Below are 72,089 nucleotides of genomic sequence, written 5' to 3'. Positions count from 1 at the left end.
TGGAAACAAAAAATATGCTTAGTAGCCATTTTGATATGAAAGATCTTGGTGAGGCTAATTATATTTTGGGAATGAAAATTACCAAAACCTGTGATGGTATATTTCTTGATTAGTCGCATTATGCTGAGAAAATTTTGAGAAAATATAATTTTTATAACTGCAAGCATGTTCTTACTCCTTTTGATCCTCATGTGCATTTATTTCCTATTGAAAATGATGAGTGTAGACACCCCATTTTTGACCGTCCTCAAGACTTGGACGTCACCGCTTGGAACACTCGGTGATTATCCATGTTTGTGTTCGTTTGGAGTTCCCGGAAGTCTCGGCTCGTGCGCCCTGCCTCAGGATCTCCGAACTTGACCGTTTAGTGTCTGGTTTCACACCGAACACTTGTGTTTTGTCTTGGAGGAGCAGGGAATGCCTTGTGAGGCATCCCCACACACCACCGGCAGTGGCTAGAGGCCACCGGCTGGTTTTTTTCTGCCATCGGCACTATATGTTGCCGGTCGGCACATTTTATTGCCGGTCGGCATAGTTTGTTGCCGGTCGGCACCTTTTTTTGTCGAAATAACTTTTTTGGGCAGCCGACCACTGTTCATCTACTTTATGGAGATATTTTGTGCCAGCTGTGATAGCTGGCACCAACTCTGCCTCCCTCCATACACGTGTATGGAGGGATCTCCCTCTAAGCAAGCTTGTTGTATAAGCTTTGCAAGAGGGAGTCTTATAAGAGGAAGGCTCTCCTCTTGGCTCTAGGTTAGAAAAGTTAGAAGCAAAAACCAGAGCTTAGAGATATAGATATATCCTATCTCTATATCTCCCTCTCTCTCCTCCTTTGTGTGTGTTTCCTTGGCCTAAAAGTGGATTTTACCTTACTTTTGCACCATTACACACACTATTACACCTTGCTCCGAGATTGAGGGACTTGGGGGGTTGATTCTTGAGTTTTTGGACTGATTTTGATCAAAAGAAGAGGGCTAGACCATTTGTTCTTCAAAGGTTCTTCAAGGGTGAGCATCTTGCTTTATTTTCCCCAAACTTACAATAGTTTTTTACCTATCTTGCTTGCTGATTTAGCTTTTGTGCATAACATGAAAAAGGCTTGTATTCTCATGCTTTAGAACTTTCATTAAGGTTGTTTTGTGGTTTGAGTGCAAACTCACCTTGTTAGGCTTTATTTGGCCTCTTTTGTGCTTCTTTTGAGAGACCTTGTTTGCTTGAGTGTGTTGGTCTTTTCACCACTAAAAACCAGTTGATTTTCAGTGATAAAGAAGGTGGTTTGAAGTCTTGCATACGGGAGGGACACCCCTCTCCCTTCATTGTCTTGTTTCTTTACATTTTGGCCTAAAAAGGTAGCATGTATGTTTGATCATCTTGAGCCTTATTTCAGAAGTTTTTTGGATGTTTTAGGTCATATGTAACCTCTGTTTTTGGCCGGATTTGTGCCTCCTTGTATGCTTGTAGTACTTGCTTTGTATTGCTCCATTTGGCCTAGAAATGTCCCTTGTGTTTAGACCATGATTTTTGCATGTGTTGGCTTGGTTCCATGAAGATGTTAGCACTATTTTTCCATGCTTAAAGTCTGTTGGTTATCCATTTGGTCATGTTTGACATGTTTGATATGGTTGCTATGCATTTTGGCTTGTGAGCCCTCAAGTATATGAGTCACAAGCATGCCTTAGTTGGTCCACTTTAATGAGTTGAAGTTGTTTGCCATGTTATTTCAGTCCCTAAATCATGCTAGCATGCTTGCATTCGTCGTTCCTTTTGTGCCTTGAGGGTGTACCCTTTTATGCCTACATTTGAGCCTTGGTGCATACACTCCTTTGGAGTCATTTTCGCTGCCATATTAGGAGGGTTTGGAGTCCTATTTTGTCTGCAAAAACTCTGTTTTTACTTGTCTAAACCATGCCATGATTTGGTCTTGTTGTTGGAAATGAAGTGGCCCTTTTGGTGCCTTAACCTTGGGTCTATTGGCTTGCATGTTGACATGAGAGTTTGTCCATCATTTTGAGCATTTTTGGTACTGTTTTGAGGTGAATTAAGGCCTGCACCTTTATCACTTGAAGGCCCTCTTGCATGCTTGTCTCATGTTTGTTGCATAATTGTTTCATTAATGTGTAGTCCCATGCTAACTTTATGGCAAAATTGGTCCATGTTTGCATCACATTTGCACCTTGCATGCTTAGCATTGCATATTTGTCATGATAGTTCCATAACATTTGCCATGACTTGGATAATTGGCATCATGTTGCATTTGAACCATGTTTGCACAACATGCATTGCATTGCTTGGTTTGGGGTGTCAAACCAAGTGTGAGTATTAAGGAGTGTTCATACTACAAGTGATGAAACACGCCTTAACTCTCGGTCGCCGGGGTCTTTGACTTCGACATGATAAGGCTTTGGATCTCATTTTGTTTGTTGCATGCATCCTTACATCAAGTGGAAAATTTGATCCCTTGGGCTATCATGCACCATTGATGGCTCGAGGATCGAAGGTCATGCTTCCTTGAGTTCAAAGCATGATAGGAAGCATGACCATGCTCACATGTGCCTGAAAACCCCATGCCATACACTGTCTGTTCTCTGTTTGCTGTCAAAACTGTCTTCTGCAGAAAGTTTCTGCCGACCGGCAGAATTAAGTGCCGGCCGGCAACCTTTGAATGGCCGGCAAATCAAAATAATGCCGATGGAAATCCTGGACTGCCGGTGGGAATTCTGCCTGGCCGGTGGTGCTCTGCAACATGCAAGGAACCTGTTCTGGAGTTTTGGCGATTTTCAAAGAGACAGGGCAGTACAAACAGAGGTGGCAGGGGTACGGTACGGGTTTTTCGGGCGAGCCAAGTTCCGAGCATGCATCATCTGCGCATCCCGAGGCAGAGGCTGCGGCCACCCTCTTCTTTCTTTTGCATCCTTTCTTTTAATTAATTAGAAATTCTGTAATAATTTTATTTGCTTATCATTTGGGACTGTAATATTTATTTGTACCCTCCGAGTGAGGACAATTATGTAATAAGTGTGCGTAAGTGTGTGTATGTCTTCCAACCTCACGTCTTTCTTCCCTTTTATTTACCTGCTTATGATGGTAGATTAGGGCATGTTTAATTTAGCATACCTTATGCTATGCATGCGTGCATTCATGCATTTGTACTGCATGCATTAGGCTCGGTACATCACGCTAACTGCATTTGTACTTCAATTTACAAATCGAATATGTGATAATTGATCGCATTACATATGCCATGCTTAGGTTAACCGAGCCTATCTAAATTGCATCCTGTATGTGTTGCATTAGGCAATTTAACATGGACTAGGACACGCATGTTTTGCTAACTAGTTTACTATTTTGGCACGGAGTACGATGTAAGTATTTATGCTTTAGCATCTCGCATGTGTGTGAATGTTAACATGCTTGCCATGCGGCTAAATGCTTATGTGTTAAACTGTTTGAATGCCTGTGGGTGAAGGTTGGATTGTTTGAGTTGGAAAAACTCATTGAAATCCGTGTTTTAGCCTACTTGCGAGTAGCAAAATCCAAAGTATTTCCAAAGCAAACGGATATGCAATGTTTATTCCCAAATTAGGTAATCTAGTCTATACTTGTTTGCTGCGCGCATAATATAGTAATTCTAGGCTAATAACCGGAATAAGAACACATAAACGTTTTCAAAACAGAATATCATGGTTAGTAGAGGCCGGTCTTTGGACCGGGCGAGAGGGGGTGCTCATAGCTGACCTTCCCCGATCGTACCCAAGTTCCCGAGCCGAGGTAACTTTGGTAATGACGGACACGTGGCCTTTGGCACCGAGTCAGGGTTTCCTAAATTTCCCTATTTTAAAAATATTTAGGTGGCGACTCTGTATCTGGCAAAGCAGTCCATGTTTGGCACTACTTTTTCAAAAATCTGTTTCTCAAAACGATTTGCCAGATTTGGCCTCTTTGGTTCAGATTAAGAACCGCGACAACAAAAATCGTGAGTCCGAACTGTAGTAGCATAAGGCCCCCCTCCGCGGGCGCGTCTACAGTTTCTGGCGACTCTGCTGGGGATTTTAGAGGGCTTGACTCGAACTCATGATATCCTGTTTTGATTTCGCTTATGTGTTTCTTTCCATTGCATGTGCATTGGTGCACCTAGGAACACAGTGTTTGCCATCTGCCATTCCTGAACGGTTTGCCGGCGGCTTGTCTTGTCAAGGCATGACCATAAGGCTGACCGGCTATGGGCTCTGACAGTATGGGAACACAAACCCCGGTTTTTACCGAGGCACCCTTTTCGACCATTCGACCTAGTGCATATTCGGATCCATAGTGACCATTCCAAGTTAGGACAGGTTGCTTACCCGATGTTAGGTTGTTTGAGAACCGCTGTGTGCGTAGTGAAACCCTAACTCCTGACAAACTAGGACAGGGAAACCCTACCCCAACATAGGGGTGATTGAGTTCTCTTTACTTGCTATGTGCTTTTAGAATGTATTTCTACAGGGAAATTACATGTCAGTTTGCAAGTTTGAGTATCAGACCTGAGGACACCAGTATCAGTATCAGTTATGAGAATTAGTTATCTGCGGGTATCGGGTTCAGTTTTTTCGGGAACAGTGATTTCTGGGAACAGTGATCAGCAGTAGGGTACAGTTGTTTGGCTACACCCGTGTTTCATCAGTTTGGGCTGAAATGCTGTCTGTTTTTCCTTTCAGTTCAAAGAGTCGCAGAGTTGATACAGAATAGCCAGTGTCTCCCCTTTGCCGAGGCAGGATTTATGGCGGCACAAAATTCAGAAGAAATTGTGGTTATGACGGCTGCATTGGAGCAGGGAACCGCTCTGCAGAGTGAGGCCAGCATCAGTATGTCACATCCACCCAGGTCGCCCGTTGTGCACCCGGTCTGGGCTCCCCAGTTATACCAGGCTCATGAGCCCACCACCTTTGAATTGATGGGGATGATAGGTGACCTCTAGAGGTCCGTGGCCGATCTGGCCTATGGAATGTCGGCTTCACCGCCAGCAGCGCCATATGCCGGGAATTTCATACCACAGGAGCCTCCGCTGCTGGGGCGGATTGTGATAGAGCTCAGCCAGCCAGAGGTGGCTTCCGGCTACAGCCACGACATGTCAGCAACAACTGGGCTTCGCTCTGAAGTAGCAACCCAAACCCTTGACCAGGCTGAGGCCGGAGGAAGAGACAAAATGAAGGCAGATGCCGATCCTATTGAACAACTGCTGTGGGCAATCGAGGCTCTGAAAGTCAGAGGGATGAACAAGCAACAAGCATCTGCAGTCGTGACCAAAGCTGTGGATGATGCTTTCCCCACTCCAATCAAAGGCAGTTCAAGCCAGGCAGAAAATCGGGATGGGCCCCGTCATGCCCAGACAATTCCTGTCGTTCCCAACCCTGCACCGGGAAAGGGTCAAAAAGCCAAGGCAGTGCCAGCCGACCCTTTCGCTAGTGCATCTGGCAAGAATCCTCAAACTTCAAAGTACCTGCCCCGAGGGCGCAGCGTCTTTCACGACCTCTACATGCCTTTGTCTAGGGCATTGCTAATATTGGCGAAGAATGGGCATCTTAAACCTTTGGAGCCTCGGCCACTCCCGAAGAATCTCCCCGCCACGCATGATGCTACCTTGTACTGCGCGTACCACCAACAGTCCGGCCACAGTATCGATGGTTGTTTCCGCCTTCGTCATGAAGTGCAGGATTTGATCGACAACAAGGTTATCCTCCCACCCACCTCAGGCAAGTCCATTACCACCCAGTTGTTGGATTTCGAGGGCTCAGATACTGCGAGTATGTAAAGTGAACCGCCTGCGGGCGACATTTGGTATATTTTGGATGTAGCGTCTGGCACGCATTTTTGAGCATCGGTGAAACCAAGTTTTGTAAATCCTGGCTTGGGTATCGAGTCAGTCTTTTGTTTTGAGTCTGTCTCTTTGTCTTGAGTCAGTCTTTTTGCTTAAGGGTCTGTCTTGTTGTATCGAGTCAGTCCCCTTTGTATATAATACCAGGTGATTCTAGGGTTGTTGTCCCGAACACTGTTTTGTTTTGTAATTATCTGTTTTTGTTTTGAGTCTATTTCTGCCGAGGGGCCAGTTGCACCAACAAATCCGAATGAAACAGTTGTTGCTATCTTAACTTCATGCTTACTTTCAGCATAAGTGCCAGAGAATTTGATTGGGCTGACAGTACATCTCGCCTGCTCTCCTGCGCACCAAACTCATTGCATTAACCTAAGTTTTTCAAAAAACAAACCTTTTGAACACTGCGGTGATAAAAACGAAGAGGAAAGAATTCCTCGGGTTTTGCAAAATTTTGATCATTTTGAGAGAAAGAGAGGCGTGCTAAGCCTTTTAATGAGTGAAATCATGCTTGTCGGCGTGAGTACTGAAGAGGATCCTGGCTGGATCCAGATTGGTTCCACACTATTTTCGGCGCGAGCGATTTGTCGCTTTCTTAAAAATTTTCAAAAACAAATATTTTACGCGGCCCTGCGAAGACCTGTGTGGAATCGCTCTTGAGATTGCACAGCCTAAGATCGCTCTCAGCCTCAAAATTTAACCCATCCGTTTCAAACTTTGAACCCGTTCAGAACGTTCAGAAGTTCAACGGTCAAACGCCATGAAAGGCCCGTGTGGCCAGTTTTGAAGTAGCCTCCAACCAAGAGGCGCCGAAGCCGAATCAGAAGGAGTGGATCTCGCCGGAAGAAGCTCGTGGAGTAACCGGGATGGATCCTTCCGCAAATCATTGCAACAGCCGTTCTCCTAGACACAGGGAGGCTTCAATTTCAGGAACCATTTGGCATGCACTTGCTACGCTTTTACCCTTTGAGAGGCTCGCTGGGCCGAAAACCTGGAAGGGCGAGCCAGGCAAAAGTTAGAGCAAGAGAAAAATACAAAAAAGCAAAAAATACAAAAAAGAAAAAAAAAAGAAAAGAAAAAGACAAAAAATGCAAAAAGGAAAAGAAAAAAAATGAAAAAGAAATAGAAAATGAAAAGAAGCTCGCAAGGTCGAAAACCCGTATCGGGCACCTTGGCAAAAATTAGAGCCTGAAAAGTGAAGGTTAAAATACCCGAGTGTACCTTAACCGGAACTACGTGAGGCTTGATTCCCATGTTTGGGATACGTAGGCAACTTCATCATGAAGTCCAGCCCCCAACGCTTTCATAGCGTCTCAGTCCATGCAATGGTTTCGATTTCATCCCAAAGTCTAGTCGCCAACGCTTCCAAGGCGACTGTGTCCATATATGTGTTGTGACCGTCTTCGTCATCGCTGTGTCCAAGAGCTCGACCACCGCCAATGAAGACTGTCTGCGGATTGCTGCGGCACCATCCCAAACAAGGGGCAACTTTTCGTTGCCACGAGACGCCGTTCAAACCAGGGGCAACTTTCCATTGCCTCCCACCCCCTTCAAACCAGGGGCAATTTTCCATTGCCTCCGATCCGAGGTTGCGCATCTCAAAGAGTAAGTTCCGTGCCCGTTGAGCATTGGCTGTTTGCAAAAATAGTTTTTAAAATTTTTTACTGAGGTTGACTATTTTCTCGAAAACTATTTCATTTTCCAAAACTGGACCATTGTCTTGGACCCAAAAAGGAAAATTTTCAGTGCTTACGGCCTGACTTGCATGCTTTTCAAATCAAAAATTGAACAAGTACGTTAATCCGACTCTCATTTTGATCAAAATTGTTTTAGTAGAAAAACCAAAACGAAAAAAATGGTTAAAATGATGGACTAGGGGCACAATTGAGCCAGACGTTCTGTCTTTCCCCCGTCATCAACGTACTTGCCAGAAGAGCGCTCTACCCGTCAGAAGAAATAGCTGTGAGCTAACGATGTTGAGCATGAACCCACACCTTTCTCTTTATCCATCAATCACCCCGGGGAGGGATGAAAAATGAGAGAATGAAGAATAGAGAGGTGTAAGTTGAGAGAAAAGTGAGGAAAAGGGTTTTGAGAGAAAATCCGAGCTTGAGTGCCAGAGTGATGTGAGAATCATAAATGAGAAAAGGGCGGGAAACAATACCCAGATTGAACTGGCTCCTCGTGGTCCGAGGTCCCCCATCTTCGCTAACGCGTCTGTATGTCGTGTCTTTTGTTTTGTATATCTCAACCTTTGTTTTAGGTCTTTTCCGAGCGTGTCTCGTTGTGTTTAGGTCGTGTACCTATATTTGAGTCCTCCCCGCTGTGTTCAGTTGTAGGCTCGATATCCCGGTTTGAAAAACCCTCATTTGATTTCAAAAATCATTTACACTCGGAATGCTGTGCCATTCTCTACATTTGAACGTGTTTCGACTCCAACCGGTTCCATCTTTGAGCTCCGTCTTGTCAGATTGGGCTGTTTGTTCGGGGTGTGCTATGTGCAGAATGAACCGAATGCTGTGTTATGGGCTGTATGCAGATTAATCCCCACAGAGTAAGGGCTGTATGTCCAAGAATCAGGCAGTGGGTTGCTTGGGTTATTTTGCTGTTGGCTGTTTAATTATCTGATTATTACAGTACAAGTGTTCAATTTTCAGATAACCAATCAATTTCATTTACGTTGAGGTGTAACATGATGGAATGCGATGCAATACATGAGATATGTAAATGTGACACTTTTTAAGCAAAAATCTGTTCATTTCATAATTTTTCTCGAGTACAAAGTTTCGAAGAAAACAAAATCTGCCTGCGGCAGTACAAGGTAATCTAACTACCAAAGAAAAAAGGAAAAGTACAAGAAAGAAGAAAAATAACAAAAGTCCGCATCTGTGTCGAGCACTCCAAGGGCCGTCAGTCTGTCCTGGTCCTCTTCCTGGACGAGGGTCCAGGAGCATCATCAGCATCGTCGTCAGAGCCCGAGCTAGAACCGCCTCCGGTCTCCTCCTCCGATGACTCGGACTCTGCCTCTGCCTTTGACTCCTCGTCATCATCATCATCCGGGACTGGAGCTCGCGAGCTGCTCCCGACATGAGCACGCCCCGCCTTGGAGCGGGGGAATACTCGGCCCTCCTCATCTCTCCCCCGGGCAGGAATGGAAGGTCCAGCTGGAGCACCTCCTGCCATGGGAATCTGGAAAGGAGGCTGAAAAAGTACATAAAAGGGAAATGCATCAGTATACTGTAGACAGTTTATCAGTGCAGAATGCAATGCAGAGTACAGTGTATGAATGCCGTGAGCAGTCTATCAGTGCAGAATGCAGTGTATGAGTACAGTATGAGAATGCCGTGAGCAGTCTATCAGTGCAGAATGCAGTATATGAGTATAGTATGAGAATGCCGTGAGCAGTTTATCATCGCAGAGTACGGTGCAGAATGCAGTGTATGCAGTGTATCAGATGCTGTGAGATCAGTGTATCAGGTGTTGTGCCGTGCATCAGACTATGTGAAGCAATGTATGAATGGTTGAGGCCAGTGTCAGAAGAACATACCGGTATGCTGTAGAGGGCTAGGAGGTCAAAAGTCCGCTGAAGCATCCCCATTATCGAGGCATTCATCGCCAACGACTGACGGGTATATCCAGAAGAAGCCTGCAAAAGTGTCAGATGCATTAGTATTCTGTGGAATATCAAATAAACTGAAATGACATGACTATACAAAGTGCAGTAATACATACCGGAGGTAAGTCGGGGACATCGATGAACTCATGATCAGCTGGCGGAGGGGCGAAGGGGATCTGATAGGTCGCCCCACCCTGCCCCTGGAAAGTCAGTACAGCAGGCAGGGCGGGCCAGCCAGTCCCCCGTCCTCCTTGAGCTCCACCCCTGCCACGGACTCGGGCCCTCCTCGCAGCCCCTACTCCAACTCCCGCTCCGGCCCCAGCCGCCGATGCCATAGGCCTGGCCCCCTCTGCTCGACGGCCACCGCTCAGGGGTCGCATCAGGTACGTCTGCACGTACTCCCGATAGTCGCCGGTGCCTCTGAAGCTGGCCTCCTCCCAGCCAATGGTGTAGTCATCCATCTGCTCGCTGGTGAGCCTCTCGGTCTCCCTCATATCCGCAGGAGGGTGAACCGGGACTATCTGCTCAGGTAACCCCAGGGTCTGGTGTAGGAAACGCTCCCCCAGGTACCAAGCCCGACAGACCGGGCCCTCCAGCAAGATCCGGAAACGTGAGGTCTCATCGGCACCGGCAAACCGATCTCAAGTCACAGCTGGCAACGGAGCCCACGGCCGCCAAGTGATCTGAAAGTGAACAGACAGTTTGTTATCTACTGTTATTGAAATACGCAGTGGGAAAGCGAAACTTAAATGAACTGCAAGTAAAACATACCTCGGTCGGGGTAATGGTGTAGAAGTATCGGCGGAAGAAGCCGAAAGTCTCTCGCGGCCGCCGGGTGCATCTCCCGTCAAAGCGCCGTGAGAAGGGGACGACCAGGGGAGTCTCTGTGACTGGTACGGGGGCAAGCCTAGGAAAGTAGGCGTAAACCCACAGCTGCATGGTAAATACCAGTGCATTTATCAGAAAAAGCAGAATATACAGAATGAAGCAGAAATGGCAAAGCCGTGTGTTGTGCAGAATGTATGTGTGTGCCGTGTGTACAGTATACAGCAAGTATAGAGCAGACTACCGTGTGTGTAGTGTACAGAGTACAGAAAATATCAGACAGAAATGAAAAGCGGAGAAGGAATGTACCTCCCAAGCCCGCCAGTAGCCCCCGAGCAACTGGCCGCTGCCGCGCGAAGCCGAGCTCATATATCCATAAAGGGTGGCCAGAGCAGCGCCACCCCAATCATAATGCAGGATGTCCCAAACGTCCACCAGTGCGCTGAGAAGACAGAGAGGCACGGTGTTCGCCCGATCGGCGAAGATGGTAGTCCCGAACAGGAACATGAGGAAGCCACGAGCATACCTCTCCACGTCCTCCTGGGTCATCTGCGCCTCCTCCTCCAATACGGGCTGAACCCGAAACTGTACCTCGAACCAGGAATACCGCACGAAGCCTGGACGAGCAAGAGGTGGGGCCTCCCCCAGTAGATGGACCTGAGCGGCGGTCCACTCATCCATGTCGATGTCAAAAGGGATCGGATCCCCCCCTACCCCAATGCCAGTGAGCATCGAGAAATCGTAAGGGGTCATCGTCATGTCCCCTGCAGCAGAAAAGTGAAACGAATCGGTGGTGTCCCACCATCTCTCCGCCAAAGCGGCAAGGAGAGGTCTGCATGTGGAGAGCCTGGAGAGTCCTCGGCAGAAGGCGCCGAAACCCGCTCGATCCACGATGCGTCGGACTGCATCAGGGAGCTCATCGTACCACTCCCGAGCGCCAGTATTCCCATACCCGCGAATGGTATGGGAACCCTCCTGTAAACAGAAAATAACAATTGCAAGACAACATTCAAAATGCAGTTTTGAAAAAGCAGATGTAGCATACGTGCAAGTTTGACAGATTCAGACAAATACCGGGTGCCGGTGTGTTTACAGTGAACTACAACGTGTGATGTGTCAGCGTGTTTGGGTGTTTCAGAACAGATATAGCATTGTGTGCAAATTTAACAGATTCAGACAAATACTGGGTGCCAGTGTGTATGCAGTGAAATACAGTGAGTGCAGCGTGTTTGAGTGATTCAGGGCTAGAGCAGTGTGTGTGCATGTATCAGTCTCAAGCAGATATCAGTTGTATGTATGTTTACAGTCAACTACAATCTACGTTATATCAAATTCAAGCAGTTAAAGAGTACAGCTAACTATGACAGTTTTGTATCCTACATTGCGGAAAGTAAAGCAGAATAAAGAGAGTTACCTCGGAAGTGCCGAATGAAAGGTGGGAGGTAGGCTCGCGCAGTAGTAACTCAGGCACCACGTGCCTCTCGAAGCTCCGGAACTGACACAGGCCGTCGGGGGGTAGAACATGGATCGCCGGTCGCCGGGTCGAACGGGCGCTCGCTCAACGGTAGGAGCTCGACCCCGGGATCCATCTCGTGGTCCGGGGGAGTCCCGCCACGTGGAATGTCGTCCGCCATATCGAAAATGATGAGAAAATGGCCGGAGGAAGGAAACCCGGGCCGGAATACGAAGAGTCAATCGGAAAGTCAACTCCCGAGAAGGTAAAAAATGGCCGGGAAGGCCGGAATGTGAAAAGGCACGGGAATGAAGAGGAAAACGAGGGGAACAAACCCCGAAAAGGCGGGAACGCCAAACGAGGCACCGAAACAAAAATGTGATCGATTGAAAATGTCCGAAACGCGAAGAAAATCGCGAATCCGACGACGAAACGGGCGTAGAACGCGAAGAAACGGGCGACAAATGAGAGAAAAACACTCTAGAGAGAGAGGGTTAGAGTTTTCGGCGGTGGGGAAGTGAGGAAATAGGGTTTGAAGCCCTATTTTAAAACACCCGAAGTGAAAAGTCGAAACTGCCCCGAATCAGCAACTGTTTGCCGGTCGGCAATATTTTGTGCCGGCCGGCAGTATTTTGTGCCGATGGATTTATTTTTCAGCCGGTGGCCTCCCCTTCCGGCCGGTGGTGTTTCCACAGCCTTGTTTAGGCCATGTGAGAAGTTTTTGGTCTTCATAGCTCAAGAAAGTGTAAGAAAGAGCATCTCCGATGCTCAACCGGCCTCCGTTTTGACCTCGGACTGCGGCTTCCGTGCGTGGCACTCCAATTCATACAAGGTGTATCCTTTTCGTATCCTTTTGACTTTTACAAGATCCAAAAGTTGCCCCATGTGTATCGCATATCAATCGCACTGTTTTGTGCATTTCAAACCGTCGCACTGTTTTGTGCATTTCAAACCGTCGCACTGTTTTGTGCATTTCAAACCGTCACGCTGTTTTGTGCATTGCATTCCGTTGCGCGGTTTTGCGCATATCATTTCTTTACTTGCGTAGACCGCATGTTAATTACATTACCTGCGTAGACCGCATGTTTGTAATCATTTCTTTACTTGCGTAGACCGCATGTTAATTACACTACCTGCGTAGACCGCATGTTTGTAATCATTTCTTTACTTGCGTAGACCGCATGTTAATTACATTACCTGCGTAGACCGCATGTTTGTAATCATTTCTTTACTTGCGTAGACCGCATGTTAATTACATTACTTGCGTAGACCGCATGTTTGTAATCATTTCTTTACTTGCGTAGACCGCATGTTAATTACACTACCTGCGTAGACCGCATGTTTGTAATCATTTCTTTACTTGCATAGACCGCATATTTATTGTTCAATTTCTTTACCTGCGTAGACCGCATGTATTGCTTGCGTAGACTGCATAATTGTTCAATTTCTTTCCTTGCGTAGACCGCATATTTATTGTTCAATTTCTTTACTTGCGTAGACCGCATGTATTGCTTGTGTAGACCGCATAATTGTTCAATTTCTTTCCTTGCGTAGACCGCATATTTATTGTTCAATTTCTTTACCTGCGTAGACCGCATGTATTGTTTGCGTAGACCGCATAATTGTTCAATTTCTTTCCTTGCGTAGACTGCATATTCATTGTTCAATTTCTTTACTTGCGTAGACCGCATGTATTGCTTGCGTAAACCGCATTATTATTTTCATTACCTGCGTAGACCGCATGTTTTGATTGCGTAGACCGCATCTTTATTAATTTCATTACCTGCGTAGACCGCATGTTTTGATTGCGTAGACCGCATTATTATTTTCATTACATGCGTAGACTGTATGTTTTGATTGCGTAGACCGCATTATATCATTACCTGCGTAGACCGCATGTTTCGTTTGGGTAGACCCCATATTAATTTCATTGCTTGCGTAGACCGCATGTTTTGCTTGCGTAAACCGCATAATTTGTTGATTTCATTACCTGCATAGACCGCATGCTTATGATTAATTTCGTTGCCGGCGTAGACCGCATGCTCCACTTACATGTTTGTATTTCCACAGCATTGTTATGCTCCCCACTTGCTTTACGCTGTCACGCATCTCGAGTATACTACTATGCATGTTGCTAACGATATTGTACCTGTTAAGTTTGTTTTCCTTTCAGGCACGATATTGTATGTACGGTTCATTTGAGGTTGGTGCAACCAGAAGAGCCGCACAGGTATTGTATCTCCCGAGTGAGACGTATTGAGAATTGCATAATTCTCTTACATCCTTTCTGCATTGTAGTGTAGTTTGGTGTATGCTAGCTTAAAACTGTCGCATGTGTGCTTTATTACAGCTTTCTTTGCATGATCATAAGTTATGTCCGGCTCTTTGCATTGTCTTGCATTTTGCCCCTGCCTTCGGGCGCATATCTTGATTATCTTGCATGTTTGTCTAAGTCTTCGGCCTTGTCAAAAATGGGTCGTCTCTGGGCTTTGACATTCACTCCCGTCATTGTTATGACTTTCGAGTTCTGTCAAAGAGGGGCAACTGTAGACACCCCATTTTTGACCGTCCTCAAGACTTGGACGTCACTGCTTGGAACACTCGGTGATTATCCATGTTTGTGTTCGTTTGGAGTTCCCGGAAGTCTCGGTTCGTGTGCCCTGCCTCAGGATCTCCGAACTTGACCGTTTAGTGTCTGGTTTCACACCGAACACTTGTGTTTTGTCTTGGAGGAGCAGGGAATGCCTTGTGAGGCATCCCCCCACACCACCGGCAGTGGCTAGAGGCCACCGGCTGGTTTTTTTCTGCCATCGGCACTATATGTTGCCGGTCGGCACATTTTATTGCCGGTCGGCATAGTTTGTTGCCGGTCGGCACCTTTTTTTGTCGAAATAACTTTTTTGGGCAGCCGACCACTGTTTATCTACTTTATGGAGATATTTTGTGCCAGCTGTGATAGCTGGCACCAACTCTGCCTACCTCCATACACGTGTATGGAGGGATCTCCCTCTAAGCAAGCTTGTTGTATAAGCTTTGCAAGAGGGAGTCTTATAAGAGGAAGGCTCTCCTCTTGGATCTAGGTTAGAAAAGTTAGAAGCAAAAACCAGAGCTTAGAGATATAGATATATCCTATCTCTATATCTCCCTCTCTCTCCTCCTTTGTGTGTGTTTCCTTGGCCTAAAGGTGGATTTTACCTTACTTTTGCACCATTACACACACTATTACACCTTGCTCCGAGATTGAGGGACTTGGGGGGTTGATTCTTGAGTTTTTGGACTGATTTTGATCAAAAGAAGAGGGCTAGACCATTTGTTCTTCAAAGGTTCTTCAAGGGTGAGCATCTTGCTTTATTTTCCCCAAACTTACAATAGTTTTTTACCTATCTTGCTTGCTGATTTAGCTTTTGTGCATAACATGAAAAAGGCTTGTATTCTCATGCTTTAGAACTTTCATTAAGGTTGTTTTGTGGTTTGAGTGCAAACTCACCTTGTTAGGCTTTATTTGGCCTCTTTTGTGCTTCTTTTGAGAGACCTTGTTTGCTTGAGTGTGTTGGTCTTTTCACCACTAAAAACCAGTTGATTTTCAGTGATAAAGAAGGTGGTTTGAAGTCTTGCATAGGGGAGGGACACCCCTCTCCCTTCATTGTCTTGTTTCCTTACATTTTGGCCTAAAAAGGTAGCATGTATGTTTGATCATCTTGAGCCTTATTTCAGAAGTTTTTTGGATGTTTTAGGTCATATGTAACCTCTGTTTTTGGCCGGATTTGTGCCTCCTTGTATGCTTGTAGTACTTGCTTTGTATTGCTCCATTTGGCCTAGAAATGTCCCTTGTGTTTAGACCATGATTTTTGCATGTGTTGGCTTGGTTCCATGAAGATGTTAGCACTATTTTTCCATGCTTAAAGTCTGTTGGTTATCCATTTGGTCATGTTTGACATGTTTGATATGGTTGCTATGCATTTTGGCTTGTGAGCCCTCAAGTATATGAGTCACAAGCATGCCTTAGTTGGTCCACTTTAATGAGTTGAAGTTGTTTGCCATGTTATTTCAGTCCCTAAATCATGCTAGCATGCTTGCATTCGTCGTTCCTTTTGTGCCTTGAGGGTGTACCCTTTTATGCCTACATTTGAGCCTTGGTGCATACACTCCTTTGGAGTCATTTTGGCTGCCATATTAGGAGGGTTTGGAGTCCTATTTTGTCTGCAAAAACTCTGTTTTTACTTGTCTAAACCATGCCATGATTTGGTCTTGTTGTTGGAAATGAAGTGGCCCTTTTGGTGCCTTAACCTTGGGTCTATTGGCTTGCATGTTGACATGAGAGTTTGTCCATCATTTTGAGCATTTTTGGTACTGTTTTGAGGTGAATTAAGGCCTGCACCTTTATCACTTGAAGGCCCTCTTGCATGCTTGTCTCATGTTTGTTGCATAATTGTTTCATTAATGTGTAGTCCCATGCTAACTTTATGGCAAAATTGGTCCATGTTTGCATCACATTTGCACCTTACATGCTTAGCATTGCATATTTGTCATGATAGTTCCATAACATTTGCCATGACTTGGATAATTGGCATCATGTTGCATTTGAACCATGTTTGCACAACATGCATTGCATTGCTTGGTTTGGGGTGTCAAACCAAGTGTGAGTATTAAGGAGTGTTCATACTACAAGTGATGAAACACGCCTTAACTCTCGGTCGCCGGGGTCTTTGACTTCGACATGATAAGGCTTTGGATCTCATTTTGTTTGTTGCATGCATCCTTACATCAAGTGGCAAATTTGATCCCTTGGGCTATCATGCACCATTGATGGCTCGAGGATCGAAGGTCATGCTTCCTTGAGTTCAAAGCATGATAGGAAGCATGACCATGCTCACATGTGCCTGAAAACCCCATGCCATACACTGTCTGTTCTCTGTTTGCTGTCAAAACTGTCTTCTGCAGGAAGTTTCTGCCGACCGGCAGAATTAAGTGCCGGCCGACAACCTTTGAATGGCCGGCAAATCAAAATAATGCCGATGGAAATCCTGGACTGCCGGTGGGAATTCTGCCTGGCCGGTGGTGCTCTGCAACATGCAAGGAACCTGTTCTGGAGTTTTGACGATTTTCAGAGAGACAGGGCAGTACAAACAGAGGTGGCAGGGGTACGGTACAGGTTTTTCGGGCGAGCCAAGTTCTGAGCATGCATCATCTGCGCATCCCGAGGCAGAGGCTACGGCCACCCTCTTCTTTCTTTTGCATCCTTTCTTTTAATTAATTAGAAATTCTGTAATAATTTTATTTGCTTATCATTTGGGACTGTAATATTTATTTGTACCCTCCGAGTGAGGGCAATTATGTAATAAGTGTGCGTAAGTGTGTGTATGTCTTCCAAACTCACGTCTTTCTTCCCTTTTATTTACCTGTTTATGATGGTAGATTAGGGCATGTTTAATTTAGCATACCTTATGCTATGCATGCGTGCATTCATGCATTTGTACTGCATGCATTAGGCTCGGTACATCACGCTAACTGCATTTGTACTTCAATTTACAAATCGAATATGTGATAATTGATCGCATTACATATGCCATGCTTAGGTTAACCGAGCCTATCTAAATTGCATCCTGTATGTGTTGCATTAGGCAATTTAACATGGACTAGGACACGCATGTTTTGCTAACTAGTTTACTGTTTTGGCACGGAGTACGATGTAAGTATTTATGCTTTAGCATCTCGCATGTGTGTGAATGTTAACATGCTTGCCATGCGGCTAAATGCTTATGTGTTAAACTGTTTGAATGCCTGTGGGTGAAGGTTGGATTGTTTGAGTTGGAAAAACTCATTGAAATCCGTGTTTTAGCCTACTTGCGAGTAGCAAAATCCAAAGTATTTCCAAAGCAAACGGATATGCAATGTTTATTCCCAAATTAGGCAATCTAGTCTATACTTGTTTGCTGCGCGCATAATATAGTAATTCTAGGCTAATAACCGGAATAAGAACACATAAACGTTTTCAAAACAGAATATCATGGTTAGTAGAGGCCGGTCTTTGGACCGGGCGAGAGGGGGTGCTCATAGCTGACCTTCCCCGATCGTACCCAAGTTCCCGAGCCGAGGTAACTTTGGTAATGACGGACACGTGGCCTTTGGCACCGAGTCAGGGTTTCCAAAATTTCCCCATTTTAAAAATATTTAGGTGGCGACTCTGTATCTGGCAAAGCAGTCCATGTTTGGCACTACTTTTTCAAAAATCTGTTTCTCAAAACGATTTGCCAGATTTGGACTCTCTGGTTCAGATTAAGAACCGCGACAACAAAAATCGCGAGTCCGAACTGTAGTAGCATAAGGCCCCCCTCCGCGGGCGCGTCTACAATGAGGATGTAATTAATCAAAAGGAATATGCTAGTATGATTGGTAGCTTGCGTTATGCGACTGACTGTACTAGACCTGACATTGCCTATGCAGTTGGAGTACTTAGCAGGTTTACTAGCAAACCTGGCAGTGATCACTGGCTAGCCATTGAGCGTATTATGAAATATTTATCTGGTACCATAAAATATGGCTTGTTTTATAATAAGTATCCTGCAGTACTTGAATGTTATAGTGATGCCAATTGGAATACCTTGTCAGGTGATTCATTATCAACCACTGGTTACTTATTTACATTGGGCGGTGGTGCTATAAGTTGGAAATCGAAAAAACAAACCATTATTGCTAATTCAACAATGAAGGCTGAGCTTATTGCTTTAACTACAGTTAGTGAAGAAGCAAATTGGTTAAGAGATTTGTTAAATGAAATCTCTTGTTGGCAAAAACCGATTCCACCTATATTGATTCATTGTGATAGCACCGCAGCAATTGGTCGAGTTAATAACCGTTATTATAACGGTAAATCCAGACCTATCAGAAGAAAACACAGTACTGTGAGATCTTATATGAATAACGGCATTATAAATGTGGATTATATTAAATCTGGTGATAATCTTGCAGATCCATTAACTAAGGCCTTAGCAAGAGATAGAGTCTGGAATACATCGAGGGGGATGGGGTTGAAGCCCATTGAATATAGCAAGAGCCATGTATAAGGATACTCAACCCAGGGACCAGAGATCCTGTAACTGGGTTCAATGAGAAAAACGATCATATGATGGCCGTGAGAAATGCACCAAATTACTTTTTACCTATCCCTATGATGTAAGTGCATTTATCCTGTAACGTTGTAGAGGTTGAGTTATTAAAAAACTCTTAATGAATTTCTGTAGCTGTTATTGAGTGGGGTGTCATAGTTACTGTCACGTCCCAAGCTCCGTGACAACGCCGCACACTCATTTAAGTGAGCATGCAAGGCTAAGAGTCCAACACATAACAAACAATGTAAAATACTCCAGTTAAATCCTTAATTATCATAATACTAAAATCCATAAAAAATTGATTATTCTTATCATATGAAATTATCCACCAAGTCCACTAATAAAATCCATTAACAAAACAAATAATCCAAGTACTTAAATCATAGTCCTACTCTCGGCACTCCCACATGTACAAAAAATCCCGCGTAGCTCTACTCTTCAGAATCTGAAAAAAATAAAATAAGGGTAAGCTAGACAGCCTAGTAAATAACCAACCATCACTGCCAGCTAGATCAAGTATATCAAAAAGAAGTAAATAAATAGTCGATAACCAATAAATATAATTTTTGATACAAATCAATAAATGACACGATTATTTGTAAGATGGTTTCATAGCTGAAAATAAACAGTGTAACAATACATTTTAATTAAAAGTCAATGGGGTAACTCGATGAAATTTCGTTATCCAAAATTGATAGATCGATATTCAGATGGTTCAATGATTGATTCACAAAACCCAAGTCTTAATGACTACGGTCACTTAGCCAGCGACAAGGCCCAGAACCACACATAGGCTGGTGGTAAAGCCCCAAAAGAAACTAGTTTCTGTGCCAATAAATAACCCCTATTGGCAAGGGTCCAAATCATAGTTAGACTAGAGTGATGTTCAAAATTCACACAATACACAAATTTTAAATAAAACATTCGATATTTTCAGAATAAACGTTTAGTATAATTTTCAGAATAGTTTCACCGAATATTCAAATAATTTTCATAATAATATTCGATGTTGTTTTATACTTGACCCATATTTTATTTTAAGAGAACAAGAAAGTTACGAATAAATATTTATGATTTTAAACGATTCGATAGGATTAAAAATAAATCAACAGTGATAGAGGGTTACTTACCTCAAACGCTTAAAATAATATTCCAATACTAACTCTAAACACCCAGCTCCACCACTTCAATCACACAAACCTAATAAAATATTATTCCACATAAACAATTATTATTGATCACCATGATGCATCTATCATTCTTTTCTTTATAATATAATAATCTAATAATATAGTCTACAAGTAAAATCCAAAACCCCAAACCCCAAAATACAGCTTCCTCAATCTTCAAGACTTCATCTATTCTATTGTTTTTTTTTTTTTTTTTTTTTACATATATAAACCCATAGTTGTTAGAAGTCAGAGCCAATAGGATTGCTTATCACATATCAGACCCAAACACGCACACCCAAACCACATACAAGATACTTGTAGAAAGGAATAGTTAGGAGTACCATAAAAAAAATCTTACCTCCAAGAGATGATTAGATCAAAATCACCAATATATGAATCTTCTTTCTTTTCTTTTCTTCTTCCTTTTTTTTTTTTTTTTTTTTTTTTACTACTCCTAAATCTGCCGCAACAGCCACACCATCCAAAACCTTTATTTGTTTGTGCTTATATGTTTCCAAGACCTAAAGCCCAAGTGGGCTTATAACCCAATCTCCCAAAATTACAAACTTAACCATCTAAGTAATAAAAATTATGAAGCCACCTCATAACTCATAACTAATTCCTTGATAGTACTGAATGACCCATATAAATTAATTTAACTATTACTTTATTCAAAAAAATAATTCTTCACATAAAAATTTGGATTTTACATCCTTCCCCACTTAAAAGAAATTTCGTCCTCAAAATTTGACATACCTGGAGTCTTAAAAAGTTGTGGATACTTTCGTTTCATTTCATCCTCAAGTTCCCAAGTAGCTTCTCTTTCCGAGTGATTACTCCATTGAACCTTAACGTAGTGAATGACACGACGCCTCAAAACCTGTTTCTTCCTATCAACAACTCGTATAGGGTGTTCCATATAAGTCAAATCCTCCTTAAACTGCAACGGTGCATGATCAATCACATGACTAGGATCCGGTATACACTTCCTTAACATTGAGACATGAAAAACATTATGGACTCCAGCTAGTGAAGGTGGTAGAGCAAGTCTGTAAGCTACCTCTCCAATTCGATCTAAAACCTCAAACGGTCCAACAAATCTAGGACTCAGTTTACCACGAACACCAAACCTCATTACTCCTTTCATAGGAGACACCTTAAGGAACACATGGTCTCCAACCCCAAACACCAAATCGCGTCTCCTGTTATCTGCATAACTTTTCTGTCTACTCTGTGCAGTGCGAAGTCGCTCTCTAATAAGATTGATTTTGTCCACTGTTTGTTGCACAATCTCAGGCCCTAACAACTTCCTTTCGCCCACATCATCCCAACAAATAGGCGATCGACACTTCCGTCCATATAAAGCCTCATATGGTGCCATCTGAATGCTCGCATGATAACTGTTATTATAAGAGAATTCCACTAAGGCCAAATGCTCATCCCAAGAACCTCCAAGATCAATAGCACAAGCCCTTAACATGTCTTCCAAGGTTTGAATAGTTCTCTCTGACTGTCCATCAATTTGAGGATGAAAGGCAGTGCTAAAATTCAAACTAGTACCCAAAGCTGCATGCAAACTCCTCCAAAACATAGATACAAATCTGCTATCTCTATCCGACACTATGGTCATCGGAATACCATGCAACTTCACAATCTCTTTGATATATAGTTTTGCAAACCTCTCTAAGGAGAACCCCACCTTAAAAGCTAGAAAGTGAGCGAATTTGGTCAATCGATCAACGATAACCCAAATAGCATTGTTACCACCTTGGGTCCTAGGCAACCCTGTCACAAAATCCATGGTAATATGTTCCCACTTCCACTCGAGAATAGGAAGAGGTTGTAACTTACCTGCAGGTCTCTGATGTTCCACTTTCACTTGTTGACATACCAAACATTGAGCAACATACTGAGCAATTTCCCTCTTCATATTATTCCACCAAAAGTTCCTCTTCAAGTCTTTATACATTTTAGTGCTCCCTGGGTGTACCATATATCCTGAACTGTGAGCTTCTTTCAGGATTTCTCTCTTGAGCTCCAAATCATTAGGCACACACAACCTCTCTCCAAACCTCAAGGTTCCATATTTATGCATACAAAATTCCATCTGTAGCCCTATTTTCATTTCAACTTTAAGTTTTTGCAACTGAGGATCTCTTCCTTGAGCATCTTTAATTCTATCAATCAATGTGGGTTAAACCCTAAGGTTTGCCAACTGCACTCCATGGTTATGCCATCTAATCTCAATATTCAACCTCTGCAAGTCCTCCAAGATATTCTTTTGGTCAGTGATCAAGGTAGCCAAATTACTCGGGGTCTTTCTACTCAAGGCATCCGCCACTACATTGGCTTTTCTTGGATGATAATTGATAGTCAAATCATAGTCCTTTAATAGCTCCAACCATTTCCTTTGCCTCATATTCAATTCTTTTTGAGTGAAAATATACTTCAAACTTTTATGATCAGTGAATATCTCACATTTCACCCCATACAGGTAGTGCCTCCAGATTTTCAATGCAAACACCACGGCAGCCAACTCCAAATCATGCGTAGGATAATTCTACTCATATGGCTTCAACTGCCTAGACGCGTATGCCACTACCTTATCGTTCTGCATCAGGACACAACCCAAGCCCATCTTCGATGCATCACTATAGATGGTAAAACCTTCATCTCCGGACGGAACTATAAGTACTGGAGCACACACCAATCGACTCTTTAGATCTTGGAAACTCTTCTCACAATCATCAGACCACTCAAATTTAACCCCTTTTTGTGTTAAACGAGTTAAAGGCATAGAGATTCGGGAAAATCCCTCAACAAACCTTCTATAATATCCTGTTAAACCCAAGAAGCTACGAATTTCAGTGACACTAGTAGGCCGATTCCACTCCACCACCGCCTCCACTTTCTTGGGGTCAACAGACACCCCATCTTTAGATATCACATGACCCAAAAATGATACACTCTCCAACCAAAATTCACACTTCTTTAATTTAGCAAATAACTTTTTCTCCCTTAATAACTGCAACACTATTCTCAGATGTTCTTCGTGCTGCTCTTTACTCTTCGAGTACACAAGAATGTCATCAATAAAAACTACCACAAACTGATCTAAGAAGGATTTAAATACTCTGTTCATTAAATCCATAAAAGCTGCAGGTGCATTGGTCAACCCAAATGGCATCACTAAAAATTCATAATGCCCATATCTAGTTCGGAAGGCTGTCTTAGGTATATCTTCCGCCTTAACCTTCAACTGATGATAGCCAGAACGAAGGTCAATCTTAGAAAAGACTTGTGCTCCTTGCAACTGATCAAAGAGGTCATCTATCCTAGGCAAATGATATTTATTTCGGATTGTCACCTTGTTCAACTCTCGATAATCAATGCAAAGGCGAAAACTACCATCCTTCTTTTTCACAAATAAAACGGGCGCACCCCAAGGAGAAACACTAGGCCTAATAAAGCCCTTATCTAATAACTCTTGTAACTGTTCCTTCAACTCTTTCAACTCTACTGGAGCCATCCGATACGGAGCCTTGGAGATAGGACCCGTACCGGGTATCAATTCAATGGCAAACTCAATCTCTCTATCTAGTGGCAACCTCGGTAACTCTTCAGGAAAAACATCGGGAAATTCCTTCACAACTAGAATATCCTCTAACTTTAATTCAGTCTCACGGGTATCTCTCACAGAAGCTAAATAGCCCTCGCACCCATTCCTTAACAACCGTCTAGCTTGCAAAGCTGAGATGACCAAAAGAGGAGTGTTAACTCCACTACCTACAAAACAAAATTCTGGTTGATTAGGAATCTGAAATACTACCCTTTTTCCTCGACAATCAACAGCAGCATAATTGGTTGCCAACCAATCCATTCCAAGAATTATGTCAAAGTCCCGCATATCTAAAACAGTTAAGTCTACAAGCAATTTTCTGTTATCTATACTAACCACACGAGATTTGCAAATTAAGTCAGCAACCATAACACCTCCTATCGGGGTTTCAACACATAAGTCGATCTCTCTAGAGACACATTTCCATCCATGTTTCTCAACAAATCCCATAGACACAAATGAATTTGTAGCGCCAGAATCAAATAACACATGTGCATAAACAGAAGACACTAAAACAGTACCTGACACCACCGTGTTGGAAGTCTGAACATCTTGTTGCGTGAGTGCGTACACTCGACCCTGAGTCTTTGGCTTATGACCTCCATTTTTCTTTTGACTTCCTGAAGACCCTTTGTCTGTTGATGCTCCTTTATTTGTCCATGTCTTCTGTTCAATCTCATGCCCCTTCCGGTTAGGGCAATCAGCTATCCCGTGCCCTTGTTGCCCGCAAGAGAAGCAAGCCCCAGTATTCCAACGACACTCACTATCCCGATGGAATCCATTACACCTAGTGCATTGTACCCGATCATTCTTCTTATCAACACTACTACCCATAGTTCGACTTCCCCAACTCCCAACCGAAGGAGTGTTTTGTCTCTTAGCATTGCCCTTCGAACTGTTAGTTTGGAAGTTGGAAGAACTAGGCCTCTTCTTATAATTCTCTTCTTTCTCTTCTTGGGCTCTAGTGAAGCCACTCTCAACCAACAAAGCCTTATTCAACACTGCTCCAAAAGTAGGTAACTCGAAAGGAACCACCTGTTGCATAATGTTCGTTCGTAGCCCACCTTCAAACTTTCGTGCTCTGCTATCCTCATCTGTTTCAAATGCTGATGCAAATTTAGACAACTTTGTAAACTCAGCTTCATATTCTGCAACCGTCTTATTCCCTTGCTCTAACTTCAAAAATTCCCTCTGTTTTTGTAGACGAACACTCCTAGGGAAGTATTTCTCATTGAATGCATTCTTAAACCTTTCCCATGTATAGGGGTTGACATCATGCTCGTGTATGCGCTTCTCCATCTGCCACCAATCATTAGCTATCCCTTGTAGCATAAACGTAGCATAGGTCACCTTCTAATCATCCGTACACTCAAAAACAGGAAACAACTTTTCCATTTCTGTCAACCATTTTTCAGTCTCCAAAGGGTCTGTGGCTCCGTCAAATGCCAAGGCTATCTTCTTAAACTCAGTAATGTTACAACGTGGCCTTGGTTGTGGCCCAACGCCTGGCTGCATCCGCTGTTGTTGCTCCATAAGTCTAGTCAAGTTATTCCCTATGGTGGTTTGTTGTTGCACCACCCCGGCCAACGTCTGAAGCACTTGAACCATTTCAATTGGATTGGGGATTGCAGCCTGTTCTTGTTGTCCCAACTCTTGCCCCTGATTTCCTTCGACTGCTTGAGAACCACTACCATTATTAGTCACGTTCCCTCGTCGATTGTTACTACCAGTCCGTCGATTCATTTGACCCTGACATGTGTTCCGAGCCATATTTGCCAATGTCTCCTCATGTTCCATCGCAACCTAAATGCATCAATAATAAAACCTCATCTTATTCTATTCTCAAGCTCCTATAACATAAAAAAAAAATAATAATAATAAAATTTACATTATATCAAATTATAAGCGTTCCCAATCCTACATCTACCCAATCTCACCACTATTCTATACCAGCCTTTAAAATTACAATCTGGCTCTGATACCACTAAATTGTCACGTCTCAAGCTCCGTGACAACACCGCACACTCATTTAAGTGAGCATGCAAGGCTAAGAGTCTAACACATAACTAACAATGTAAAATACTCCAGTTAAATCTTTAATTATCATAATACTAAAATCTATAAAAAATTGATTATTCTTATCATATGAAATTATCCACCAAGTCCACTAATAAAATCCATTAACAAAACAAATAATCCAAGTACTTAAATCATAGTCCTACTCTCGGCACTCCCACATGTAAAAAAAATCCCGCACAACTCTACTCTTTAGAATCTGAAAAAAATAAAATAAGGGTAAGCTAGACAGCCTAGTAAATAACCAACCATCACTGCCAGCTAAATCAAGTATATCAAAAAGAAGTAAATAAATAGTCGATAACCAATAAATATAATTTTTGATACAAATCAATAAATGACACAATTATTTGTAAGATGGTTTCATAGCTGAAAATAAACAGTGTAATAATACATTTTAATTAAAAGTCAATGGGGTAACTCGATGAAATTTCGTTATCCAAAATTGATATATCGATATTCAGATGGTTCAATGATTGATTCACAAAACCCAAGTCTTAATGACTACGGTCACTTAACCCGTGACAAGGCCCAGAACCACACATAGGCTGGTGGTAAAGCCCCAAAAGAAACTAGTTTCTGTGCCAATAAATAACCCCTATTGACAAGGGTCCAAATCATAGTCAGACTAGAGTGATGTTCAAAATTCACACAATACACAAATTTTAAATAAAACATTCGATATTTTCAGAATAAACGTTTAGTATAATTTTCAGAATAGTTTCACCGAATATTCAAATAATTTTCATAATAATATTCGATGTTGTTTTATACTTGACCCATATTTTATTTTAAGAGAACAAGAAAGTTACGAATAAATATTTATGATTTTAAACGATTCGATAGGATTAAAAATAAACCAACAGTGATAGAGGGTTACTTACCTCAAACGCTTAAAATAATATTGCAATACTAACTCTAAACACCCAGCTCTACCACTTCAATCACACAAACCTAATAAAATATTATACCACATAAACAATTATTATTGATCACCATGATGCATCTATCATTCTTTTCTTTATAATATAATAATCTAATAATATAGTCTACAAGTAAAATCCAAAACCCCAAACCCCAAAATACAGCTTCCTCAATCTTCAAGACTTCATCTATTCTATTGTTATTTTTTTTTTTTTACATATGTAAACCCATAGTTGTTAGAAGTCAAAGCCAATAGGATTGCTTATCACATATCAGACCCAAACACGCACATCCAAATCACATACCAGATACTTGTAAAAAGGAACAGTTAGGAGTACCATAAAAAAAATCTTACCTCCAAGAGATGATTAGATCAAAATCACCAATATATGAATCTTCTTTCTTCTTCTTTTTTTTTTTTTTTATTTACTCCTAAATCTGCCGCAGCAGCCACACCATCCAAAACCTCTATTTGTTTGTGCTTATATGTTTCCAAGACCTAAAGCCCAAGTGGGTTTATAACCCAATCTCCCAAAATTACAAACTTAACCATCTGAGTAATAAAAATTATGAAGCCACCTCATAACTCATAACTAATTCCTTGGTAGTACTAAATGACCCATATAAATTAATTTAACTATTACTTTATTCAAAAAAATAATTCTACACATAAAAATTTGGATTTTACAGTTACAAGAGCACCCTTGACAGAATTCACCTATGTGAGTGTGGTAGTGGGGCCGCTACCTATGAGATTTGGGCTAATTCTTAAACACACTCATGAATCCTGGAATCGCACAAGGCCGTAATGTTCTAGCTTTTAAAGCTTTTGTGAACACCTGGAATATTATGTGTGTGCAATAATTATTTATTTCCCTTAAGTAGTCATAGTTCAATGCTGAGCATACTATTGGCTCTAGAATAGATATTGTTGTTTCACTAATGGAGGTTCAATGCAGAGCACACCTACCATGATGCATAATATTCTTATTTGCCTAATAATCTCACTTTTGTTGCCTATAATATTAAAATAGGTGGGGGAATGTTAGCAGGTATTTTAATATTATAATGTGTTATAGGTTGGTTTTCTTTTCTTTTCTTCCTTGTTAAGCCTTCCAAGTCGTCCAAGGTCTTGGTCTTAGTCTCCATAACTTATCCACCAATCTTATCTTATCCAAGTCTTGGTCAAGTCCACCAAGACTTATCCATTCCTTGTCTTCATCCGTTTCTTCCCCACCAAGAACTTGTCTAACTAATTTTGATTTCTATATATATATATTAACTTGTGTCCTATCTTTAGAGACACATAAGAGAGAAGAAGTTTTGGTTGTGTTGTTATGTCTTGAGTGAAATTATCAGGCAAATAAAAAGGGTGTGTGTGATAAAGCTTTGGGTTCAACAAATTATGTAGTATTGGTGAACCATACGACTTAGTCGGGCTGTTGTATCCTGGGGGGACAAGTCAAGATTTTTCTGCTGCACCGGTGTGAGGCATTGCCTAACCGCGGAGGGCTTGAATCTCCTTAAAGAGGGCGAATTTCCCGCGCCTCAACCCTTATATTAATTGTTGTAACTTTTATTTTGTGTATTATCTAGTGTTTTATTTGTAAGTATCACCAACACTTGTGATTTGGGCTTTGCTCACCGTCCTTATGTTTTTCATGCCATACAAAGTCATAACAATTTATGGTCAGCTTTACCTCCATATATGACATTTTGTTTTGGAGCATTTAATTCTTTTGTTTTTTTTTTTTGGTTGGTTCCAAGCTTGATAGTTGGAGCATTTTTGACACTATCTTTGATATATGTATGTCACATGTAGCATTAGCAAAGTAACAAAAAAAAGTGTTCCCATGCTATTATTCGGAAATGCCCTTTGGAAGAATTGGATAATTGGATTATTGGGAAAATGAGACCCAATGTTGTGATTGTCATTGTGCATAGGAGGAATTTCTGTCTAGAATGGAGTAGCCTCTTATGGTTTGTGCAACATGCTTGGGGCATCTTAGAAGTCTTATAATTCACCATAAGTATAGTTTAATCAGTGGCTACAGTTGGCTCTCATTTTTTCACATGGTGTCCTGTCCTCATTGTCATTTTTTGCTATCCCACCCATCTCCTCCAACTCTATTTGAAACTGTAAAAAATTGTACTTGTTTTCCAGAAGACTAATTCATAATTGGTTGTTACAAAATCACCCTATTTGCAGGCATTCTATCAAAGTTTGGAGCAGGTTTATTTTTATTGGTTCAAGTGATCATATATTATTAGATGCCACACACTCATGGAAAGATGCATGGGTCGCTAAAGATGAGCAGAAATGGTTGATTCTAGTTGTTATATGTCGTCAATGTCCCTATCCCAGATTTTGTTTGGCTTATTATAACCTTCTTTTGTTTGCTTTCAGGTATTATGCTTTATTTGCTATACCAGTTGTTTGCTACATTATAGCCTTTACGTTATCAGGAATTCTGTTTATTTGGTTCAATCCTTCTGGCCAAGACTCTGGTCTCAACGTCTTCTTTCTTGTCATGACCATGATTCTTGCATTTGCATTTGCTGTTATTGCGTTGCATCCACAGGTAATGGAAACATCTGTTTCGTTGGTGGTTCAATGCTTTCATTTCTTGACATTATTGTAAACCATTATTTAATTAGTGTAAAACCCAAGTTGTGTGTAGGATTATTTTATTGGATAGATTAGTAATTAAATTAATTTATATGGGTCATTTATTAATATCAAAGAATTAGTTATGAGATGGCATTATATTTCCTATTACTTAGATGGGTAATTTTGTAACTTTGTGAAATTAGGTTAATAAGCCCACCTATTGTGGCTTTAAGTCTTGGAAAACAAACAAAACAGAGGCTATGAATTGCTCCATAGGCAGCTAGGGTTTGAGAAGGTAAAAGAAAAAAGAAAAGAAAAAGAGAAGAGAGGTTCAAGTGAGGCTACAATAGGGATTGAAGGCAGCACGTTGGTGATTTTGGGACACCCATTGGTTAAGGTAAAATCTGTCTTTACTGTTAATTATTAAGTTTATGTTGAGGAATTTAACAATCAATGCATTAAGGGGATTTGGAAGATCTATAGGTGCTTACTTAGGTTTTGAGAATTGGGTGCAATGTGTAAGTGTAACTTTGGATGGGTAATAGAAACAATGGAGTTTTGTATCATGGGTAAAGGTGTGTTTGGCTATAAAGTTGGGTTGAATGGTTTGATCTCTTGGATATTAAAGTAATACATTAATATAATATAGTGGTGCTTTTGTGGGTGTTTGTAACATGTAAAAAATATTAATTTATTTGAGGTTTTATTTATTAGGTTTGTGTGATTGAAGTGGTGGAATTGGATGTTTGGAGTTGGTGTTGGAGTGTTATTTCTAAGCGTTTGAGGTAAGTAACCCTCTATCACTGTTGGTTCATTTTTATTCCTATCGAATCGTTTAAAATCATAAATATTTATTTATATCCTTCATGTTCTCTTAAAATAAAATATGGGTCAAGTATAAAACAACATCGAATATTATTATGAAAATTATTTGAATATTTGATGAAACTATTTTGAAAATTGTACTAAACATTTATTCTGAAAATATCGAATGTTTTATTTGAAAGTTGTGTATTGTTTGAATTTTGAACATCACTCTAGTCTGACTATGATTTAGACCCTAGCCAATGGGGGTTATTTATTGGCACAGAAACTAGTTTCTTTTGGGGCTTTACCACCGGCCTATGTGTGGTTCTGGGCCTTGTCACGGGCTAAGTGACCGTAGTCACCAAGACTTGGGTTTTGTGAATTGCATCATTGAACCATTTGAATATCGAACCATCAATTTTGAACAACGAAATTTCATCGAATTACCTCATTGTCTTTTCAATTAAAATGTATTGCTACACTGTTTATTTTCAACTACGAAACCATCTTACAAAATAATTGTTCATTAATTGAATGGTAGCAAAAAATATATTTATTAGTTATCGACTATTTTTTTTGTATACTTGATCCAGCTAATAGTGATGGTTGGTTATTTACTGGGCTGTCTAGCTTACCCTTATTTTATTTTTCAGATTCTGAGGAGTAGAGCTGTGCAGGGTTTTTTTTACTTGTGGGAGTGCCGAGAGTAGGATTATGATTTAAGTATTTGGATCATTATTATTATTATTATTTTTATTATTGGACTTGGTGGACAATTTCATATGATAAGAATTATCTATTTATATGGTTTTTAGCATTATGATATTTAAGGATTTAATTTGAGTATTTTACATTATTGGTTATGTGTTGGACTCTTAGCCTTGCATGCTCACTTAAATGAGTGTGCGGCATTGTCACGGAGCTTGGGGCGTGACAATTTTTGCTTTTGATTTTTATGTCTTCATGTATATTATGTTTGTCTTCTACTATCCTGTTGCCTTGTTGCCATTGAAGGAACCAACCACTCAAACTTGAGGGAAAATGGTCAAAATATTGAGAACAATTTTATGATGCATAACCATGTTTTGTTTTTGGTGGGGGGTTGCTTTTGTTAATTTCCTCTTTTGAATTGAAGAGATCTTGGTAAAGATTAAACCAAGGGATATACTAATAAAAAAAAATTAAACCAAGGGATATGGTATGAGTTGTATGACTGAACTTGAATAAAATTTTGAAATGAGTAGCAAGTCAAACAAGAAGGAAGCACAAAAAACTTAAAAGACGACAGTGAATGGGATGACAATCATTCTTTAGGTCTGTGTACTATGCTTAGTATCCCAATGCGTTGGCACGAGGCTCATGGGTTGCTCATGCATCCCAAATGTCACACATTTTTTAGATCTTATAACGACTTAATTATAGGAACTGTGTCATTTAGTCACGTAGGAAATGAGCTATCATAGTCTTTCACCTTTGTGTTACCAGCTTTGCCTGGACAAATGTTTCGTCTCTAATTAGTATCTTTTTTTTTTTGAACGGCAAAAAGAGAGTTTTATTGATGAAAACATACGGAGTATGAAAAATACATCAATAAAAAGGAGCTAAGAGCTAGAACAAAGCTCCTACCTCCTAGTTGGTGAAAAACCAACAGAGAAGAATAAGAAAACAGAGGAAAAGCAGAGAAAGATGAGGAACAGCAGTCCTCAGAAACTCAACAAAGCAACAGCAGACCTCAGAACTTTGAAGCAGCAAGAAGACCTGAACAAAAAATCCTCAAGGTAGAGCAAGATATGCACAGAAAAAATACAGAACTGAGTCCAACAGAACAGAATCCCACTGGTAACAGATCAGAATCCTACTGGTGAGTAAATCAAAAAAGATACAGAACTGAGTCCAACTCCACTGTTAACAGAACAGCAACCCACTGCTGAGTCTCTAATTAGTATCTTGATGTCTTATGTGTCATGGAAATGTTTTATTTTTATACTTTAAAACGAGAACACAGAAAGCATGGTGTGGAACTGATTTCGCAAATAAGGATATCTTATTGGAATATTATTTGTGGTTACAATTAACTCAAAATATTTTCTAACAAGACTACAATCTGATCTCTATAATGTCTCAAGTATTTATCCCCTTTTTTTCTTTTAGTGTGCGGGTGCATGTTTTATTATACTTTTACCTTTGCATGTTGGAATTTGTTCTGACAAGTGACGACTTGGAAAGAAATTGATAGTTTATATGAATCGAGCAGGCAGGATGTACACTTCCTTTCTTGGAAAGGATTGTGGTTGATCTGTAAGAAGAGTAAGGAAGTTTGAGAGGTGGGATTGGGGCCCTGTGGGTGTCGATGCTCACATTATGGGTTGTCAAAGAACTTATGCATTGGGGTTTCATAGCTTTTTTAATGCTTATAACTATTTTTGGATTCTTTCGTTTGTGTAGATTTCTAATTGATTGCCCTACCTGAAAATATTCAGTATGCAATTTCATACATTCTTGGTATTAACGGCCACTTTTTTAATTATATGGGTTTGTGATGTAACAATGGATGTTTGTGGAATTTTTGAGAAGCTACTCTTCTGGCTGATAAATCCCAGTTACGACCTTGTATGTACCTATTATTTTCATTTTGTTTGCTGATTCTGCTGAACAGATTGAGTATTCTCTTGTACAAGTCTTTTTGGGTTTCTTTAAGCCCCTCTACCATCATGTCCCGATATATAACTGGCACTGGTTTCCTTTTGTTTTTTAACCATGAACACAAAATCAGTTGGTTCCTAAAGCGCTCATTTTTTAAAAGATGGTCATAGCTTTTGATGTGCTGCAAATTAATTGGTGATTTGACAAATTTAAGAAGCTCATAACAAAGAGAAGCCCTACCCTTGATTTTTGAGAAATAGAACTCGAATTTGAAACTTACACATGGGTTATGATGATGATTGTAAACAGGTAGGTGAATGGAAGCCTCTCTTCTGAACCTCGAGATTATGTGTGCCACGGTCTCCACAACAAATCAGCAGTAACCACAAGTACGCTTCTTCTCGGGAAGCTGACAACAGTTCTCTCGGTTCTTTACTCTGCACTTCGTGCAGGATCTACAACAACCTTTCTATCCCCACCTTCTTCACCCAAGTCAGGTACTCGAAATATCTAGAAACCTTAATAGTCTGTTATAGGTTCATCATTTTCATATAATTTTTCTCCTTCTAGGGTGAAAATATCTTTTTGGGTGTTTATTTTCACTAAACAAACAGAAGAGAAACCATATGAAAAAAAAAGGTTTAGAAAACAGATTCTAAAAACATAAGCGAACAGCGTGAAATAAGTTTCTAAATATAAACTTCACCTTTGATATTTGCTCGGAACTGATCGATGTTGGCTGGACATTGGTTTGGGTTCGTATCGTGTCCGAGTGGGTCATCGTCGTGCTCTATGTCTGGACCCTCATAGCTCCACTACCCATTGCTCCTCTATCTCCTCTGCAAACACTCTCCATCAGCAACCCTCGACATTCTCATCCTCATCCTCGGCCTCTTCTCCGGAACTTTCCTCATCACCTCCTACTTCTCCTACATCTTCCAGTCCCTTTCTCTCCTCCTCCCTCCTCTCTCTCTCACTCCTCCTCCTCCTCGGCTGTGATTTACCTAATTGGGTTTTTGCTCTTTTTCATTCTCGTCTTTGTTTTCTTCGAGATCTGTTGTGGGTACAGATCGAGGACGTGCGAGAACCCTAGGTGTAAAGCGTTGAAGAAGGCGATGGAATTCGATTTGCAGCTGCAGGCCGAGGAGTGTTTGAGATCGGCTGCGACGGCGGTGAGAGAGATCGATGAGCTGCCGTGGAAAGGAGGGAGTGAAGGGAACCCTGATTATGAGTGCTTGAGGGCTGAGCTGAGGAAGATGGCGCCACCGAATGGGCGGGCGGTGCTGCTGTTTCGGGCCCGGTGTGGATACCCAATTGCGAAGCTCAAGGATTGGGGGGCGAAACGGGGGCGTCGGCACAAGAAGTGAGTTCAATTTTGATTGAATATGGGAAATTGTGGATGTTTGCATGTATGTTGAATTGATTTGATCAAATATATTGATTTCATGTCTTGAATTTAACTTGTTTTAGGCTAGTTTTCTAGCTTTTCTGCTCAAATTATTTACCCAAGAAGGATGAGAACTGGAAATACTTTACTTGGAATGCATGTTTGGTTTTGTTGATAGGATTACTGCTGGATAATTGAATCTGGGTTTTGTATATAGTTGAGATGGAGTGAATTTATTGTAATTTTGGGTGTTTAATGTTTACGATTATAGCAGTTTGAGTTGATGCAACCACATGGTTGTTTATAGTGTTTTTTGGTCTGTTTAATTGGTTGTTATAATGATCAATCCTAGAATCAAATCTTAATTTAATTGGGTATGATTGTCCAAAAACTGCGCATTATTGACTGACCTAGGAAACCTTTCATGGATACTTGCCTGCTCTCTTGGCAACTAGGCACTGACTATGTAGTCTGTCGTGAGTAGCAAAAGCTTCTTTTTTTTTTTACTTCTCCCTCTGCCCTCTCTTTATTTTCCCTTATGATGTTGCGACAAGATTTAAATCATGGATATACAATACACTACATTGTTTGTCGCAATAGGTCCATCTGAACAGTAATCAGTTATCTGAGTTGTGAAAATGGAAGTTGATGATTGAGAAAGCCAAGAGTAGGCATAACACTCCCAAAGTTGAAAAAGGTCCCTTAACCATGCTTGGTTTGGGATGAATGAAGTGTTTGTGATCTGTGGGGTTGCATTCTATCCGTCGCACTGCAAGGTTGTTTCTGTAGGTTTGCTATGTTTGAAGGATACTTTGTCCTTTGTTTATTTATTCAATGATTTGTTGTTTCTTATAAAAAAATATTATATGGGATTTTGAACAAATAGGCAAAATATTTAGATGACTCCTAGAGATGTGAAGATAGTATTTTTTTTTTTTATCAGCAAAAAAACTCTATTATAAAACAAGAATCAATTTCATCGGTCTTTGATTGGAAGCATAGGTTAAAAAAAAAGGAGAAGAGTATCACCAACCTTTCATCAATTTTTTCATCCAATTTGATCTCAAATTTTGAGTAAAAAATTTGATTTGATATGACCTACTCCAATTCTTCATCAAATTTTTATCAAAATATTTTTAAAATTCAACTTTTCTCTCAAATTTTCCTTTTCATCAAATTTGATGAAAAAATATCATCTTCAAGGCTTCATCTTTTTAAATTTTTGTCAAATTCAAATTTGATGAATTTCTCAATTTGATGGAAAAAAATGGCTCTCTCTTGATTTGATGAACATTTGATGAAATGATTGGAGATGATCTAAGAAGTACCGATGCGATGCGGATGCGGATGCGGATGTGGAAGCAGAAGCGGAAGCGGAAGCCGACACGGATGGTAATTTCAAAAAAATGGGAACATGGACACAGTGGGGATACATCAATAAAATATGTTTTCAAATACTTTTATTTGCTATCTAGATTAATATTACATCCACGAACAATCAATATTAACAAAAACTAACTCAATTTGTTTTTTAAAATTAAAAAAAAACACTTTTTAGTTAACACTTATAGATTATATCTTTTTTTTTCTTTTTTTTTAATATTTAATTTTTTTTTTATGAATAATTTATTAAGTACTTAAATCTAAGAAAAAAAATAAAATAAAAATTCAATACTCGTCAAAAGCACTAAATAAAATAGGAGAAAAGACAATTTGACATGTTCGTAGTGTATTCTCAGTGTGTTTCTTAAAAATAAATTAATTAAATAATGGGACACGCCATGTAGTGTGTCCCATATGTGTTCTCGATATATTTGCATGTCCCCAAGGTGTCCGTATGTTCGACACGGATACGGCACTTGTTTTTGAAATATCGGTGCTTCATAAGAGATAATTTTTTAACACTTTTTCATTAAATTTAAAAGGTGAAAGGTTTGGAGATGCTCTAATAGCTGATATGGCTATGAGTTACGGTCTAATTGTTGTATTGGTTCCTTAGTAGTGGAGCTTAGGATTGGGGATGCTTTAATAGCTGATATGGTTGAGTTACCTTCCAATTGTTGTATTGGTTCCTTAGTAGGGGAGCTTAGGATGCCTTGAACTCAATGGCATGATATAATGGAATGATCAGTTTTTATAACCATCAATTAGACAATAAGGTATAATAGTTATTGCTTTGAAGGATGGACTTTATCTTAAGCACACCCTTAGTGATTGGAATCAACGTTGTTCATCACCTTTTCCTAGAATCAAAGTTGTCAGACCCTTTGATCTTGTAGTGGTCCAACATCAGTCAATTCTTGATCACCACCAGAGTCTTCTCCTCCCTCCCTCTCTCTCTCTCATCGTCTTACCCCACGCTCTATTCTTCACTATTCAATTGTCGCCAAAACTGGGTTTGTTGAGGGAATAGTATGTTTGTGTGAAGATGGTGTTGTTGTGTATTGGTTCTGCAATAGAGGAGAGAGAAAGGGAGTGGTTGAGTTGTGGTAATGGTTGTTATGGATGGTGGTAGAACTGGAATGGGGGTTTGGATGGCTGTGATGGTGGTTGGGATTAATGGCTATGGCTGAGAGGGAGCCTGATGGTGGTTGGGATTATGTTGCAGTGGCTATGGATGTTGTGCGGCAATAGGATTTGAGAGAGAGAGAGAGAGAGAGAGAGAGAGAGAGATGTGAGTGGCTGACAGGGAGCCTGATGGTGGGGATTGGGTGAGTTTGGCAAAGTTGATAAGGGGGAAGAGAGTGACTGAGAAAAAAGAGGTTCATAGAAGAGAGAGAGCGAGAGAGAGAGAGAGAGAGAGAGAAACTAAGCAAATCTCTGATAGAAGTAATCAGTGTCATTTCGCCAATATTTTCCTCATGTTTTGGTAAGTTGGTGAGCTTTCATATTCTTGTGAATGCACTTGTGGCTTGGGTTGTTTTATTTTTTATTTATTTACGAGCCAATACTCACTTTAATTTTGAAGGTGTTTTTCTTGGAAGACATGCGTGAGTAATTTTTTCTATACATGGGTTGCCAAGGAAAATAGTGCATGGTCTATTATTGTGTGAACCTTGTTGGGTATCAGAGTATGTCAGCCATAAGGCAGTACATTAGTTCAAATGCACTGCAATGGTTCTTTAGAGTGATGAGTTAAAGCTGTTGGGGCCCAGGTGCCCAAACCATGGAGTGGGAGCATGAACACGAGATTGCCAACTCTGTAAAATAGTGTGAAACTGGTTGTTTGAAAATTTATATGCAATGCATAAAGTGAAAAGAAGCATCACACTCAGCAATGATTGTTCCTAACCTAGTAGTTGGCAACCCCTCTTGCTTTAGACTGGTTATGTTTTGGAATCTTCTTGCCTTTATCTTTATAGAATTTTGGTTAATCTCTAGTTGTTTCCAGTTTCATATTGAATGGAAGATATAGTTGATCAGATGTATGCATCCCTACCTAAATTAGCCATAACTCCAATGAAAAACCGTGAAATGTATGAAAAACCATCACTCTAATTGCATTTTGCAGGTTGGCCACAAATTTGTTCCTCGTCCACAAATCTCTAACGGATGTGTGGCCCAACCTTAGCAGATTAGGACAAACAGGTTGGGACTGGGGTTTACTGTGACAATTATTTTATTTTATTTAGCTTTTAGTAAATGGTGACTATGGCAAACATGATGCATTTGGGTTAATTGGTAAAATTTCACTGAATCAAATTAATGAGGTGACTTGTGGATTCATTATACACCCATAAATGACCAAGTGAAAATTCAGCATCTGGCCAGATTTTATTGGCCAAATCACTACTAAAAAAAGTACTTTTTGCGACCGCTATAAGTTGTCGCAAATAATAAAAAAAACTGTAGCAAAAGACTTTTTGCGACGGCCCATGCGACGGCAAATGAGGGTCGCAAATGTGGGGGTGGCAAATATTTTTTGTGACCGCAAAATAACAGTCGCAAACTATTTGCGACTGCCTAACTTACTTTTTGCAACAACTATTTTTCCGTTGCAAAAAATAAAATAAAATTAGCTACTATTTTTTTACTGTCGCAAATCATTATTTTTATAATAAAATCATAAATACATTTGCTACAAAAAAAAAAAAAAATCAATTGCAAGCACCAAGCACCAAACGGGGAATGATTCCCTTTAAGAGGTTATTGCATTGATGCATCTAGATGATTCAAATAAATGGAAGATGCAAGTACAAACAACAAAAGCTGACAACAAAGTTCATGGCTAATACATAATGAACATGAAGAAAAAAAAAACCCAGAAAGAGTCCTTACGGCCATGGATCATCTCCAACAAGCATCGTATCACCCTCATCATCAGTGAATACAATCAACCAATTCTTGTTCCTTGCCTTCAGTTCACCAATAAATTCGAATAATTGATCCAGCTCAGCAATCAATTCTTCATAGTTACTGAACTTCGTAAGGTCCACAGACCTACCGAGAGCAATCCTCCGCTTATGAACCTGAAATCATCACAACATTCATTCAAGCAAATTAATCTAACACTACCCAGAATGATCATGGCATTAAAAGCCAAATATATGCAAATAAATAGGTGCGGACCTTGGTACAATTCCTTGTTGAACCACCCTGGACTTTCCTAAGGCAATCCCTCACAAGTGGCTGACACATTTGGGATGGTTTTTCCTGCTCAACACTAGGAAGTGGTTGATCTGCCACATTTACACCCTTTATTTGTACAGACCTTTGATCGGTTTCAATAGTAGTTTTATGCGAGTGTGCTGGCTCCGTGTTTACATGATAACTGATGAGTGGTATACCAAAGAGTCTGCAATTCCCATCTTTAGGTTTCACTGCTTCAGGTTGTTGTACCAGTACAGGCCGAGGATCAGCCCTCTTGACTGAGTGGGAATATGAAGATATAATTGAAGTGGTGGTTCCCTCAACCAATTTCCTTGATGCTGCTCGGGTTTTTGACCAGGAAGCAAGGAATACTCAGTAAAACCACCATATCTGACATATCGTGAATGATAAGGCACATCACTGCTTTGCACATGAGCTTTCATGATAGAATCTAACAAGTTGAGTGAGAGGGCTGAAGGTGTTACAGACCAATTGCTAGCAAGAAAATTGAACTTGCCTTCCCAATCTGGTAAATTGACTTTTATCGACTCGTGGGAGGAGTTGGTTTGGGCCCCAAAACCTGAAAATAGATCTATGAAGGTTGATTCATGCCTCACTGAGGACAACCATTTGTTTGATCCATATTTTTGTGAAGGAGACACCATGTCAATCTTCTCATTATCCAATGAAGGTGGCCATACAACTAGCTTTTCAGTAGAGTCCAATTAGTTACTCTCTGCATAAGTGCCTCTCAAGGTCGAAAATTCTTGACCATGCAAGACCCTTGAAAATCCATTTACTGGTGAAGGGTCTATTTTCATCTTAGATGAAACTAATTCAAAATACAAACATTCAAGATCCATAATCTATGATGGACTTTTACAAAAAAACACACATGAAAGCTGAAGAAAGACTAGTCTGTCAACAGACACTGCAACTCAGGTGGGGACCATACCTTCCCTTGTAAGAACAGAGGAGTCAGGGGAAAAGGGCACCATACTTGACCGAGGTCTTTTTAGTCTGGGCATGGGAAGGGGATTTAGTGCAGCTGTAGTCAAAGCAGGTTGTATTTTCCAAGGTGAGACTCTCTCCGGACTAGGAATTGTAGAATTCTCATCCCACCGTACCTTCAAAAACCATGACATATAGTCTTTAGTATGCAATACTATTAGCAACACCTTATATACTATAGACAAAATACTACCTTGAGGCATCTCCATTTAGATTCTGCCCATCTTTTGGTATCAGCATCTTCAATCCCAATAATTGTTCCAGTAAACCTTCAATTCATCAATAAATTATACGAATAATATGTTTTATAAATAATGATGGCTCAAATATTACACTATGAGAAACATCTAAAAACAATCAGTTTTCAGAAGTCCCTACAATGCCAAGAAATCAACATAAAAAATGCCGACATGCAGTAACCATGCCTCTGTTCTGGACCTTCTTCACCTTCAAATCTCATTTTGAACCTCATCCCTACAGAATAATTACTCTTGACAGATTCCATGTATTGATCAAACGGAACAATAAACTCAGCAGGGCTTGTCTTGTAATAAAGAATTAGTTAACAGAAAATACAAGAAACGCAAGTAATTTCATATTTGTTATCTCATTCCCCTGTTTTGACAATACATAGGTGATTTAGATAAGCAAATTTATGTAGTAGTCTGCCACATAATGAAGGCTTGAACCTAGTGTGGCAGATCACATTTCAACACTATAGAAAGCTATTCAATTCAAATATTTAGTAATTAAAAGTTAATTCTAAACCGACACATAGCTTAATACTAAACAATAGTCAACCCAACCCAAACACTTCTCATAATCCTCACAGTTACATAATTGCAAGTCAATCCAAGAAAGAGAAAAAAGAGATGGATGAGTGAATGAGATGATGGAAAATATCTTATTGAACTATCATAACTTGCACTCAGCCAAACCTTCAATTCTGAACCATCCAACAAGTTTTCTTTAGTGCAATTTCATCCTTGAAGTGAATAAATAGTATAAGACACAAACCTCGGCTTGTAATAGACTGTGAAAAATGTTCCTGTCATGTATGCATGCCACGCTGTTGCAAGGACACCAATATGCATGCTGTGGCTGGATATGACAGATGATGGAATATTAGCCTGCTGTCTCATGGCTCGTCTTACTCCAACGCGAAGTTCCCCATTCTCACCTCTAAAAGTCCCGTGTTAAAATCATTCCATAAGTCAGTAACGAGTAGCTAACTTGGAATGTGAAAAATGTAAAGATGATTTGCACACCTTAAAAATATAAAAGCATCCCCGGTAACAAGCCTTTTAGAGCTTACAAAGGCACTCCAACCACGTTGATGTAGGTGCCTCTGTGGCTGACCTGCCATTTTCAAAATCACATGAGCTAAGATGAGGCACTAGAACTCAACATGAATAAACGTTTTTCCAATGGTAACCAAAATCAAATCCTACAAGAGTAGAAGTTTAAAACATCCCCAAAATAAGTATAAGCCTAGGACCCAGGTACATATTTGACAAGAGTAATGCTCTGGTGATTACATTTAAAAAAACCCTTTCATTTGATGTGGTGAGTTCAATGTAATGTTTCATCCAAATGCAGTCACTCTAGCATTACTCATTTGACATTGAATCATTCCCTACTGCCACATAGTAGTAATAACAAAAATAAATGTAAGTCCCTAACTTCTAGATTATGTATTTGTACACATGTAGCAATAACAAAAATAAATATAAGTCCTTACTGCCACATAGTAGTAATAACAAAAATAAATATAAGTCCCTAACTTCTAAATTTATTCTGCTTATGTATTTGTTATGTTCCTTGTACACATGTATTGTCCAAGTTATGTTCGTTTTAACATTTCTCAGGAACATCCCCAACATCAAGCCTTTTTACACATGTATGGTTATAATATCAAACGAACTAAGACAACCATACATATACATCAAATAGGAGAGAAATAATTTATCGAAGGAATAAAAATAAATAGAAAAGTATAAGCTAAATAAAATTCCATACAAATATACAGGATACAAGTTCACTGAACCATCTCCAATCCTTAACACTTTTATTATTTATTTATTATTTTTATCAAATTCAAATTTGACCAAAACTGCTAAAAATACATCTCTAAGCCATTCATCAAATCAGGAGAGTGACATTTTTTTCATCAAAATGAGAACTCATCAAACACGTCATCAAGTTAGAATTTGATGAGAATTTTAAAAAATGAAGCATAATTTGGAATAAGAGGGAAATTTTTAAAAAGATTCTGATGAAAGGGTTGAAATAATTCATGCAAAATCAAACTTTTTATTCAAATTTGAAAGCAAACTAGATAAAATAAAAATAAAAATAAAAAGTTTGATGAAGGTGTTGAGAAGCAAAACACAAACAAAAACCAAGGAAACTAACCAGTTTAGGAGATGGAAGAACATTGAACTTCTGGACTGATAAAATAGAGAAGTAGCAGGGCAAACCATCTGTGCTGAAATTTCCCAATAGCAGTCCCATCATTGCCATTATATATATGGAAAGCGTAGACAACTAGATATGAGTATACAATTACAGCCAGTCCATAATCAAGGAACCCTTTTAGATTTAGCTAGATTCGACCCTCAGATATGGCAGGAAGTAATAGAAAGATGGGAAAAAGATGCAGTAAAAGCATGGATGACTAGTCCCTATGAATCAACGGATATGTGGAAATATATGGAGAAGCCTTAAAGTTAGCCATACAACAGCTTGAAGATCTTTTAGCATAACTGTAGAATTAATTAGATAATTCTCAGCTCAATTCCAAATAGTGGTAGACCACTAACTCAACCCCCCAAAAATTATATAGTAGCCTTGGGAGCTCATATGTGAGCCAATGTAAACTTTGATTCAAGATTCAGAAATCAGCATCACATCTCTTCAAGTTTTTCACTATCTGTGCACTAAAATACATTACTTTGTGGAAAATTTTATTTACACATCATAAATTGTCTCATACACATCATTACTTAGTTCACATCTTTGATATTTTTAACCTTTGATATTTTACTCAAAACACACCACAATCTAACATGACAGAAAATAATAATAATAATAATAATTCGAATTCAGAACTGAAATCAAACAAGTTCAGAGCAATGCTATAAATATAGATATATATATATATATAGAGAGAGAGAGAGAGAGGTGAGAATTGGAAGGTGAAGCGACAACAATTAAGAATTGAATGGTTCAGTTTGTACCTGTAGCATATAAGGAAGGATTGATTCAAACCAAAGATTCATTGAAAGGTGATCTATGGTTATGACTAGAGAGAGAGAGAGAGAGAGTTAGATTGACGAAAAAGTGTTCGAATTACAGTGAGAATGAATGATTGAATGAATTACAGTGAGAATGATACAGTGATCGAATTACAGTGACGAAAAAAAGAGTTAGATTGAATGAATGATTCGAAGAGACTCATTGAGACGAGAGAGAGAGAAAGAGAGAGAGAGAGAGTTCATACCGTTGGTGATCTATAGAGCGAAATCGATCACAAGCAATCCCATAGTTCTTGAGAATCGATCACAACCAATTTCTTCAGACATTTGAGCAAGCGAAATCAGATTTCATGATCGACCAAAATTAGATTCTTCATCATGACCATGGTCTCTTCTTCAGGCGATCGAGCGAGCAAAATCAGATTTGGGGGAAATCAGATTTTTCTCTGTTTGTGAATTGTAGGGAGTGTGAAAAGGGTATGTATAAGAAAAGGGCAATATAAATAAAAGAAAAAACTATCAAGGTTGTAAATATTATTTTTTGCGACGGTTAAATAATCAGTCGCAAAAAATTAGTCACAAAAAGTCACTATTCTAGTAGTGAATAATTGAGGAGGTTGGTTCATGCTGTTTTGTGCGATATTGATTGATTGTGTGTTATATACTGTCAGAGTTGCTAATAGTGAGTTTCCACGGACCACGACATCCTATTGGTAATACCAGTGCCTATTAGGCCACGTTACTAGAACTACCCTTAAGATGTTAAACATTGTGTTGCCATGTTCACAATCTGCTTAGTTATTGTACAACAATTGTCTTTTGAATTCTGTAGGCATCATGTAGTTTAACTTTTTTGCTTAGCAGTTGACAATAACCATTTCTTTCAATGCATTGTTTCCCGGTTTATAGTAGTTTAGTATATAAAATTATCGACTAAAAATGAAATGAAAAGGAAAATTAATTTTGACATTACATGTGTGTGTAAAAGAGTTTTATGGAACAAGGGAACTTCTCCCATTTTGGACCCTTCTTGTGGCTTAATTCTATTTGATTCCTTGAATTATATTGGACATTATTCTAATTACGTTGGTTGGGTTTCCTAGTGAAAAATACCCCTTATGCCTGCCACTGGGTATACATGGTCTATGTTATACGAACTCTTCAAAAAATAAAATATCTGCGTTAGACACCCGATATTTGGATAAGGGTATGTGATATGTGTCGAATATTTCTCATATATTTCTATTTAAAACTATTATTATATGTACATATTGTTATATAATTGTCATACGTCTTTTTGACATTGTATAATACAAATCACACTATTTTAGCTCACATAATAGATTAAAATAATAAAAATATGACAATTTTTTGCTGAGTCTGTGTACCTTTAAATTTAAAATTTGATAAGCTTAGCCTTTAGATACACACCCGTATCCGACACCCAACACTTGTACCTGAGTCTATGTAACATAGTACATTCTTCCTGGAGAATCTTACTTGACCAATATTTTAGTTGTGTATTCTAACAAATGCTTGTCTGGACCTTACCATGATGTGAATTAACTTTTAAGCAATGAAACGGTGTTTGGTGTGTAAATTGTTTCCTAAGACCTTGGTGTCCATTTGCGCTGTCAATATGCTTTCTTGAGATTATATTCTGTGCATAGTACATGGATGAGTTTATCCTATTAGCAAGTAACATTAATATTATCGAATTCTTTTATTTTCATTGCATGATTGTAACATTTCAATTGTGTTCTTATCCACAGGGGTCTGGCTCCAAATGGGGGAGGTGTTCGTCGCTGATCGTTCGTGTTGGCTCCATTGTTGGGGTTCTCGTACATATGTTTCTCCTTTTACTGTCTCATTTACCTTTAAATTTCATGACGTACTTTCTTCTGAAAACTTATAATTTTAATCAGAACAATTCTTTTAATCTTACAGATACTTCCTCTGCCTCAAAATATTAGTCTTTTATTTTATTTTTCATTGTTCCAAAATATTAATCCCTCTTCAAAAATAATATAAATTTTTTATTTTGCCTTTTATTTAAATTCATAAACAATATAAAAAATACAATTATGATATTAATATTCCTCAAAAAATGTACTATCAAAGGATAATTTTGAAAATTTAATTTTTTTAAAATACAATAATTATACTACTAAAAAAAGTTAGATTCCTCAAAAGAGACTATTATTTTAAGATTGAGGGAGTAACAGTTTAGAACCTTGAACTTTGTCTAAAACAACTGTCCTTGTATGCACATTTTATCATTATCGGACATTCTTTCCCTTTTCTGGAAGGATATACCAGACTAGTTGCAAATTAATATATGAATTAGCGAATTGGATATTGTTATAAATTTTAGCTTCATATGCACCCAGAGGTTTGATCTAATCCGAGTCTGCACTGGAATAACGCCACCGGTCTGCACTGAGGAGCCCATTTGTACAGAGCTTTTGATTCCCTAAAGTGAGAAATTTTCCTATATGAAATCTAATGTACAACTACATCCTAAATTACAATCACCAACCTACAAAAAATTTTGGCAAGAAAAACAAAGAAAAATGAATATGAACTATATTTCACTTTCGATGATCAGTTCAGCAGCTGCAGACATTGTACCAACGCCACCAACCCCGAGCAAAGAGAGTGCGAGCTCCTCCTCATTCCATTGCCTAAGCCCTTTGCTCAGTCTCTTTAACACATCCACATCAACTTCCAACACCCAATTAGGTGTGCAAGCAACCATCAGGCTCAGAAACCCGGACACATAAGCACGCCAAGTGGCCCAATTACAACCAAGTGAGATCTTCCCATCAAGGGCACTTGCTAGAAATTCCATGTGTGGTCCAAGAATCTTTGGACGCCGTTTTGATGCCAACGAGGATGAGTCCACCCCCCAAGCAAAAGCTCCACAAAGCATAGCAAAGTATGCTAGTGCATACCCCCTAAGCATCGCTACCACCCCGCCTGAGCCTTCTTCGTGCTCAGACCTGTGAACAGAGATGAACCAAGATGGAAGCGTTTCTTTAATCAATGACTGAACTAGCGCCAAGCCACCGGATAACCATACCAAAGAAGCCCCGAGTGAAGCGGTGAGTTTCACCCGAGTCATTGCTGTAGCAAGAGAAACTTGTTCATGTCTCATTCCGTTCTTGGATTTCATGAGCTTCTCCAATCTCTCCTTTGGAAGCCCGCTAAATGCTATGTCTCTCACATATTGCATCAAGAGAGAAATAATATCTTCCCTTAAGAACATCATATCTCTGATGGATCGGTAAACACGGAGGTATAAGATCCCCGGGGCAACGGGCGAAATCCCACCATAGAAATGGGAACCGAATCCATGGCCAAGAAGTGCCCCAACACCTCCATCACTTGAGATAGGGTTCACATTCAGTCCAAGGGTTGCAGTGAAGCAGCTTTTGAGAAGTTGAACCACTGCATCATTGTTGTGGAGGAATACAGTACGTGAGGCAGAAAAAACAAGGAAGTCACTCCACTTTTTTGCCTTTTGGGTCCATAAGGAAGCCACGATTGGCATGCACGGCCATGGGCAACCAGCTGCAAGGGACTCCAAGGCCGGGCCTGCCAGATCGAGAAAACGTTGCGAGGCTTTGTCGAGTTTATAAGTTATAGTGAGGCTCACGAAGGCAGCCAAGGGCAGTGGAAGTGTTGCCGGAGAGCTTCCCCCTGCAAGAAAGACAAGATTCTAATATCATTAGATTGAAGAAGACGAGGAGATTGGATCTAAACATAAGAAGAATGATCGTATAAATAACCTATATTACATGGATTCTTCAAAATAAATCAAATACCCATGTAATACCTATGTCAGATGCCTGACACTTGGACAAGAGTGTGGGGGTATGTGTTCGTTACTTTCCATCAGACATTTCTCATATATTTGTAATTCACATTATCATTATATATATATATATATATATATTATTGTACAATCGCTATGTAACGAGTAAATTGACTTTTTGACACAGTATATTACATATAACACAATTTTCTTTCATACAACAGATTAAAAATATAAAAAAAAATGACCCCTTTTTTGATGAGTTTGCATACTCTTTTGAAGTTTGATGGATCTGACCTCTAGACGTGCACCTGTACCCGACACCCATACTGAGTCCATGTAACATAGTAAATAACTCATTTAGTCTTCAACCCCCTCAATCACTCCGCGCGCCCCCAATTAGTGCAATGGGATGTGTCTATTTATCTGTCTCCACTTGAAATGGGAGCAAGTTTGAAAAAGGATATTATAGTGTCTAGGTTGGGCCAGGAAGGTCTCTTAATGACTTCTTTTTTTCTTCTCAATTGAGTTATTTCAGACTTGCCATGACTAGTTTTGAAAAATGGAACAGCTTTACCAATTATAACGATCATGATCATGTACCTTTAATCTTCTTGACTCCCTATTTCATACAATTTTCAATGCCACATGTACAACAGAACATGAGGACAGTTTTTCTTTTCTTTTCTTTCCATTTTTTTTTTTTTTGGTTTTTGTTTTTGTTTTTGTTAACAGTTATTAATGTGGTATGCAAATCCTTAGAAAAAATATAACCAAAAAAAAAAAAAATTCATGGAAAGGAGAGAAGGAGAAAAAACCTTCAACAAGGCTGGGGACATCAACCCCAGTGGCGGCTACGATTTTCTTAATCTGCTCCTCAACATTAGACAGATTTGCAGCGGGGCTCGGCCAATCTGTTCCGTTCATAAAAACAGGCTTCCAAATACCCCGGGTTACTTCAGCAGAGAAGTAGCTCACAATAGTTGCCAAAGATGCCGGAAGAAAATCAGCCAAATCTTTTAGCCCTGAAAAAAAATAATAATAATAATTTAGAAAGCAATTTATCGCACCCGAATTCCGTCTGTATTTTTTAGATCTTCCTTATATTCAACAGTTATTTTGTAACAAGAAATCTATAAATTACCAACAAGAATCACATACACAAATGAGCCTAACCTGTACATAGTTCACGAGGAGAGAGTCTTCCGTGGGCACAGGCCGTTAGCGCAGCATCGACCACGAAAGGAACAGCTTCAAGGACATCCCAAGCTGGTAAGTTATGTCTTAGCGAGTTATCTTCATTTCCAGGTCCAGATGAACTACTACTTCCAGACATTACAGAACTCAAAGACTGGCTTGCTCTACTTATCTTTATGAACATCATGTTAAGAAGCGCATCGACAATTTGATGGACAGGGGTCCCATGAACAAGACCTGAGAGGGTTGAAGCTATACATGCTTGATGTTGCCGATACCATACTTTTAGTTTCGGAAATGAGTCCACAAATATGGGATTTGGAGACGATGAACTTGCAATGGCTGAAAGTCTCCTTTTATTTCGATCACTGTGGATGTTTCCGGTACACACTAGATGGGAGTTTCGTAGAAATAGGAGGTATTCGGGAGTTAGTTGGGAACCAACTGGTGGTACATCACCCACTCCATGTTCAAGAGGCGGATGATTAAACCGCCATAACTTTAGAAGAAGTGCAAATGCGTTTGAAAACACGGCATGGGCAGAGATCTCTTCTCCTGTTGGGAGAGTCCATGAGACGACATTGGGCACACATGACCCGAATACCTCACAGATTGGCATCAACGAACCTGCAAGTTGCGGAATCTGGCAAACAAGGTACAAAAGTGGAAAATATCAGTTCATATTTGAATTGAAGATCCTGGTAGCATCCCAATCTCTCAACTCATCATATTTGAAGTGAATCTTATGATTCACAATTTGATATGATTCACAATTCACTATTTTAGCGAAATGATTCAAAATTCGATTCGTGATTAGACAACAATGTTACTCTAACTAGAAGGGCAAATGTCTCTTCTTTTCTTTCATGAGAATTGTTGGTTTGAGCTATTCAAGAAACTATTCAGACCAAGGAAGCTATTAGAGTGGAAGTTGAACATACCAAGCCATGTAGGGAGAAAATCTGAACACAGTCAACAGGTGCTATTCCGACAAGGAGGACATTCAGCATTGGACCATAACCTATCAAATGGCTGTCACTCCCAGAATAATCAGCAGGAATTGGCGGAGAGATTAATCTTGTGATATAATAAGCAGCGTGTTCCTGCAAACATCATGACCTAAACATGATTACAACAGTAAAGATGGAAAGGAAGAAAAAGGAAATGACTATTGTTTTGTGCAACCCCATGTAAATGTAGTAACTTTGACTGCATTACCTGTATATTCCAACCCTGAATTAGAGAGGCTCCACAGAGAACAGTAGCAGCAGCAATCTTCTCATCATCTGATCCTTTGACTGCAATCTCAAAGACTTTCTCGAGCTCTGCTAAGCTTCCATCAAATCCATGAGCTTAAATTCAGTTGCTTTACCCTTTGGCTAAATCAATAAAAAAGAGCATCTGATATACCTGGCTTCAGGAAAGAAAAAGGTGTAAACTGAAGACCAGGTCACGGTAAAGGAATATGGAAGGGGATCTGAATGTTTTACGTGATTCACATAGCATCACCCTCAGATTTTTGTACATTGGGGTGACCAACAATGAATAGAATGACACTAATGTGAATATCTGAAGGACATATCCCCCAAAATTTACCGTTACAGATCAAATTGTATTAATTGATCTTGGCAACTGGAATGTCCAAACTCCATTTTCACTAAAGGGTTACATGATAAGAAGCATCGACACTCCAAGATGGGTGGCATGTTTGTGTCCGACACGCCACGCGACATGTCAATTTTTTAATAATTATATATATATTTTTTGTAGGACTCGTTGGGAGCACTTCACAAACACGTGTCTTGTGTTTGGACACGCCTCAGGACACTTTTTGTAGCCTTTTTTTTTTATATATAATTTTAGAAAGCTGATTTAAGTAAAATATGAAAATAATGAGGGAACAAATAGAAAAAATAAAAATACACCCACATATACATCGATGCATCCCATATATATGAATCCTAAATTTAATTTCATATACATAGTAAATAAATATATAATAAAAAAAAATTCCGTATCCCGCTGTGTCCGTGTCCTAATATTTTGAGAATTGTTGTGTCCCATGTCCGTACATGTGTCCGTGTCCATACTTCTTAGGTTACATGTAGTTGACAAAAATAGATGCATCATTCCATTAGATAAGGCATACCAAAATGCTCTCTTATTAAAAATTTCCATTGTCAACGCATCCTATCCACCCAATCCCCATCATAGAATAATTTTGAAACCTAATTATACAAAAAATATGTCTAGTGAAGCATTGTATAGCAACCGTAGGTCTCAAAATCAGACAGAGACATGGAAACTTCATGGGAATGACTTGTTCGAATTAGAAGCTCTGTTTAATAAATTCCACCAAACAATCGGGTCAATTAAAAATACATGAATATTTGGGAGGGATAATTGCGAGTATACCTTGAAGCAGGAGTTGAAACTAAAGCTTTTATCATGATTGGAGTAAGCGGGGCCCCCTTCATGAATGATGACCAACCTGGCACCTGAACTGGCAATGTATGAGGTATTTGGTTGATGCGTCCATTCACATAGCCAGGCCAGAAATATGCTGATGTGTCCAGTAGATTTCTGGCAATACAAGCCTCTACAACCAAATGGTGCATGTTTCCAGCTGCAAACAAGAATATAACTTTCATTAGATTGGACAGTGTCGTGGAGAAAATCACAAATGTAACTAATGTAGGACAAGTGCATGGTACACGTACAAGTAGTGAATCCAAAACTAATGCAAGGTAGCAGTGAAGAGGGCTATAGTTTTAGGCTTAAAATTATTCTATGATGGTGAAAATATGGTAATAATATGTAGGCTTTTAGGGTGGTGTAATCAAAGATTAGGACTATAGCAGTTTGGGAGTGAAAGGAAATGATTTTGGGGCATGTTCAAGGGCTGTTCTGATTGTTGTGAAACCCTTTGCTGGTTTTGTATTTTTACAAGCTCGTGTTGAAGGATTGAACGGAAAGGGTTTAGGATTATATATTAAGGTTTGGTTTACTCATTCCGATCATGGTATTCAAAAACTTTTTTTGGGTACATAATGTTTTGGATGAAGGTATTGCATTCAGAATTAAAAGAGATTGTAAGTGAGTTGTAGCGTGGGCATGCAAAGTTTGAAATGAGTGAGTTGGGTGTTAAAGATTTGGAGGATGGGTATTCAAACTATGTGATCTTAGGTGTTCAAATTATGAGAAGTGGACTGATTAACATATACATTACCTATACCTCCTTCTCCTCTATATATATATATATATATTAAAAATAAAAGTAAAAACAAAGTTAGAGTACTAGTGCCATCGCCTCCGCTCAGCCACAAGTTAGAATGACCTTCAAAAGACCCTTGAAAAATGCAGAGTGAGCCTCATTGCCATGCATCTAGACCGCACGATATCAACCAACTGAAATTTTTGCCAAAATTTCTGATGGTATTTGAGAAAAAAGATGCTACTTACAACAGTTCATTGGCATGTCTTTCATGCTGCAGTCAAAGTACGCACTACCAACACTGATGCCTGAAATAAACATCACTGCTTTTGCAGCAGCCTGATTGGCTGCAGAAATAACTGATTGAGGTGGAGTCAGCAAGCCTTGATAATCACCCAGACTCTGTAAGCTGGATACCAAATCCCTACGACGCTTTCCAGGAACCCACTTTTCTTTACAGCGAGTACTGTCACCACATTCCATTTCATCAATTGGTGCACTTTCCTCTTCCTCAATTAGATCAGCAACCACAAGTGTTGTTATAGTCAACAACATGCACAAGCGAGTATCAAGGCGAGGCATAGGGCCCTCAATTGGATCCCTCTCCTAAAAGGTTATAAAACATAACATAAAACAATAGTTTCTATAGACAGAAGAGAAGCATAGAAAAGAAAATGAGAGCCACGGAACGAGAAAATTTGTGTTCAATGGAGACAAATACCAACCCTTTGAACAAGACGTAAAGCCGCCATCCAAAGACCTAAAAAGGTTTCATGCCAAGTAGTGCCATTAATTGCTTGAAGAGCCTTTATCAAACCTATAAAATCAAAACCATGAACTTTCATTCTACCAGGCATGGTTTAAAAGAATAATACCATTTTTCTTGAATTACTAAAACTTTGAAGACCAGGAAAAAATAAGCTTTACCAGTAATTATTTCAATGGAACTAGTTGCATTAACTTGTGAACCATCCATTGCATCTTCTAGCACCAGATCAAGAGGAAGCCAAAGGGCAGAACGACTAGCTCCGTGACAAAGGCCAGCGGAATTAGACAGACACCCTGAAGCCATAACCTCATGGAACTCTTGTAGTGAACTTGTTTTGCATTGCCGAGACAGAACTTTGCGAGTATCTGATGTCAGCTGCAGAAGAACCTCTGGAGTTACCTCTGAATTTCCCAATGCTGATGAATTCGCTGCAAGCAACTGTATTCGCTGGACAAAACCTTCCCAATGAGTGGGCCTGTTGAAGTGGCAACCAAGGAGTAAAATCATCGTCACTCAATGTGAAAGACAAGGAGACAGGTTCAGATATTGAACAAAATGGAATGGAATGGAATGGCAAGGCTGGATTCATGAAGCGATTCCCAAATAGAAGGCAATACTTTGATGACCCTAAAAGTGACATCAGTTTTACATGTCAATTTTATGACCAAAATTCTTATTCAAAAATTGGTTTATATACATATGTGAGATATGTATACATTTTCCTCTCTAGTCATAAAAGTAGCGTGAGTATATATTTTCTCTCACATCATAGGACAGGAGAAGATGTATATACATATCTCTCACGTATTGTAAATAAATCAACTCTTGAAGGAGCATTTTGGTCATAAGATTGGCATGTACAACTCCACATGCAACTTTTTTTGTCCTCTTTTCATAATAGAATGTTAACAGAAGGTTGAGATTGAAACAAATCAAAAGATTAAGGGGACAAATTTTAGTTGAGGGGGGTAAAGTGATAATGGTCCATAGTTAAGGGAGGTAAAGTGTAATTTGCCCTATAATTTATCTAGGGAAGAGATGGATCTTTCAATTAAAAATGAATGGTTTTATCAATACATGAATGTACAATGGACAAGGAATTGGGCTCAAGCTTTCCTAAGCATATCATAAATTGTTCCATTCTAAAGCCCTGAAGAAAACAGAAAGCTCTGCTTCTAAAGTGGATCAATAAATATGAGATAAACCAATGTTATGCAGTTTGCTTCACTTAGACACAGTAATAAGTAGAATTCATGAAGCATGAAAAGCAACAAAGGAATGAAGTTCTGACATGTTTTGGCGTGCCAAGTAAAGAATCCTGGAAGTTACTTTATTTTGTAGAAATTGCCCAATCAACTCTATTGCCATCACAGTATTTAGATTCAGCAACCTGTCTTGATGTTCAGTCCTCTTCTCATCATAATTATCATCACTGTCTACTTCCATATCTTGAGGTTTATTTAGCCATTGAGACTTTTGTTCTGGGGTCCGCTCCAGCAACCCTTCATCATCTAAGGAGGCATCAAGCAACTGCCAGACAATTGAAAAGATAAATTCAACGAGAACAATGCCCGGTTCACTCGCTTGCAGACCAAATATTTGGGAGAGATGAAGAATGTTGTCTATCAAATTTATGATCCTGCATGAAGAAAACAAGTTAGAAAAAACAAATTTAAAGCACGACGCTAAGTGGTAAGATGGTTTATTATATTCCCGTTAATGAAAAGGGGAAAAAAAACAATAAAATTTCGTTTATTATATTCTCAAGACATACGTATATATCCCCTTAGACTCAAGCAAGTAAAATGGAAAATCATTAGTGATACTGATGAAGCGGAAACGTGTAATAGAGAAAGTAGGGTATCGATCTGAGGGTCCGTTTATCAAAAGAATCAATGCCGGAAGCAAGGTTAGCATATCGAGAATAAAGGCTCAATAATGGTTGATTCAAAATGAATGCCCAAGGTTGGAAGAAGAGTACAAGGAACAAGCCTACAACAAAGTAATGCAAGTTCCACTATCTGAATAAAACCGAAATAAGGGGATAGCTTGAAAATCATGCAAATATATTCATTTACAACTATAGTCAAGCGTAAATGTATTTTCTTGCTTTGATTTCCTATCAATCATTTCAATAAGTGGCGCAAGAAACAACATAAAATGAGCTATCCGAAATAGTGCAACCTAACAACTAGAAGTAAATACATAGTAAAGCAGAAGGCAAAAGATCATAAGCTTAAGCATATTAACATTTAACAATAAGTAGTGAACAGGCCGAGATTAGGTTCTCCTCTTATATGATGTATCAAACAAAAAAACAAGAACTCACTTGTGAAAATTTGGCCCATCTATCTGAGATTTAAGTGTCAAAGCATGTCTCTTAAGGAGTTCCATATAAAGCCTGTATGCTGTTGGCATGGAACGCCGGTTTGGAATAACCCTGTAGAAAAAGGATTGTTACAATGAATGTCACATAATAGTGTGGCAGAGAAAGAGCAGTGAAACTACTACAATACAACACTTCTCCTCGAACAAATTCTGCCAAAAAGTTGACATACTAGCGTGTTAAAATGCAACACTAAAAGGAGAAAATTACACTCTTGCAAAGCAAAGAAATGTCAAACATTTGAAATGTGTTGTAATACCTCATAAGTTATGGCATTACTAAGTATTAAAAGAACCAAATAAATCCGACCATAGGACACCAAGAGATCCCACATATCCAGAATAAAAGAAAAGGTCGTGCCAAAAAAGTTCAAATATCAATGTATTTTTGACATATCCCAAATCATTTTCACTTATTTTAATAAAACTTTTTATACATTTCAATACACTTTTACACATCTAACCAACTTATTGACAGCCCAAAGGGGTGTCATTAGCATTTTCCTAGAAGATGCAAGAAGAGATCTAATCACGTAAACCTTGAACAAGTACATAATTAACCACCAATTCAGTCTCAATCACAGCTAATGCATCACCTAAATTCCAAATTAAACACTGCTTCAAAACACAGATCATGTTGTGCTCATCGATATGGAAAAAAGTAAAACGTAACTTCAAAAGAATTCACAATAAATTACTAGGAAGGTAGTATATAAGCAAATATACCAGTGAAGAGTAGATGAGAAATTGACAACACACCAAACCACCAACCAACAACATTGCACCACAACAAAGTAAAAGACATATCATCACTCATGATGAACCAAAAGAATAAAACAAAAACAGTTCAACCACAAACAGGAAAACACTTTGTACCATCTCTGGAAAAGAAAACAACAATTAGAACATGACAATATCAAGGAAACACATGTATCTTCTCAAACACACACCTCCACCACCCTTTCTTCCATCAAAGAAGTAGAGCTCTTTGCCTGGTCGATCGGCTCATGTCCGAGATTAGTCGATAAAGAGGTGCTGGCCAGACACATGGTTATCAAAAAAAAAAAATAGAGCTCTTCTTCACTGAGACCAAGAATCAAACAGTTGGATTCCAAACAAGGGCAGCCCTCTACCAATCCAATCACAATCACAATCACAATCGTCCAATTGTATAGCGGGACCCACCTTAAATCATGGTGGGTGATTGTTTAAAGAAACACACACTTTACACCCAATCACTCATCCACTCTAAACTAAAACCCAAAATCCACCCATCAAATTAGGACGGTCAACGAGTCAAGCCAAGTAAGTCATTCAAGTTTGATTTGAAAATTAAACTAGTTTTACAATATATTCAATTTCAAGCAAGTTTACTGTCAGTTTGGTATATCAGGTGAGGAAGAAAATGATTACTTATGAGAATATATATATATATATATATATATATATTTGTGTTTCTCACTATTAAAAAAACAAGCAAGAGAAGGATACTATTTGATAATTCCTATTCTCTCTTTATATTTTAATGGGCAACCTTGGCTCACCAAGCCTCACCATCAACAACCACTTTTTGTGTGAGAAATAAAATAAGTAAAATAAAAAAATTATTTTTCTCATAATTTTTCCCTCAATTTATAAACAAAAGATGAGAAAATCTCTTCATTTCTCACCAAACCACCACATCAAAACAGACTATACTAAAGCTTAATTTGAAATCACTATAAGATGTATTTAAACTTTTACATTACAAACCGATTTTAAACGAGTTTACAAACACGAATCGAACCTGAATACCTTGTCTACTTCAAGTCAACAAACAAAACCCAAAAAATGCAAAAACAGAGGAAGCAGAAACAGAGAGAGAGAGAGAGAGAGAGAGAGAGAGAGAGACCTGTAAGAAAGGAGAGCGAGGACGAGAAAAGGTGGGACGATCTGGAAAGCCAAGGCCTTTTCTAGAAACTTCCATGCGATGGGTACGTTGTTGGCCCAACAAATGTGAGAGACAAGAAGGTTAGCGAGGTGAGGGGAGGGCAGAGAAACACCTGCAGAGTTGAGATTGGAAGAGAGCTGAATTACCCACAACAGAGGATCACTACCCTTTTCTTGGGCGACCTTTGTTTGGTTCAGGACACTGTCCCAGAGACTACTCTGTACAGTTAACACAGCCATTAATGGATCATTTGCACAGAAAGAGAGAATTTAATGGGGGGAGAAGAGAGAGAAAGGGTGTTAATGGAGAGAGAGAGAGAGAGAGAGAGAGTAGCCAACAACCAACTACTGGCTTATACTTTTTTCAGAGAACTAGTTGTTGTTGCCAATTTGATGTGAAACTTGCAGGTCAAAGTGAGTGGGTGAGGTGGGAGGAAACACAGAACAAAAAAGAAACAAACAATGTTAAAGCTCATAATTTAAAATTTATTTATAATGATAAGAAAAGTTTTAGATGATTAAGAAATGAGGGTTGGTTTGGAAAATAACTTTTTTTTAATGGTTATTTGGTTAAAATATAAGGGAAGTTAGATTTGGTTTGGTTTTAAAAAAAACAAGAAATTTGGTCAAAATCTTTTTATAATAAAATTTTAACATATCAAAGATAAGTATAAAAAAAATTAAAAAAAATGCAACACATATTATTATTATTAAAATATTAAATTTTAAAATAATATAATTTTTAATATATATGTCGATTGTTAATAAAATTAGTATTTTTAAAATTCTGTCATCAAGATTTATCAAATAAGATACATGTTGATTATGAAATTCCAAAAAAAAAAATTATTATCACAGAAATTGATGTAATCAATAACAGTTACATGTTATTCTGTCCCACAGTAACATGTTACTCTATTTAAAATGTTACCCTGGCAATATTGTTCAAGAAAAAACAATTTACTCTATCCTTACTTAATTATATGTCTTCTCCTTAAGGGATTTATGAAACAAAATAAATTAAACTATTTTTTTCACTAAATAAAGGTTCAATGGAGGGGTTTTAGCCAAATTTCCCTTTAAAAAACTTATGTCATATTTTTTAAAATTAAAATTTAATTTAGTGAAACAAATAAAAAACAAAAAATACTTATTATTTTATCTTTTAAGAGATCAGAAATAATACTAGTTTATTTAATCAGAAATACTTATTATAGTTTGGTTTCTATTTTTTTTTTTTTTTTAAAAACAAACCAAACAAGAACAAAGTATTTCAAAATAGTGTTCTTTTTTTTCTTTCAACGAAAAAATGACAAAAAATAGAGAGAATGAGAATATATTTTTGATTTTTTGTCTAAATTTTTAATTTTTTTTACTAATTTAAGTTATTGTCAATTGGCCCTAATAAGAGAGAAATTTTTACAAACTCCTGTTTGGTAACGTTTACGTTTTCAGTTTATATTTACAAAAATTTTATAAACTGGTTTTTGTTTACTTTTAGAAAAATATAAATTACAAATGCGTTTGGTAATTGACAAAATGTTTAAAAAAATTTAAAAATATAAAAAAGAGTGAGAAATGGTAAGTGGTGGCAAGTGGCGGCGGAAGACGGTGATGGAAAGTGGTGACAGTGGGTGGTGGGTAGTGGGTAGTGGTGAGTGGTAGCGGGTGGGTAGGTGACGGTGGTGGGTAGTAGCGAGTGGGTGGTGGTGGTGGTGGTAGTGGTGGGGGATGGCGGGTGGTGGTGGTGGCAGGTGGTGGTGGTGGTGGTGGTGGTGGTGGGTAAGTGGGTGACGGTGGCGGGTGGTAGCGAGTGGGTAGTGGTGGTGGTGGTGGTGGTGGTGGTGGGTGGGCGGCGGATGGCGGCTGGTGGTGGGTGGGTGACGGTGGTGGGTGGTAGCGAGTGGGTGGTGATGGGTGGTGGGTGGTGGGTGGTAGTGGCAGGTGGGTAGCGGATGGCGGGTGGTGGTGGGTGGGTGGGTGACGGTGGCAGGTGGTAGCGAGTAGGTGGTAGTGACAAATGGGTGGTGGTGGTGGTGGTAGTGGTAGTGGCAGGTGAGTGAGTGGCGGCGGGTGGGTGGCAGGTGGGTGGTAGTGGCAGGGGGTGGTGAGTGGTGGTAGCGGGTGGGTGGTAGGTGGTTGGTGGTGGTGGTGGTGGTAGGTGGCTGGTGGTGGCAAGTAGTGGATGGTGGTGGCAAGTGGCTGGTGAGTAGTGGTGGCGAGTAGGTAGCAGGCGGTGGATGGTAGTGGCGGGTAGTGGGTGGATGGCGGGTGGACGACAGGTAGGTGGTGGTGGTGGCGAGGGGGTGGGTGGTGGTGGCGAGTGAGTGGGTGGTAGGTGGTGGTGGCAAGTGGTGGCAAGTGGGTGGTGAGTGGTGGTGACAGGTGGCAGGTGGGTGGTGGTGACGAAAGACGGTGGTGGTAAATGGTGGCGGGTGGTGGCTAGTGTTGGGTGGTAAAAAAAAAAATAAATAAATAAAATTCAAAACGGAAACACATTTTTTGAGTTTACAGTTTTTGGTCAAATTTATAAATTGAGACTACTGATTTATAAATCAAAAATTTACCAAATAAGTTTTTATTTGAGTTTTTAAATTTTTATAAATATAAATAGAAAATTAAAAATATAAAGTGCTACCAAACGGCACCTCAATTATTAGGTTTTTTTTTTTTTAAAGAAAAGATGGTGATTTGAAGGGCATTCGTCGAATCATGGGATTAGAATGGTTTGGGTTTTCGGTGGATAATAAAAAAATATTTTATAGGCTATGTTTGGAATAATATTTTTTTGATTATTTCAGTTATAAAAAGGCATAATAGATTAAAAAATTAATAAGATAAAATATTACATTTAAACTATAATTATCTAATTTTTTCTCTTATAAAAATTTAAAAAGTTAAAAAATTAAAAAATTAAAAAATCAATCCAAAAATCCGAACATAGACATAGAAAAATGTGATGTCACAGGTCTATTTTTAGCTTGAGTCAAAAGTAAGTTGAATTTTCTGCCCCCTTTTTTTCCATCCAATGAATAAATGACAGATCTTTCTTTCTTCTACTTGTCTCGGTTGATTATATCTACATAAAAAGTCAATTGATAAAAAATAAAGTGTAAAATAAAATTATATTCTTATTTTGTATTATGTAGTAACCTAAATATATTATAATATTGGGTTAAACAATTACTTTTTTGGCAACTCTTTTATTTATTTATTTTTCATTTTTAGCGACAATGTTTAAAAACAATCAACAAAAATTTCACTTTTAGATCTCATTAGGTCACACATGAGTGATTTAAGAAGTTGATTAAAAGTTAATTTTTTTAAATTTATTAATTTTTTAATTTTTTTGTGTGTAAAAAATATGAAAGGTAATGTGATTCAAAATTAGTTAAAAATTAAAAGCTAATTTTTTTTTTTGACTTTCCAAATGACCCCACAGACATGAAAGCAAAAAATAATTAATTTTTAAAATTATTTGAATAAATTACAAATATATTCCTAAGGTTTGATTAAAATACGAATCACTCCCTATGGTTCTGAAAATTATATTCCACTCCTGAGGTTTCTAATTTCATAATAGATTGCCACTTTTATTAATAAATTATCAAATCAATTAATAGGATTTAATGATATTAGAAATATATTTCAATTAATAATTTAGATAATTTTATTATTATATAGGAGAGTAATTATGAATTTTTATTTTTTTAGTTAATTCTGTTAAATAAAAATTTTAACAATGAAGTAGTTATAATTTTTTAAACTACATAGGATAATTTTACTTTAAATAAATTTTAAGAGGTGAATTCATAATTTAGACCATCTCCAACGGTGAACCAAACCTGGCATCAAATTTAAAATTTGGTGAAAAAGTCACTTTTTTAAGCTCCAACGGTTTCACCAAATCGATATCAAATCCAGAATTCAGCAAAAATGGTACCAAACTGAGTGCAGGCGAAGCATTTCACCAAAGCACTGTTCCTAACCGTTGGGATGAGAGGAACGGGTCGACCATCCGGTTGACCAACCGGTTAACCAACCGGTCGCCCCGGAGAAAGTTCAGACAGTTCACAAAAAGGTTCAAACCATTCCAAAAAAAAAATATATATATTTTTGCCTAGGTGGTCGACCACCCGGTCGACCGGCCGGTTGACCACCCGGTCGACCACCAAAAGTTCAAAAAATTCAAAAAAAAAGGTTCAAACAGGTAAAAAAAAAAAAAAAAAAAAATTTTTTTGCCGTTACAGGTTGACCGGCCGGTCAACCAACCGGTTGCCCAGCGCAAATTTGATGAAATGGATTTGATGTTGAACCGTTGGAGCGCGAAGTGTCAAATTAAGGAAATGACCCATTTTCGACTCAAATTTGGTGAAACATTTGCTACACCGTTGGAGATGCTCTTACCCAAATTATTTTGATCCTTCTAAATTAAATGGACTTGAAATGTAAAAAAATTTAACAAAAATTAAAAAAATAAAGAGAGAAAGATATGGGACCTTTTAGCTTTTTAATTTTTTTCTAACATTATAGCCCATCATTCAATGTTGGATTGATGACTAGACGGCAATTGGAATTCACTAGGCCACTAGTCGGATTAAAATACAGTTGTGGTATGTGTACAGAAATGATAAAATATGATGATGTAAGATAAAAAAATTAGGAAAATTTATCCATAAGTCCTAGTTTTTGAAACGTTGAACCATTTAGTTCTAAAAGTTTTCTTATGCTCCATTTAGTCCCATTTTTACATCAACATGATGTGAATGATGTAAATGATCTGATGTTTCATTCTATAATTTCAAAATTTATTGAAATCTGATGAACATTAGATGTTTTTCATCCTATATTTTCAAACATTATTGAAATTTGATGAACATTAGATGTTTGAAATCCAATGTTTGTAACATGACTCTGATGTTATTAACATTGTATCTGATGTTATTAACATTGTAATGGGACCTTTCAGTCTATAAGAAAACTTTTAAGACTAAACAGTGCATAAGTTATTAATTTGGGATTTATTGGTGCATCCCCCAAAAAATTACTCACATTTATATATATTGTTTGTTATCTATAGAGCCTAACATATGTGTCAAATTTGTATAAATTATTTACATTTGTATATTCAGGTCTCGTTTGGAAAGTGATCGGTTTAGTTAAAAAGTTATTAAAAAAAGTTAAAAAGCCAACAATTCATATTAAAAAGTCAAAAAAAAATTTCTCTTTACTTTTTACATATCTTTTCATAAAAATTTAAAAAGTCATTTCAAACATGCTAGTTATTTTTAGCTTATATTTTAACCAAATAGTCAAAAAGTTACTAAATTAGCCTCGTTTGGGAGCAAACTAATTTAGTAATTTTTTAATTATTTGGCTAAAATATGAGTTAAAAAAATAATATATTTGTGATGACTTTTTGACTTTTTACGAAAAGATGTGTAAAAAGTAAAAAGAAAATAGAATTTTTAACTCTTTGATATGAGTTATTGACTTTTTAATTTTTTAACTAAAAAAATCACTGGTCAGACGTGGCCAGTGTCCACATTTGCAAATATGTGTATTCTGTATTTAGAACTTTTTATATCCCTTGACTTTTTCATTTAGGGATAGGCTTGGGTTTTCAATTAGAGGTGTTGTTTGGTTTTTATGGGCTCACCATAAAATTAATATCAATAATTCAAATAGTTCAATATGTAAAATTTGTTGAGTATTTTATTTCTGTAAAAAATTACATTTATCGGATATTAATAATCACTTGATTAGATCATATTTGTATCAACAATTTATTTTTAAAATCATACTTACCGTTGACACAAATTTAATATGATTAAGTAGTTATCGATATCCAATCAATTTAATTTTTTATAGAGATAATGTACTTGACGAACCCTACACATTAAATGATTCAGATTATCAATGTGATAGATCCATAAAAGTTTAACAATACACTTCAATCTAATTTCTAACTAAAGAGAAGTCTCTGCGTTTCATTAAAATATAGTTACAACCTTCTGACAAAAGTATAAAATTCTTGCTAAGGAAAACAACAACAATGATTCATCCCACTAAAAATATCACTACTAATAGCACTAATGCATTAAAAAAGTAAAAAAAAAAAAAAATACAACTCCAAGACCAAAACATCACATCATTAATGGCGAGACCCACTGTCACCTAATTAGTGGGAGCACTAATTAGTTCTCCCAAACATTTTTCGAAAAACAATTACCGATTCTGTTGCTCAGTAATTAGTTTTTTTTTGTTACTAATTGAGTTATAAATAAATAAAAAATTTACTAAAAACTTTCAATAACCAAAAAGTCAATTTTTTTAACATTTACCAAATGCATTAACATTTTTAGTAATAATTTTATTACAAAAAAGTAAATTTAATATTTAAAAAGCTATTAAACCAGTCCTAAAACAAGGTATCACACTTATTTATTTTTGCACGAGAGAGTTCACAGAGAAAAATCATGAATCTTAGGCTTCATTTGCCAAGTTAACATTTTAGTTAAAAAGTCAAAAATTATTAAAAAAATCAAAAAGCCTATAACTTATATTAAAAAGTCAAAAATTTCTTTTTCTCTCTATTTTTTGTACATTTTTTCGCAAAAAAGTCAAAAAATTATCCCAAATATACTAATTTTTTTTATCTTATATTTTAATTAAAAAGTCAAAAAATTATTAAAATAGCATGTTTCCAAACAAGGCTTTTTTTTAGCTACTAGTAATAAAATTGTTGTAATGATATTATTTAAGTGATTAATTTAATTAAAAAAAATCTATAAATAATATTCTTTTTATACTCAATTTATATTTTTTACTGTCTAAAGTAGTGTGTGTGGACAATGTTGTCTCTGTTTAGTTGACTGACACTTGACTGACACTAATGACAAAGCATCGCCAAACAAGGAGTCCGGAATCTCGGCCGCCCTACCCGGCAGCCCCCAAAACGACGTCGTTTTGGGGCAAATTTTCAAAAAAAAAAAAACGCAGAGGAAGAGAGGGAGGAAGGAGAGGAAGAGGGAGGAAGGAGGAGGGAGGAGGAGGAGGAGGAGGAGGAGGAGGGAGGGAAGGGCCGGACTGGAGGGGGCCATAACCAGTGGGGGAGGAGGTGGTGGAGGCGACGGCGGTGCAGCTGCGGCGACGGCGGTGCAGCTGCTGTGACGAGCTGGATCGGGTGACGATCGGACGGCTGCGACGGCCGGCGGCGAGGCGACGAGCTGCGATGGCGAGCTCGCAGCCTCCTCCCTCCTCCTTCCTCCCTCTTCTCCCTCTCCCCTCCCCTCTGGTTTCGAAGAGAGAGAGAAAGCAAGAACGAAGAAGAAGAAAAGAAAAAAAAAACAAATAACCCCCAAAACGACGTCGTTTTGGGGGGCTGCCGGGTAGGGCGGCCGAGGATCCGGATTCCCAAACAAGTAGGGTCTAAGTTTTTTTTTTTTTTAAGCAAATCAAAAAAAATAAAAGTGGGTCTTTTGAAATAAATGGGTCTAAATTGTTTGCATTCTTTCATGAATTTGAAATGACAAATATTGCTATCCACGAAATAAATAAATAATAAAAAAATGTAATGAAAATTATAATATTTAAAATATTATAATCACAAGGAGTTGTAATTAAGAGTTTTCTGTTCTTTTTCAAAATATCGGTTCCGATTGGTAGCTTGAATAACACGGCTCGAAATCTGGCTCGACACCAAAACGACGTCGTTTTGGTGTCGAGTTTTTTTTTTTTTTTTTTCTTTCTTTCTTCCCTGGTTTTGTTGCAGAACGAAGAAGAAGAAGAAGAAGAAGAAGAAGAAGGGAGAAGAAGAGAAGGGAGAGGGAGGAGGAGGAGGAGGAGGAGGAGGGGAGGGGGCCACAAAAATCGGTTGGAGGAGGAGGGGAGGCTGGGCAGACGACCGGGGCTGGCAGACGACGGTGGTGCTGTGACGTTGACGGGGCTAGGCAGACGACCGGGGCTGGGCGAGGCGACGGTCTGCTGCGACGATCGGCGGCGACGGTGGCGGTGGCGAGGCTCTGCTTCTCCTCTGCTTCTTCCCTTCCTCCTCTCTTCTCTCCCTCTTTCTCCTCTGTTTCCTCTCTTCTCTCCCTCTTTCTCCATTTCGAGCCGTTTCGAGCCTCTAAAAGTCGAGCTACGAGGCATTTTCCTCAAAATATATGACAATTACCCATAACTAATACCAACAAAATTTATAAATTCCATCACAAAAATTTGCAAGTTATTTTATTTTATTTTATTTTTAAATATGATAGTAGTCTTTCCACTTAATATGTATGAATGGAAAAAAACTTTGAGGAATGTGAATCTTATCAGGAATCACATCTTAATAAAATTTATGATTTAATATTATTCAAAAATAAATAAATAATATTGGTCCAACTATTTTTATGCTTAAACAATGAACACTAAAGATTAATCGGTGTGTTTGGTTTAAATTTTCTGGATTAAGTTTTTTGAAAATTGACTTTTTTGATTTTCGTATTTTTTTTCTTTTTAGTGAATATTTTTTAAATTTTAAACATTTTTTTACTTTTTTAGATGCATCTTACTTAGATGTATCTAAAAAGTAAAAAATTTGTAAAAAAATATTTTAAAAAATTAATAAATACATAAAAATATAAAAAAAATGTACTGAATTCTTGTATTTTTTTGTATTTTTGGTATTTAGTGAATTTTTAAAAGATTTTTTTTACAATTTTTTTACTTTTTAAGTGTATTTATGTTAGGTGCGTCTAAAAAGTAAAACAATTGCTTAAAATATTAATAAAATTCAGTAAAAACAAAAAAATACGAAAAATAAGAAAGTAAATTTTTTTTAAAAATATTTTTTGAAAAATGGAAACAAGCAAAGTGAATATTCTTTCAAGAATGTGATTTCAATCGAGAAGTAAATGAATCAGATTTCTATTTACATAGTCCAATAACTATACAAATCTTTTGGGAAGGAAAAATAAAAATAAAAATCAACTTTCAATTTTTTACCCATTTTGAATCACATCACCTCTCACATTTTTTATTCATAAAAATACAAAATAGATTAAGGTGTCGTTTGGGAAGAGCTCATTTGGGCTTTTTTGGCTCTTTGAGCCACAAAAGACAGAATAGGCTATTTGAGCCACAACAGACAAAACATCACATCCAATCCATAATCATTACACTCTTCTCTCACAAAAAAAATCAAAAAAGTCAAAAAGCCAAAAAGTCCTTCCCAAACCAAGCTTTTGAGCCCAGGCTCAAATAGCCAAAAAAGTCAAAAAGCCAAAAAGCCAACCCACTTCCCAAATGGAGGCTAAAAAAGTCAAAAAAATTAATTTTTTACTAATTTCTCAAAACACCACTCAACAGCCAATATAATAAACAGCCTCGATGTATGTAACCCTAACACAAAATTACGTAAATTTTGATGAATTTACATAAGTGATTTCATAAAAAAATGTATAAGTTGAATATAAATTTGCGTAAATTCAAAAAATCATGTAAGTTTTTATAAACTTACGTGAATTTGTGTTCAATTTAGGCATCTTTGTGAGACTATTTATATAAATTCATAAAAATTTACGCAATTTTAGGTTAAAATTACATGCGGTGTACAATGGAGTGTTTTGGAAAGATGGTAAAAAGTGACTTTTTGACTTTTAACCAAGCTTTTGAATTTTTTAAACAAGTGATTTGGGAAGTTGGTAAAAAAGTTACTTTTGATTTTTTTAATTAATATTTATTTAAAATGTCAAATCACAATAAAATAGCCAAACTACCTCATTCAATTTAAAATATTTACAATTTTACCTATGTAGCACATTTTGACCCATAAAAAGTATAATTGTAATTTTACCGGTGGTTGAAAACTAAGGTAGCGTTTGATAGAGTTTTGTAAATGTGATTTGAGAGTATGAGTTGTATTTTGAGTTTGTGTGTTGTGAAATTATGATTTGAGTGTAGAAAATTTGTTTGGTAAAGAGTTTTGAAAATAATTTTGAAAAGAGTTTTGATTTGAGTGGGGAATTATTGATGTGACATTTAAAATTTGATACAAAAATTTACAACTTATACAACTCAAAATTATTTTAAAGCACATAAAAAATTTTAAAATTTTCAAAAATATTTTTTTCAATTATATATCAATTGCAAAAAAAAAAAATTGAAAAAAAAAATACTATTTCGGTTAACCGGCCGGACGACCGGCCGGATGTCCCGTTTTGAAAAAAAAAATTGAAACACGTGCTCAGTTTTGACAGAACAGACAGAGCGTTTTACAGAGCTGTGGAAAATTAATTCCACAGTTCCATCCAAATACCATACTCAAACTACCACGTTGAATCACATTTTCAAATCACAACCAAACACAGCCTAACTTTCCAAATCTAATTTTATAAGGGAACACACTTGTTAACTGTCAAAAGCCTTTTGGCGAGAGATAGATAGAAAAAAGACACCACTCTCCTGCATGGCACTGGAAAAATAGGGAGAGTGAAAAGGGAAAAATCAAGAAGAAGATGAGAGTAATTAGTCAGAACTACTTTCAACAAATAAAACTATATATTATTAAGTCTCGCTTAGAAATATGTTATTTTAATAAGGGGAAATTATTAGGAAGTCTTGTTTGAAAAGCGTGTAGTCTATTTAGTTCCATAACTTTTTGCTTATACCCAAAAGTCCTATAACGTTATTCTTCTTCTTCTCTGCCTCTCTTCTTCTTTGTTTCTTTTGCTCTTTGTGTTTTTCGGTGATCGTTGACGAGTAACCATATCTTGTTTCTTCTCTTTCTCTTTCCGATATATGGTCACCAGCAACTGACGACTACCATCGATTGGGATTCACCGGCAACCACCGACCACCAGCCGCCGACTACTATCTTCACTCTCACCGACAATAAAGAAGATATGTTTCCAACGAAGAAGATAAGTAGATTTACATCAGATCTGATGTAGATCTACATTAGATCCAATTAGATCTAAACAAAAAATAGTTATCGGAGTACAATCCTCTCTCTATATTCACCTCTCTCCTTCGATCTCTTATTTTTTTTACATTTTTTCTGTTATATACTTCTCTTTTTTCTGTTCTAATGGAGAAAATTTTTAAGTTTTGAACAAGTTGTTTTCGAGTTTTAGTTACAGGCGGTGAAAACTGTAAAATTTTGCAGTTTCAAATTTTTTGGGTGCGGTGTAGATTTACATCAGATCCGAGTAGATTTACATCAGATCCGAGTAGATCTACATCAGATCCGGCTAGATCTAAACAAAAAATAGTTGCCCGAGTACAATCCTCTCTCTATATTCACCTCTCTCATTCAATCTCCCTTTTTTTTTTAATATATTTTCTTTGTTATACACTTATCTTTTTCTACTCTAATGGAGAAAATTTTTAAGTTCTGAATAAGTTATTTTCGAGTTTTAGTTACAGGCGGTGAAAACTGTAAAATTTTACAGTTTTAAATTTTTTTTGTGCTGGAATGAATCATGGTTTTTACAGTTTTATAACAGTCTTTAGAACTGTAAAATTTTACAATTTCATAACATGTTTTTCAGTTTGATTAATAAGAATAAATACTTAATAGATTTTTGCTTTGAAAATGTAATATTTTACAGTTTCAAAACTTACTTTTTAGTTTGATCAAGATTAGAGATTATTTGCTTAAACCTTACAAAAATTGAAAATAGCATATGTTTTTCCCATTGTTGCTGTTTTTTGTCGTTCTATTTTTTTTCTTTTAGTTTATCAATGTTTAGCACATTTTGCTATATTTTTTCACTCTAATTTCTCCATTTATTTTTTTTTCTGGCGATATTCTGAATATTCCGGTAAATCTCTAATGATGTTCTTAACGTTCCGTGAACGTTCTAAACATTCCGGTCACTTCCATTAACATTCTTTACACTCTAGTGAACTTCCGGTGATATTCTCGCGATTTCCGAGCGATACTACGGCAACTTTCCTATGATGTTGAATATTTCAATGAGTCTCCGGTGACCGTTTGACGGAAGTTTGACGGTAGTAGAATGTAACAGCATCTGTAAATTGAAAAAAAAAAAAAAGAATTTTTTGGTAACAGTTAAAAATATATAGGACTAATTGGTGTAAGTGTTTTGTTTGGGGATTAGATAGATCTTGAACTTTGTATATGAGACTTATTGGTAAGTTCCCCTTTTAATAATTTTTTATTTTTTTTGGTTAAAATATGAGATAAAAAAATTAGTATGTTTGAAATAATTTTTTGATTTTTTACAAAAAGATATACAAAAAATAGAGAGAAAAAAGAATCTTTGATTTTTTAGTATAGGTTATAGAATTTTTAATTTTTTTTAATAATTTTTTGATTTTTAAGCTAAAACAGATACATGTCAAACGTTAATATATATTTTAGTTGAGAATTTACACTAACGGTTTCTATAGTTTGAGACTTGTGTCACTTTGATCCCTGACTTTTTAATTGTGTCACATTTGACCATGAATTTTGAATCTCGTTTTAAATAAGGACAATTGAAAATACCATTTCTCAATTTCAAGGGCAAAGTCATCAATTTGATAAAATATAAATTAATTTGACAAAACTAAATGTCAAAAAAATATTTTTAAATTTTTTAAAATTATTTCTAACCACCAAAGATAAAATATAAAATTAATAAATCTTTTATACATTTATTTATTTTATCAAATTAATTTTTATTATGTGTTTGGATGATGATCATGTAATGGGTTGTTGTTTTTATTTTCATTAAATTAGTTTCTATTTTTTCAAAAGTCAAATATGGAGACACTTTGATATTAATATTAAACCAATTTATTAAATCAAAAAATCCAAAACTTTTAAATATATTGATTATACATTATTAAAAACCTAACAACAACCCATTACGTGATCATAATTCAAACACATGATAAAACTTAATTTGGTAAAATAAATAAATAAATAAATGTGTAAAAGATTTATGAATTTTACATAATTTTATTTTTGGTAGGTAGAAATAATTTGTTAAAATTAAAAAAAAAAACCTGACATTTATTTTTGTCAAATTAGTTTGTATTTTATCAAATTGATGACTTTACCCTTGAAATTGAGAATGATATCTTCAATTGTCCTTATTTGGAACAAAATTCAAAATTCAGGATCAAATGTGTCACAATTGAAAGGTCATGAACAAAAGTACGAGACCTAAACAATAGGGACTGTTAGTGTAATTTGCCCATTTTAGTTACATTATTGGATCAATTATTAAGGAATTTCTATTTTCACACATTAGTTGCACTTTGTGCTCACACTTAATCAAAAATATTCTTATTACAATTTTAACCTTAAACAAAATTATTAATATAGATATTAGTGTATACCCTCCAATTGAGATTTATGTTTTCTTGTTACACATCTTAAGAAAAAAAATCTCTGAACACATCCATTGCACTCAAACCCTACTTCTTATACTTCATTTTTTCATACTCACTCCATTGTTACCTTTCAAAGGTTTCATCTTTCTCATTCTATTATCACCCTATTTTAGTTTACATTATTACTTTATGAAGATCCTCGCATTGCCCAATTCATTATCAAATCCTCTCATTAGTTCTTCTTCTTCATTCAAATCTCACCATCATTAGTCAGGGTTATGAAAGATTTGCAAAATAAAAACTCAAATTTTGAGAAGAATATCGTCGTTAAAGACAAAAATATCAACGGAAAAAGTGGGTTTTAAATTTAAAATCATCTTCGTTTTTTTAGCTCCATTTGGTAAACCAAACTCGAAACTATTTGTATTGTTAGATGGGTTGGAAACTAATGTTTTTCGACAACTTTAATTCTAAATTAAAGTGGGACCTAACCGCCGAAAATAATGTTTTTTGGAAACTAATGGTTTTATATTATTTTAAGTGAGAATATTGTAATACAAAAAAAATGAGCCGAAACCATTGAATTGTGAATGAGAATTGTCTCATAAAGTAGACATCAATAAAGTTGGGTTTATATTTAGATTTGGTTTGGACTGGGCTTAGACTTGTACTTGTGCATGTGCTAGGTTTGGTCTTAGACTTGGATTTAGATATAGTCTTGAGCTTTGGGTTGAGCTGTGTTGGGTTTAATTTGTGCATGTGTTTGAGATTGGACTTAGATCGGGTTGTGACCCAACACCCGTATCCATTTTGCAATCCATCTAGTTTATTTGTCAAAACTTATACATAATATACACATTATGATTTATATAATGGTTTTAGAGTTTTGAATCTTTGTAACTCTAACCCTAATGACTAGAGTTGATGTCATTTGATGACCCTATTGCGTTAGCCTTTATGACTAAGACTCTCCCTTACTAGTATAAATAGACGTTTTTAGTAATTTGTTTTTAAAGAGGTTACATGATGAAAAATGAGATAGTGTTTTGAGATAAAAAGTTTGAGATGATTTTTTACACTAAAGAATTTTTTTTTTTAGCTTCTTCTTTGGTTCTTGTTAGAAAGAGTGCATCATTTGTCAAGTTTACCGAAACTATTCAGAAGGTGCTTCTGTATTAACTGGTTTCAACCGTCGTATCTTGGGAAACAGACGCCAGCGTACCTCCAGCATCCATCGGAGGCAGTGAATCTACTATCACACAGGTTTCGATTTCTTTCCTTTTACTGGTTTTATTTTATTATGATTTTTTATAAATTCCAGCATGTTTCTAGTTCTAAAATTTTAATATGAATTCATTTATTTTAGTTGATCACATAATTTGTACAACAAAATGCTCTATTATAGAAACATTTAGTATTTTGTCGAAATTAGACTTACGAACCTTTTTTTTTTTTTTTCCAACTACCAAGTTCCAAACGATAATATAATTTTTGATTACTATTCGAACCGAGTTTTCTTTTTTTTTTCTTCTTCTTTTTTGTTTTTTTCCACGATGCCTTCTATCCAAAGCAAGAGGTGGCAAACGTTATTCAACATCCGTATTATCTGCAAAAGTGACAGATAGAATAACGAAAGGATAACATATAGAGGTGTTTTGAGAAATTGATAAAAAAAATTAATTTTTTGATTTTTTTAATTTATTTTATTTTTTTGTGAGTAAAAAATGTGAAAAGTGATGTGACTCAAAATAGGTAAAATGTTAAAAATTGACTTTTTTTTTGCTTCCCAAAAGACCGCATAATATACAAAAACTCTTGCATAATAGCAACATGTTTGAAATTAAAAAATCAATAAGTGTGTTTGGTTTTAGTTTTCTGAATTAATTTTTTTTAAAAGTTGAGTTTTTTGTTTTTCGTATTTTTTTTTATATATTTTTAGTGAGTATTTTTAAAATTTAAGTATTTTTTTACTTTTTTATATGTACCTTACTTAGATGTATCTAAAAAGTAAAATATTTGTAAAAAAATCTTTTAAAAAATTAATAAGTACACAAAAATAAGAAAAATATACTAAATTTTCGTATTTTTTTAAAAATATTTTTTGTATTTAGTGAATTTTTTAAAGATTTTTTTTTCACAAAAATTATACTTTTTAAGTGTATTTATGCTAGGTGTGTCTACAAATTCAAAACATTGCTTAAAATATTAAAAAAAATCAGTAAAAATAAAAAAATATGAAAAATAAGAAAGTAGAATTTTCTGAAAAGTGTTTTCAAAAAACTAAAACCAAACAAGTTGAATAAAACCTACAATGTTTGAAAAAAAATAAAAAAAAAAAACCTACACTGTTCGGAAGTAGAAATCTAAAAGGAAAATGCTATAGGCCCCAAATTTTCTACCAAATAAATGACCAAAACTCCCACACCCACATTCATTTGGTAAAATTTTTTGTATCTCTAGCATTACTCAATCTAAAATAACCTAAATTGTTCGAA

At 37.6% G+C, this 72,089-nt stretch overlaps 1 protein-coding gene, 1 long non-coding RNA gene and 2 pseudogenes across 5 annotated transcripts; 1 reads left to right on the top strand and 3 right to left on the bottom strand.

Annotated features, from left to right (window-relative positions):
• Positions 1-9,394: 9,394 nt before the first annotated feature.
• Positions 9,395-11,267, bottom strand: LOC145794962 (uncharacterized). The gene is made up of 3 exons (XR_014334980.1): positions 10,602-11,267; positions 9,584-10,400; positions 9,395-9,497 (listed from the first exon to the last, which is right to left on the bottom strand). It is a non-coding gene; the product is annotated as an uncharacterized LOC145794962 (long non-coding RNA).
• Positions 11,268-28,554: 17,287 nt separating this feature from the next.
• LOC114259370 (uncharacterized protein At5g19025-like) lies at positions 28,555-44,901 on the top strand (annotated as a pseudogene). Its single transcript, XR_014336694.1, has 5 exons — positions 28,555-28,625; positions 28,855-28,968; positions 29,053-29,227; positions 33,517-34,069; positions 44,724-44,901. The product of XR_014336694.1 is annotated as an uncharacterized protein At5g19025-like (transcript).
• Positions 38,223-41,144, bottom strand: LOC114259358 (auxin response factor 2B-like; annotated as a pseudogene). The gene is made up of 6 exons (XR_014334978.1): positions 40,963-41,144; positions 40,712-40,876; positions 39,888-39,963; positions 39,639-39,810; positions 38,663-39,515; positions 38,223-38,562 (listed from the first exon to the last, which is right to left on the bottom strand). The product of XR_014334978.1 is annotated as an auxin response factor 2B-like (transcript).
• Positions 44,902-45,290: 389 nt separating the features above from the next.
• On the bottom strand, positions 45,291-56,721 carry LOC114259359 (mediator of RNA polymerase II transcription subunit 33A-like). Of its 2 annotated transcripts, none has more exons than XM_028199364.2 (12): positions 56,225-56,721; positions 54,278-54,388; positions 53,240-53,587; positions 52,107-52,423; positions 51,905-51,996; positions 51,428-51,785; positions 50,381-50,591; positions 49,184-49,298; positions 48,907-49,068; positions 47,945-48,608; positions 47,587-47,793; positions 45,291-46,653 (listed from the first exon to the last, which is right to left on the bottom strand). In XM_028199364.2, the coding sequence occupies exons 1-12, from the start codon at positions 56,500-56,502 to the stop codon at positions 45,536-45,538; spliced, it is 3,981 nt and encodes a 1,326-aa protein (XP_028055165.2). In that variant the 5' UTR covers positions 56,503-56,721; the 3' UTR covers positions 45,291-45,535. The 2 variants fall into 2 exon arrangements, with proteins under 2 accessions (XP_028055165.2, XP_082733582.1); XM_082877456.1 differs by lacking the exon at positions 56,225-56,721 and adding an exon at positions 55,284-55,525.
• Positions 56,722-72,089: the final 15,368 nt, after the last annotated feature.

The sequence above is a fragment of the Camellia sinensis genome, chromosome 7, assembly GCF_055761805.1.
Source record: "Camellia sinensis isolate YWXY chromosome 7, ASM5576180v1, whole genome shotgun sequence".
NCBI lineage: Eukaryota > Viridiplantae > Streptophyta > Magnoliopsida > Ericales > Theaceae > Camellia > Camellia sinensis.
Note: the sequence above shows the minus strand (reverse complement) of the source record. Positions and strands in the feature narration are given on the sequence as shown.

Bases quoted from the DNA above. Each gene is read 5' to 3' on its own strand.
- LOC114259359 (XM_028199364.2), bottom strand. From the start codon at position 56,502: ATGGCTGTGTTAACTGTACAGAGTAGTCTCTGGGACAGTGTCCTGAAC. The intron at 50,592-51,427 runs GTAAGTAGCATC...TCTTGTTTGCAG, and splicing joins AGACATGCCAATGAACTGTT to CTGGAAACATGCACCATTTG. The intron at 47,794-47,944 runs GTTAGGCTCATT...ATTTTTTTTCAG, and splicing joins TCCTCGTGAACTATGTACAG to GGCTAAAAGATTTGGCTGAT.